The following is a 72,089-nucleotide window of genomic DNA, read 5'->3' as shown; positions in this document are numbered from 1 at the left end:
GGCCGTTGTCAAAATCTGAAGTGTGGATCAGTCCCCGGTTGCCTCCTTAGCACGTTCTCGAGTTGTTGTTATTGTTGGCAATCTTAAAAATGTGTATTTTTTTTTCTTTTACCTAGAAGATGAAAGCCATAAGGTGAAGTCACACGTTACTCAAGAAAAAAACCTTCAGAAACAGCCTACTAAAGGTCGTAGTTACCTTCTCACTTGTGTTACCTTCTGTAGGTAGGAGTTTGGTCATTCCTTACGTTTGCAAGTCAAAGTCCTCCAGCCTAGGCTGGTCAGAGTCTTCCGACATTTCATGTGAGGTGAACAGCTAATGCCACGTGTGCCTTTGTTATTGAGACAATATTTGGTTAGCATTTGGTTATACTTTGTTTCAGCGATTCTTCACATTTGTTGTCCCCTGATGTCCCCCTCCTTATATGTGACGTCTCTTGTAGATCCAAGCACATCTTCGCTACCTTTAATGTAACGCAGGAAGCTGAGTCCGTGTCACTCGGAAAGTGTAATGTGATGTTTGGTGACCATGCAGCCACTTTCTTTATGGGCGGTCCGTATTGTACACACTTGTTTCTGTTTTGTCACAGGTTTTTTTTTCAGCAAATAAATTCTTAAAAAAAATGTTTATGGATTTTTATTTAAGATCAGCCAACATATGCTTAAAGTGAGAGGTGAATGGAGGCTGCCATATTTATTTCCTTTTAAACCATACCAGTTGTATGGCCATAGACCCTGAACAAGCATGCAGCGGATCAGATGCTCTAGACTCAGGTTTTAAAGGATACCCGAAGTGACATGTGACATGATGAGATAGACATGGGCATGTACAGTGCCTAGCACACAAATAACTATGCTGTGTTGCTTTTTTTCTTTCTGACTCAGACAGAAAGTGACTACACTGATAAGAAATTCCAACTATAAAACACTTTCCTAGCAGAAAATGGCTTCTGAGAGCAAGAAAGAGATAAAAAAAGGTTAATTTCTTATCACTGAGGGCCACACTGTAGTCACTTCCTGTCTGAGTCAGGACTGAGTCAGCCACTTACATACCTGATATTTAACTCTTTCAGGCAGAGAAAGAAAAAAAGGAACACATCATAGTTATTTGTGTGCTAGGCACTGTACATACACATGTCTATCTCATCATGTCACTTCGGGTATCCTTTAACCACCTTAGCGGTATGGACGAGCTCAGCTCGTCCATCACCGCCGGTGGCTGCCGCTCAGGCCCTGCTGGGCCGATTTGCTCGCTGTAAAAAGCAGCACACGCAGCCGCCACTTTGCCAGCCGCGTGTGCTGCCTGATCGCCGCCGCAGCGCGGCGATTCGCCGCGTGCAGCGGCGAAAGAGGGTCCCCCCAGCCGCCCGAGCCCTGCGCAGCCGGAACAAACAGTTCCGGCCAGCGCTGAGGGCTGGATCGGAGGCGGCTGACGTCAGGACGTCGGCTGACGTCCATGACGTCACTCCGCTCGTCGCCATGGCGACGAGCAAAACGAAACAAGGAAGGCCGCTCATTGCGGCCTTCCTTGTTACTGCGGATCGCCGGAGGCGATCAGAAATATGGGTTAGGAGCGCCCTCTAGTGGGCTTTCATGCAGCCAACTTTCAGTTGGCTGCATGAAATCGTGTTTTTTTTATTAAAAAAAAAACCTCCCGCAGCTGCCCTGGCGATCTTAATAGAATGCCAGGGTGGTTAATGGATTAGCCATATGCTAGGTTCAGGGTTTTGACTCAGGCACTACTTACACCAGAAGATCAACAGGACTGCCAGGCAACTGGCATTGCTTACAAGGAAATAAATATGGCAGCTTTCGTATTCCACTCACCTCTGGGACCCTTTAAGCTTCCACTTCCGGCACACATTTTCATAAGGAAAGAAGCACCGGAACACCGCTCACTCAGACAGGGACAGTGCTGGAACCAGGAAGGCCAAATCCAAGAAAACTGTAGCAAAAGGAAGGGATCCGCACATGTCCTAAAATGATCCTTTATTATGGACGTATCCAAAACACCAATCACGCATCTATAGCTATAGATGCGTGATTGGTGTTTTGGATACGTCCATAATAAAGGATCATTTTAGGACATGTGCGGATCCCTTCCTTTTGCTACACATTTTCATACACATTTAATTTTTAGAGCGGCATAAAGTGTACCAAGGCTAAAGTCGAATACGTACCAATACTTACCTTACCTCTGACTCCTGCAGAGGCTTCCCATGCGGTTCTCCTCTTCAAGCATGTGTGGCCGTACTTAGCCTGCGCAGTAAGCTGAAGCCGCATGTGTACAAGCTCCGTGGTACTGCGCAGGTGCATCCGCGCTCACGCAAGAGTAGCACAGTCACAATGTGCAGGAGGGTCCCGGGCATCAGCAGAGGTGCGGAGGACAGCGGGGGATCCAGAGACTTCCTTCTCCTTAGGTAAGTATTTGATTTTCGACCAGAGGTTCCCCTTAGGGTTCAATTTAAATTATGTATAAAAATGTTTTATGCACAAATACAGTTCTTACAAAAATCAGTGTTTGAGGTGATACATCCATTTTGTAGGTCTCAGGTAATTGAGATATGCCTGCGAAGGCTCTTGAAGTATTTGTGGTGAGGACACGAAACAGACACACCCTGCTCACTGACACGGGGGAGTGTGAAGGGATGGATGGGCTCACTGACACGGGGGGAGTGTGAAGGGATGGATGGGCTCACTGACACGGGGGAGTGTACAGGGATGGATGGGCTCACTGACATGGGGGGAGTGTGAAGGGATGGATGGGCTCACTGACACGGGGTAGTGGGAAGGGATGGATGGGCAACCAGCGGAACAGAAGCTTGTCACTAGGAGAGACAGAAAGCCAACGTTTGGAGACACACAGGTCCCTTCTTTAGGGTAAACAGGTCTGTCGGAGACATCAGTGGGACATCACTCAGGGCATGGCCAGATCACTGCAGCATCGGACTCGACACATCGCTGCAGGCAAGCGTTCTGGCTATGCTCTGACTGATGTCCCACTTATGTACCCGACACACCTGACTGCCCTGCAGAAGGGACCTGTGTGTCCCCAAACACTGGCATTGTGTCTGCATGGATGACACATATGAAGATTAAGGAAGTGACAGGCTTATCCTATAGTTTATGAACTTGCAGAGAGGATACGGTCAATCGCTCTGAACACTTGAGTACACCTCATTACTTCCTATTGGCCTATACTAATGGTGTGTACACACTTGAAAGATTAATGAAAGATCTTAGACCAATTTTACCACCTTCCACGTATGAGAGCCATACCTACACAGTCTATTCTATTGAGCTGAACTCCCCATCAGATGAAAATCTTTGCAAGATGCTGCACACAAAGATGCTGTACACATGCAACAGATCAGTTGCATAAGACACAATACAATAACATTTGTAAAGCGCTTTTTTCCCATAGGACTCAAAGATGATATCTGCAGATCTCATACACACCTTGTTTAACCCCCTTGGCGATATGAAAAATTCCACCAGGGGGAAGCGCAGCAGTTTTTTTTATTTTTGTTTAAATCATGTAGCGAGCCCAGGACTCGCTACATGATAGCCGCTGCTCAGCGGCATCCCCCCACCCTCTTCGATCGCCTTCGGCGATCTCCGATCAGGAAATCCCGTTTAAAGAACGGGATTTCCTGGAGGGCTTCCCCCGTCGCCATGGCGATGGGGCGGGATGACGTCACCGACGTCGGGACGTCATTGGGAGTCCCGATCCACCCCACGGCGCTGCCTGGCACTGATTGGCCAGGCAGCGCACGGGGTCTGGGGGGGGGCCGCACTCCGCACCCGATAGCGGCAATCGGGCGCGGGGCGGCGGCGATCGGGGTGCTGGCGCAGCTAGCAAAGTGCTAGCTGCGTCCAGCAAAAAAAAAAATTATGTAAATCGGCCCAGCAGGGCCTGAGCGGCACCCTCCGGCGGCTTACCCCGTGTCACACACGGGGTTACCGCTAAGGAGGTTAACAGACATTCATCTGCATATCTGACAATTATCTGCAGATCTGAAAATCCATCCTGGTGGATCTGATCTGTAGATGAATGTCTGTTAAACAAGGTGTGTATGAGATCTGGTTGATGTCAGGTCAGTGTGAGGTAAGGTCAATGTCAGGTCAGTATGAGGTCTGTGTCAGGTCAGTGTGAGGTAAGGTCAATATCAGGTCAGTACGAGGTTGATGTCAGGTCAGTGTGAGGTAAGGTCAATATCAGGTCAGTACGAGGTCTGTGTCAGGTCAGTGTGAGGTAAGGTCAATATCAGGTCAGTACGAGGTTCATGTCAGGTCTGTGTGAGTTGAGGTCAATGTCAGGTCAGTACGAGTTTGGTGTCGGGTCAGTGTGACGTGAGGTCAATGTCAGGTCAGTGTGAGGTAAGGTCAATGTCAGGTCAGTATCAGGTCTGTGTCTGGTCAGTGTGAGGTGAGGTCAATGTCAGGTAAGGTCAAGGTCAGGTCAATATGAGGTCTGTGTCAGGTCAGTGTGAGGTGAGGTCAATGTCAGGTCAGTGTGAGGAAAGATCTATGTCAGGTCAGTGTGAGGTAAGGTCAATATCAGGTCAGTACGAGGTTCATGTCAGGTCTGTGTGAGTTGAGGTCAATGTCAGGTCAGTACGAGTTTGGTGTCGGGTCATTGTGACGTGAGGTCAATGTCAGGTCAGTGTGAGGTAAGGTCAATGTCAGGTCAGTATGAGGTCTGTGTCAAGTCAGTGTGAGGTGAGGTCAATGTCAGGTCAGTGTGAGGTAAGGTCAATGTCAGGTCAGTATCAGGTCAGTGTGAGGTGAGGTCAATGTCAGGTCAGTGTGAGGTAAGGTCAAGGTCAGGTCAGTGTGAGGTCTGTGTCAGGTCAGTGTGAGGTAAGGTCAATGTCAGGTCAGTGTGATGTAAGGTCAATGTCAGGTCAGTGTGAGGTGAGGTCAATGTAGGTCAGTGTGAGGTAAGGTCAAGTCAGTATGAGGTCTGTGTCAGGTCAGTGTGAGGTGAGGTCAATGTGAGGTCTGTGTGAGGTAAGGTCAATGTCAGGTAAGTATGAGGTCTGTGTCAGGTCAGTGTGAGGTGAGGTCAATGTCAGGTCAGTGTGAGGTAAGGTCAATTTTAGGTCAGTACGAGGTCTGTGTCAGGTCAGTGTGAGGTAAGGTCTATGTCAGGTCAGTACGAGGTCCATGTCAGGTCTGTGCGAGTTGAGGTCAATGTCAGGTCAATGTGAGGTAAGGTCAATGTCAGGTCAGTGTGAGGTAAGGTCAATGTCAGGTCAGTGTGAGGTAAGGTCAATGTCAGGTCAGTGTGAGGTAAGGTCAATGTCAGGTCAATATGAGGTCTGTGTCAGGTCAGTGTGAGGTCAATGTCAGGTCAGTGTGAGGTAAGGTCAATGTCAGGTCAGCGTGAGGTAAGGTCAATGTCAGGTCAATATGAGGTCTGTGTCAGGTCAGTGTGAGGTGAGGTCAATGTCAGGTCAGTGTGAGGTAAGGTCAATGTCAGGTCAGTATGAGTTTGGTGTCGGATCAGTGAGGTCAGTGTCAGGTCAGTGTGAGGTAAGATCTATGTCAGGTCAGTGTGAGGTAAGGTCAATATCAGGTCAGTACGAGGTTCATGTCAGGTCTGTGTGAGTTGAGGTCAATGTCAGGTCAGTACGAGTTTGGTGTCGGGTCAGTGTGACGTGAGGTCAGTGTGAGGTAAGGTCAATGTCAGGTCAGTAGGAGGTCTGTGTCAGGTCAGTGTGAGGTAAGGTCAATATCAGGTCAGTACGAGGTTCATGTCAGGTCTGTGTGAGTTGAGGTCAATGTCAGGTCAGTACGAGTTTGGTGTCGGGTCAGTGTGACGTGAGGTCAATGTCAGGTCAGTGTGAGGTAAGGTCAATGTCAGGTCAGTATCAGGTCTGTGTCAGGTCAGTGTGAGGTGAGGTCAATGTCAGTGTGAGGTAAGGTCAAGTCAGTGTGAGGTAAGGTCAATGTCAGGTCAGTACGAGGTTGATGTCAGGTCTGTGTGAGGTAAGGTCAATGTCAGGTCAGTGTGAGGTGAGGTCAATGTCAGGTCAGTGTGAGGTAAGATCTATGTCAGGTCAGTGTGAGGTAAGGTCAATATCAGGTCAGTACGAGGTTCATGTCAGGTCTGTGTGAGTTGAGGTCAATGTCAGGTCAGTACGAGTTTGGTGTCGGGTCAGTGTGACGTGAGGTCAATGTCAGGTCAGTGTGAGGTGAGGTCAATGTCAGGTCAGTGTGAGGTAAGGTCAATGTCAGGTCAGTGTGAGGTAAGGTCAATGTCAGGTCAGTATGAGGTCTGTGTCAGGTCAGTGTCAGGTGAGGTCAATGTCAGGTCAGTGTGAGGTAAGGTCAATGTCAGGTCAGTATCAGGTCTGTGTGAGGTGAGGTCAATGTCAGGTCAGTGTGAGGTAAGGTCAAGGTCAGTGTGAGGTCAATGTCAGGTCAGTGTGAGGTAAGGTCAATGTCAGGTCAGTACGAGGTTGATGTCAAGTCTGTGTGAGGTAAGGTCAATGTCAGGTCAGTATGAGGTCTGTGTCAGGTCAGTGTGAGGTGAGGTCAATGTCAGGTCAGTGTGAAGTAAGGTCAATTTTAGGTCAGTATGAGGTCTGTGTCAGGTCAGTGTGAGGTAAGGTCTATGACAGGTCAGTATGAGGTCCATGTTAGGTCTGTGTGAGTTGAGGTCAATGTCAGGTCAGTACGAGTTTGGTGTCGGATCAGTGTGAAGTGAGGTCAGTGTCAGGTCAGTGTGAGGTAAGGTCAATGTCAGGTCAGTATGAGGTCTGTGTCAGGTCAGTGTGAGGTAAGGTCAATGTCAGGTCAGTACGAGGTTGATGTCAGGTCTGTGTGAGGTTGGCCACTCTCTGTACTGCTGCTTCTGTTCAATATCTTCACACAGCGCACCTACTGAGAAAAGAGTGAAGTGGCTTGCCATATTCCTGTGTGTGGTGCTGGCATCTTCCCTGCTCAGATAATCACTACATGTTCTTGTACCAGGAACATTTATATTGTGCTTTTCTTCTGGTGGACTCAAAGCGCCAGAGCTGCAGCCGCTAGGGTGCGCTCTATATGCAGTAGCAGTGTTAGGGAGTCTTGCCCAAGGTCTCCTCACTAAATAGGTGCTGGCTTAATGAACAGGAACAGCCGAGATGTGAACCCGGGTCTCCTGTGTCAGAGGCAGAGCCTTTACCCAGCACACTACCAAGCCTACTACAGGAGGAATGCAGGGAATGCACAAGCAATGGTCCTTCAATCTACCGTGAGCAGCAAGAAATAAGAAGTCAGAAGAATAGTGAAACATGTAGGATTACATAACAAAATGCCACACAGAATAAACCACTTCAAATCTTTATTATGTATCTTTTGTGTTTAAAACAAGACATAGATATGCTAACATAGGGATAAAAACAATGTTTTTTTTAATGATGGACATTATGATCTACATTGGGAACCGAGCGGTTAAGGCATTTCTCCTCTCTACGGATGTGTAAAAGGCATCTGGCGGTTTCCTGGGATTATATCCCGGCCTCTCTATCATGCCTAGGCCTGGGAGCACCGAAGCTTCAGTGGATAGGATTACTTTATGCCAAGCCATCAGCTAGGGTTAAAGCAATTGGGGTTTTACCCAATTCCCTGTCAATCTCTAACAGGAATCAACAGGGGTGTCCCCTCGTCCTGCTCATCTATATCCTGACGTTGGAACCTTTCCTCAATCTAGTCAGTAATGACCCCAACATTAAGGGTATTCGTGTAGCCAACCAGAGGCATCTCGTGGCTGCCTTTATGGACGATTTTTTCTTCAGGACCCACTGACCACAATACCCAGTCTAATGAAAGATTCAAAGAATTTGGTTCATTATCAAACCTACAGATTAACCACTTCACATCCAGACCTTTTTTCCCACTTATTGACCAGAGCAGTTGACAGTTTAGCTATGTCCTTATTTAATCAGAAATAACTTTATCCCTACTTATGACACAGAAATGAAACATATATTTGTTTTTTTTCAAGAAAAACTAGGCTTTCATTGTATGCCATTTTTTTACCTCAAAAATTTTTGTTTTCTATGAATTTTAATGGGAAAACAAAAAAAAAAAAACATTATTTATCAGTTTTACCAATTCCAGCTTAAAAATAAAGAGCTACTGTAGATAAAAAACACAAATTTTGTTTGGCTATTCTTACTGCTTATCACAAAACTTAGATTATGTTCTGGTCACAATTTATGGTGAAGATATTTGATTCTGAAATAATGCTACAGAGTGTATTTTTCACTATGAACTGAGAAAACAAAAGTATCTTTAATGCTAAAAATCAATCTCATTAGCTCAGGAAACTTATATTCCCGTTCACCAATTAGTGCTGCATCAGATAGTGCCAGAAATGTGCACAGGAGCAAGCCCAATCCTGCACAGCACTGCTTCTGCTACAAGACGTATATCTACTGACTTGTAGCTTAGATGAAGTCCCAGAGAACGTAGATATACTGACCTGTGGACGAAGTGGTTAACTTTAAAAAAATCACAGGTGTTGAATATACATTCAACACCTGTGATTTTTTTAAAGTTAATCTGTAGGTTTGATAATAAACCAAATTCTTTGAATAATCTTGACTGAAGAAATGGTTGAGATTTGTGAACAATACTTTACATTTTTATGGGCTAGGATATCCCTGAAGTATCTTGGGCTCCATATCCCCCATAGGCCAATGGACCGGTTTAAACTTTGACTTACTTTGATCCACTAAAAATGACCCTGAAGGCTGACCTCCTGATGTGGGGGCAACAATCTTGCTGTTCATGGTTCGGGAGGATTGTATCTGTAAAGATGAACCCGCTTCCTGGATTCCTGTATGTTAGCCAATGTTTGCCCATCACCCTTCCACCATGCTTTTTATGCTCTCTACTGTCACAGGTTAACCAATTTGTATGCGTGAGTAAGCCACCTAGATTGAGGAGAACCATTCTCTCTTTGCCAAAAGAATGTGGACGTTCGGGTCTCCCTGACCTTCAGAAATCTCACAAGGCCTCTTAGCTTTGCAGAGTAATCGAGTGGTCAAATATTCAAGATAACAAGATTTGGGTTCTAGTGGAACAAGTTGCAGACACAAGCATCGGCTTTGGGCTGGGCAAGTCTCCCAATAAATAGGATAAGTGGGACAACCCCCAAATAGAGGCATCAGTTGCCTGTCTTAGACAAAGCTTGTCCCTGCTGGGTTTGATGTCCCATCTTTGGAATAACTGACTCCTCTCATGCAGAACCCTCAAAAGAACTCCTGTTCCTGCAGAATTGGAGGGAGGAGGAAGTGTGCCCTCGAGCGAAGGATTTTGTCTACAATGGTCAAATAAAAAGCGTGGTGGAACTGAACTCTGAGGGCATAGAAACTTATCTGACACAGTGGCAATACATGGAGATGCGGCGTTTCCTACATACACTGTTAAATAGAGAAAATTGGAGTAAACCCTTGACTGCTTTCGAGGAACTAGTGTTGAGTGGGGGCCCTCACTGACACCTAATATCTCTGATTTACAAAATATTATTGCCCATCACAAGGGCTCTTTAATCACCAATACCCAAGAATTGGGATACAGTATCACCTCACGTTGGTATAAGACCCTTCATGTCATTCACAAAATATGTCCCTCAGTACCAGACCAATGCTGGAGATGTGGCAGTTCAGGAGGCTCCCTCTTACATGTTTTCTGGGAATGTCTGAGCATTCACCAATTTTGGAAACGGGTCCAAACCTTGGTAGAACAAATCTCCATGGAAAAGGTGCAGTTTACTCCAGGACGGTTTCCGCTACGATACCAACTCTTCCACGGAACACAGTACCTTGCAATACATCTGCCACGGCCCTCATCACAGTGCTTTGAAAATCACCTGATCCTACCTGAATGTTTTCATAGGAGATATACTATTGTTGACATGGAGTAACTGGTTCTTTCGGCACATGATCGTCTATATACAATCACCTGGTCGGTTTTGGAAGACTTCAAATGCGTCAACACATGTTGGAGAATGATGGGCTGCTAATGAGACGCTGTTAGGGAACACCATCGGGGACACTTTTTCTTTCTTTATCCTCATCTCATATGTCTCCCTGCTTTTTTTCTTTTTCTTCATGCTCTTAGTTCCTTATCGGATGACCATCTGACTCAGGACAGGAATTTAAGTAGGGCCGGATTTACCATAAGGCACAGTAGGCACGTGCCTACAGGCGTCTGATGATAGAAAGGCGGCTCACTCCCCTCCCCAAGTTCCTCCCTCCTGCCTTCCCTATGCAGAGTCCCGAGTAGAGCAGAAATGAGAGGTTACTCACCCGGGTCTCTGCTTTCCACTGACTAGATCTCCCTTCAGTCAGGAGCACCTCTAACTTCCTGATACTTCGGGGCACCTCTAGGTACTTAAAACTGAGGATAGCTCTTGCTACCTAATACTAAGACACCTGTAGCTACCTATGACTGGCAAGGGAACCAAAGGAGAATTGACAGCTGGACAAGACAGCACATTTGCAGTTCATCTTCCATGAACCCAAAAACACTCACAGAATCGAAGTCTAGGGTGCCTATAGGCTGCTGTGGTGTAAATCCGGGCCTGAATTTAAGTGTGATGTTTTTGATTGCTCATATACGGTGCTATACAGATACTACGACGCTTGAGTGGGGGGAATGTTGCCCTTACAGCTATTGTTAGCTTACCATTAGTTAGTTAGCTTACTGTTTCCATTGTGCATTTTTGTACAACGATGGTCATTCTATTCTATTGATGATATGGACCACAGTAAGTAGAATCTACACCGCATCTGTGGCTCTCTGATTCTGATGTAGCGTATATTCTTTGCTGTGTCCCCGAGCCGATCGCTGCTCCAGAAAGAAGTAAACTTGGCTATCGTGACAGCCAAACTTCCTCTCATTGGTCAGGAGCAGTTTTCACTGCCTCCTGACCTCTGTGAACGAATCACAGTGAACGGGAAGTGAAAGAATAAAAACAAGTCTCTGGTCCTTGAAGAGAACAGAGGCACCTGTACCATATAAGTTAATAAAGCATTGAATAGTAAAAAAAAAAAAAAATAGAAAAAATGCTAATATGAACCACATTGTACCAATGCAGGAGCTTGAGTTGGGATCAGTCATGTGACCGGGATGGGGCGGAGTCCCCTAATCGCTCTATAACACCTAGTAAAGATCAGTCATCCTGATGAAGTGGGTGTTTGACTACGACACACGTCACATGATTATATGCCAAGACCCCCCATTAAGCATCCTGCCACCTCTGCAACACTCAAGAACTATCCTGCATCACGCTATTGTAAGCTTCATGTAACTCACATCGTTTTATAACATGCAGACTCTAGACCAGTAACTACCCTCTATATATTGTACACCTATTCCCTACTGGCCACGCCTCCTCCCACTTGACTCAGCTCCAATTTCGCAACTGCCCCCTTCTGGCCACACCTCCTCCCAAGTGACTCAGCTTCATCTCACCTACCCCCTCCTGGCCATTCCTCCTACATGACTTGGCTCCTCACCTACCCCCTTCTGGCCACGCCTCTCCCCATGTGACTCAGCACCAACTTCTCACCTACCCCCTCACAGCCACGCCTCCTCCCATGTGTCTCAGTTCCTCACCTACCCCCTCCTGGCCACGCCTCTCCCCACGTGACTCAGCACCAACTTCTCACCTACCCCCTCACAGCCACGCCTCCTCCCATGTGTCTCAGTTCCTCACCTACCCCCTCCTGGCCAAGCCTCTCCCCACATGACTCAGCACCAACTTCTCACCTACCCCCTCATGACCACTCCTCCTCCCATGTGTCTCAGTTCCTCCCCTACCCCCTCACGGCCACGCCTCCTCCCATGTGTCTCAGTTCCTCACCTACCCCCTCACGGCCACGCCTCCTCCCATGTGTCTCAGTTCCTCACCTACCCCCTCCTGTCCACGCCTCTCCCCACGTGACTCAGCACCAACTTCTCACCTACCCCCTCATGACCACTCCTCCTCCCATGTGTCTCAGTTCCTCACCTACCCCCTCACGGCTACGCCTCCTCCCATGTGTCTCAGTTCCTCACCTACCCCCTCACGGCCACGCCTCTCCCCACGTGACTCAACACCAACTTCTCACCTACCCCCTCATGACCACGCCTCCTCCCATGTGTCTCAGCTCCTTACCTACCCCCTTGTGGCCACGCCTCTCCCCACGTGACTCAGCACCAACTTCTCACCTACCCCCTCACAGCCACGCCTCCTCCCATGTGTCTCAGTTCCTCACCTACCCCCTCCTGGCCATGCCTCTCCCCACGTGACTCAGCACCAACTTCTCACCTACCCCCTCACAGCCACGCCTCCTCCCATGTGTCTCAGTTCCTCACCTACCCCCTCCTGGCCAAGCCTCTCCCCACATGACTCAGCACCAACTTCTCACCTACCCCCTCATGACCACTCCTCCTCCCATGTGTCTCAGTTCCTCCCCTACCCCCTCACGGCCACGCCTCCTCCCATGTGTCTCAGCTCCTCACCTACCCCCTCACGGCCACGCCTCCTCCCATGTGTCTCAGTTCCTCATCTACCCCCTCCTGTCCACGCCTCTCCCCACGTGACTCAGCACCAACTTCTCACCTACCCCCTCATGACCACTCCTCCTCCCATGTGTCTCAGTTCCTCACCTACCCCCTCACGGCTACGCCTCCTCCCATGAGTCTCAGTTCCTCACCTACCCCCTCACGGCCACGCCTCTCCCCACGTGACTCAGCACCAACTTCTCACCTACCCCCTCATGACCACGCCTCCTCCCATGTGTCTCAGCTCCTTACCTACCCCCTCCTGGCCACGCCTCTCCCCACCTGACTCAGCACCAACTTCTCACCTACCCCCTCATGACCACGCCTCCTCCCAGGTGTCTCAGTTCCTTCTCACCTACCCCCTCCTGGCCATGCCTCCTCTCGGGATTCATTTGTAACTCCTCACCTACCTTCTCCAGGCCAAACGTCCTACATAACACAGTTGCAATTTCTCACCTACCTACCCTCGCCACGCCTCCTTCCACTTGATTCAGATGTGTGTCTGACATTCCGGATGTGGCCAAGACTTCCTGCATGTGTGAGATCTGACAACAGACAGCTTGTTGTGTCTGGCTGAGGAAAAAATTTCCCCCTCTCAGCAAAAGAATGGCACAGGCCACATTTGTGTGACATGCCGATGCCTGGAAAACCCAGCTTTTGATTTAAAAGATTTCCCACACTCTGTACAAAAGAACTGCTTTACCCCAGTGTGAGTCTGCCTGTGTGAGGTAAGAGTGGATAGTTGAGCAAACTGTTTCCCACACTCAGGACAGGAGTATGGCTTCTCCCCCGTGTGCGTTCTCTGATGTGAGAGGAGATGTGGCTTTGTAGTAAACCGTTTCCCACACTCAGAACACAGGAACGGCTTGTCTCCTGTGTGAGTCCTTTCATGTGCCTGGAAAGCAGACTGACCGCGAAAGCTTTTCCCACACTCAGCACAGGGGTATGGCCTTTCCCCAGTGTGCGTTCTCTGATGAGCAGTTAGATGTGGCTTAGTACCAAACTGTTTCCCACACTCTGAACATACATATGGCTTCTCCCCAGTGTGAGTCCTCCTGTGTGCTTGAAAAGCAGACGGAGATTGAAATGATTTCCCACACTCAGTACAGGAATACGGCCTTTCCCCTGTGTGCGTTCTCTGGTGCAAGAGGAGATGTGGTTTTAAAGCAAATTGTTTCCCACACTCAGAACACAAATATGGCTTTTCCCCTGTGTGTGTCCTTTTATGCACTTGAAGGGCAGACTGAACACTAAAGCATTTCCCGCACTCTAAGCAGGGATAGGGCTTCTCACCTGTATGAGTTCTCTCATGCAAGCTAAGGCATGATTGGCGAGCAAACTGTTTCCCACACTCTGAACACGAGTAGGGCTTGAGGCCAGAGTGAGATTTCTGATGTGCAGTAAGCTGACCTTTCAACAGGAAGCATTTCCCACACTCCTGGCATGGATACGGCTTCTTCCCTGTGTGAATTCTCTTATGCACATCAAGTTTGTATCTGTTTATAAAGCATTTCCCACACTCACGACAGGGAAACTTCTTGTCTTTTTGAGCTGCAGCATGAGACTCCCCGGGGTTGCGAGGATAGGGGGAGGCGGGAGGAATACTGGAGCTTCTCCCTGGACTGTCTGGCATGATGACATAATTCTCAGTCACATGGTTTGTCGATGGGGCGATGCGATACTCCGGGAGATTGCTGATGCCAGGACAGCGCGCTGCAAATTGAGAAAAACAAGGACTTCTTTGTCATATTTTACCAGGTTAGGTAAACACAAATATAACAAGATGGCTTCCGGGAGCACGAGAGACAGGGTGGCACCAATTGGTGGTTTTATCAATCAGCTTTCCTGGCCTACTGCTGTCCCTGTCACCCCCAAAGTGTCAAACAACAGGTTACAGTCGTCATGCTGCTCCTTGTGTTCAGCCCCCCTCCCCTTCTCCAATCCCCGATTCTTCCCCTCCCCCCACAGCCTCCTGGATGGTCCCCCAGTTCTGAGTACGCAGCTCTGAACACCTGCATGCCCGATTATACTACAATAGTCCAGAAAAGAGATTAGAAGAGAATACACTAAAGGTGGTCATACATGTATGCGGGCCGACCAACCAGGGCTGTGGAGTCGGAGTCGGAGTCGTTGATTTCATAAACTGAGGAGTCAGGAGTTGGAGTCGGATGATGTTTGTACAAAATCCACAGCCCTGTTAAGTATCAGACTAAGGAGTCGGAGTCGGGGCCATTTTGGGTACCCGGAGTCAGAGTCAGAGTCATGGTTTCATAAACTGAGGAGTCGGAGTTGGAAGATTTTTGTACCGACTCCACAGCCCTGTGACCAACCATCCGATAAATGTATCAAATTGGAGGAAAATCAACATATCTGTCCGGGCCGAAACTGGTCAAAGGGATCGATCGGACGTGCTGGACAGTCTTGGTTTCAAGTGCTCAAACTGGTGCGTCGTAGTAATAGTGTTCAATAACGCAACAATTTTAGGGAGAACAGGCCCGGGGGGGGGGGGGGGGGGGGCATTTACAGTGGGTTGCAAAAGTATTCAGCCACTTAAAGCTTTCCACATTTTGTCACATTACTGCCACAAACGAATTGAATTTTATTGGAATTCCACATGAAAGACCAATACAAAGTGGTGTTCATGTGAGAAGTGGAACGAACATCATACATGATTCCAAACATTTTTTACAAATAAATAACTGCAAAGTGGGATGTGCGTAATTATTCGGTCCCCTTTGATCTGAGTGCAGTCAGTTGCCTATAGACATTTCCTGATGAGTGCTAATGACTAAATCGAGTGCACCTGTGTGTAATCTAATGTCAGTACAAATACAGCTGCTCTGTGACAGCCTCAGAGCTTGTCTAAGAGAATATTGGGAGCAACAACACCATGAAGTCCAAAGAACACACAAGACAGGTCAGGGATCAAGTTATTGAGAAATTTAAAGCAGGCTTAGGCTACAAAAAGATTTCCAAAGCCTTGAACATCCCATGGAGCACTGTTCAAGCGATCATTCAGAATTGGAAGGAGTATGGCACAACTGTAAACCTACCAAGACAAGGCCGTCCACCTAAACTCACAGGCCGAACAAGGAGAGCACTGATCAGAAATGCAGTCAAGAGGCCCATGGTGACTCTGGACGAGCTGCAGAGATCTACAGCTCAGGTGGGGAAATCTGTCCATAGGACAACTATTAGTCATGCACTGCACAAAGTTGGCCTTTATAGAATAGTGGCAAGAAGAAAGGCAATGTTAACAGAAAGCATAAGAAGTCCCATTTGCAGTTTGCCACAAGCCGTGTGGGGAACACAGCAAACATGTGAAAGAAGGTGCTCTGGTCAGATGAGACCAAAATGGAACTTTTTGGCCAAAATGCAAAACGCTGTGTGTGGCAGAAAACTACCACTGCACATCACTCTGAACACACCATCTCCACTGTCAAATATGGTGGTGGCAGCATCATGCTCTGGGGGTGCATCTCTTCAGCAGGGACAGGAAAGCTGGTCAGAGGTGATGGGAAGATGGATGGAGCCAAATACAGGTCAAGCTTGGAAGAAAACCTCTTGGAGACTGCAAAAGACTTGAGACTGGGGCGGAGGTTCACCTTCCAGCAGGACAATGACCCTAAACATAAAGCCAGGGCAACAATGGAATTGTTTAAAACAAAACATCTATGTGTTAGAATGGCCCAGTCAAAGTCCAGATCTAAATCCAATCGAGAATCTGTGGCAAGATCTGAAAACTGCTGAAAACAGTAACAAACACAGAGGCTAGATGAAAGAGGATACACACCTCCTTATACCCCAGGCATCTCTGTATCTCAGTATACCTCATCCCTCTCAATATGTCACACCTCATAATACATCATTCCTCTCTATACCTCAATCATCTCTGAACCTCATATCTCACTTTATATCATTCTTCCTTGTATGTCATTTTCTCAGTGCTCCACAGTAATGAAAGTCTCCTCTTACCCGGTGTAGTGAGGGTCTTGTAGTCCACCATCATGGCGTCCTTGTAGAGGTCCTGGTGTCCTTCTATATACTGCCACTCCTCCATGGAGAAATAGACGGTGACATCCTGACACCTTATTGGAACCTGACACATACAATGATACAGTCACCACCCTAACACAACCCCTTACTGTTACTGGATAGTGTCCCATAATTCCCAGCACCGCTCACCTCTCCTGTCAGCAGCTCCATCATCTTCCTGGTGACTTCCAGAATCTTCTGCTTGTGTCCCTCAGATATCAGGAAGTGAGGGATGGTCACATGATCACCAGACATCACTGGAGGAAAACTCTGTATAGAAAGACCAACAATCATGTCACATGATCTCCCAGAATCCTCCTCACCATCCCAATCAGGTTTTATTAACAAAGGCGGCTCCTGAGTAAGTGGTCACGTGTACCAAGCCACGCGTGTAGCGTCCTCATGCCTCCCTCTGCCCCGACCGGTTGCTGTACTTCAACTCCTCTGACCATGGATTCCGTGCTGGTCTTAGTAAGTATACCACCCTAATTTTCCTTATGACCTGTCACGTGAGCCGTGACCAAATGGATTGGGGGACATTTGGGGGTCCCCAAAGTATACAGTATTCCTGATGCAACAGCCAGCCCATTAGTTTGAGAAGCATGCATGGGTTGGAAAGAAGCAGGCTTCTACATTACAGACTGTATTATAGACTGTGTCCTCACCTAAACGCTGGCTCCAGGCCGTCTCGGACTTGCTTAGCCCTGTGATGTCACAGGCACATGGAAGGTGAGGTAACGGTTTAACACCTGGTCCTAATCTAATGGGGCCGACAGGGTTGAAGACATGTAACACCTTGAGAGTGTCTTCAAAAGACTAATTAGTGATGTGTATCTCAGGTGTATCTCTTCTAGTTGATTCAAAGGCCTGTGACTAAATGTGTCTAAGTAAACGGATAAACTGTTTAACCTTGTATAGTGGTTACCACATGCTTTGGGGTGGGCAATCCTTCCCAAAGGTGGGGGCTCTGCTGTTGTGTATAAATTGTCTTGTTTGACTTAATAAAGAGAGTGACTGTTTGGAATCACAGAAGTTCAGAGTGTTGTCTCTTGCTTCTGTGTGGGCTTGCTTAATGGCATTGGTTCTGCACAATGCATAGATTTATCCCAGTACCGTCCTGCAGCTGAGTTGGTTCCTGAGGTTCTGGAAGCGTTGACTTGACGGAGTGGCCCGGGTCGGGGTCTAGCAAGTGGTTCTGTCACATGACCATTTACAAACTTTGCTCCATTATAACATATTATTTCACGGTATTTATGAGCATATTTATTTCCGCTGTGGGTTACTATTTATGCACTTTATTGCACTCATGGGTCTTATGCTCATACGTAGTAGTACCTTTTTGCACTGGTCACTTTAGGATTTTGGCCATTCTGAGACCCGGGTCCTCATCCCCCATGCAGGACTCTTAACAGGACCTTGGTGGGTTTCATTAATACAGCATACAGGGCTCATACTTGTGAGGTGAGGCACTCATCATTATGGTTTCCTCAAATACAGTTATGTGTTTGACGGGGTGTTTTGATGTCATTCAACACCTTTTTAAATGGTTTTATATTGTTTGATCTGTGGTCCAATAAAATTGTATACTTATTGCCTACAACCTTGGTAGTGCAGCCCATGTTTTCTTGATTTCTTTTTCTTCTAAATCATATTGTCATGGCTTATTCCTTTCGTTTGCACACCACATATAGAGATGTGCAGATGTGTCTGTTGCATTTCAATAATGTAGATCTTATGAATGTATTGCCCAGTAAGATTTGGACTTACCATGAGGGGTTAACATGGACCTATACTAAGCCCTACAGGTCAGCTGACCATGTGGGCGGTGTTGACAATTTAGGTGTGGTGCACTGTGGCTCATAAGTTTGCTGTGTCTTCTTGGTTGCACGCACACCTGAAGAAGGGGAGAACCCGAAACATGTTGTGTGTTCCTACTTATGATTAAACGCAAGTTTAATATCGCCATTGGAGTGCCTCCTTTATCTCATATCATTTATTAACAGAGGTAAGGAATATGTCATGTGACCTCCCAGAATCCTCACCTGCCCGGTAAGCAAGCTGATGATCTCCAGCGTGACTCTCAAAACGGCCTCATCCAAGCCAAAGTTCTGGTGTTCCATCTTGACATTAGTGAAGTTCTGGTGATCCTCCATCATGGCGTCCTTGTAGAGGTCCTGGTGTTCTTCCATATATTGCCACTCTTCCATGGAAAAATAGATGGTGACATCCTGATACCTAACAGGAACCTGACACACATAATGATACAGTCACTGTCCTGACACACCCCTTACTGTTACTGGATAATGTCCCATAATTCCCAGCACCGCTCACCTCTCCTGTCAGTAGCTCAATCATCTTCCTGGTGGCTTCCAGAATCTTCTGCTTGTCAAGTCCCTCAGATGTCAGGGAGTGAGATGGGGGCACTGTGATGGTCACATCATCATCAGATTTCACTGGAGGAAAACTCTGTATGGAAATACCAGCACAGTCACTTGTATAATGTTCTGTCTCCAGGGACAGGACAGAAAAAGACAGAAATGGGGAATCTCAATGGCGGTGTACACAAACATCATTAGTCTCGCCCACCAGGACTGAGCTACAGGTAGATCCTGCTGTAGGAAACGACCACTGTACTGCTGATGTGGGGAGAGGAAGTGAAGGCGGAATGCACAATGGAGCAGATTCCTCATGTGACTTCCCAGAATCCCGCTCACCTCTCCTGTCAGCTGTGTGTTATATTAACCACTTCACCTCCAAGGGTTTTTCACCTGTCCACCTCCAATGTACACCTGTCAGCGCTCCTTCCATTTATTTGCCTATAACTTTATAACTACTTATCACAACGAAACAATCTATATCTTGGTTTTTTTTCGCCACCAATTAGGCTTTCTTTGGAGGGTACTTTTTGCTAAGAATTATTTTATTCCAACTGCGTTTTAACAGGGAAAATAAGAAAGTAATTCATTATTTCTGGTTTCGCCATTATAGTTTTAAAATAATACATGCTACCCATGACACTGGTGCGTGCGAGGTGCTAGCGAAGTAATAACACAATACAATACAATGCTAGTGAGCAAGCGTAGTCAAAAACAGGCCGAAGTCATAAACGAGAGCAGGTGGGTGAGGTACAAAAGGATTGGGCAATACGAAGTTAATTCACAAGCCGGGTCATACACGTAAGTCAGATGTCAGTCGTAAAGGCAGGATTACACAGGAGCAAAGGCAGAAACAGGCCGAGTCAACACAGGTATCAGATGGCAGACAGACAGACAGAAGGATTAGGCAGATTCGAGGTCAAAGAGGCAGGCAAAGGTCAGTACACAGATCAAGAAGCAGAAAAAGATAGATACATAGATAGATAGATAGATAGATAGACTTGCAAAAGTATTCAGCCCCCTTGAAGTTTTCCACATTTTGTCACATTACTGCCACAAACATGAATCAATTTTATTGGAATTCCATATGAAAGACCGATACAAAGTGGTGTACACGTGAGAAGTGCAACTAAAATCATACATATTTCCAAACATTTTTTACAAATCAATAACTGCAAAGGAGGGGGGTGCGTAATTATTCAGCCCCCTTTGGTCTGAGTGCCGTCAGTTGCCCATAGACATTGCCTGATGAGTGCTAATGGCTAAATAGAGTGCACCTGTGTGTAATCTAATGTCAGTACAAATACAGCTGTGACGACCTCAGAGGTTGTCCAAGATAATATTGGGAGCAACAACACCATGAAGTCCAAAGAACACACCAGACAGGTCAGGGATAAAGTTATTGAGAAATTTAAAGCAGGCTTATGCTACAAAAAAGATTTCCAGAGCCTTGAACATCCCACGGAGCACTGTTCAAACAATCATTCAGAAATGGAACGAGTATGGCACAACTGTAAACCTACCAAGACAAGACCGTCCACCTCAACTCACAGGCCGAACAAGGAGAGCGCTGATCAGAAATGCAGTCAAGAGGCCCATGGTGACTCTGGAGGAGCTGCAGAGATCTACAGCTCAGGTGGGGGAATCTGTCCATAGGACAACTATTAGTCATGCACTGTACAAAGTTGGCCTTTATGGAGGAGTGGCAAGAAGAAAGCCATTGTTAACAGAAAGCATAAGAAGTCCTGTTTGCAGTTTGCCACAAGCCATGTGGGGGACACAGCAAACATGTGGAAGAAGGTGCTCTGGTCAGATGAGACCAAAACTGAACTTTTTGGCCAAAATGCAAAACGCTGTGTGTGGCGGAAAACCAACACTGCACATCACTCTGAACACACCATCCCCCCTGCCAAATATGGTGGTGGCAGCATCATGCCCTGGGGGTGCTTCTCTTCAGCAGGGACAGGGAAGCTGGTCAGAGTTGATGGGAAGATGGATGGAGCCAAATACAGGGCAATCTTGGAAGAAAACCTCTTGGAGGCTGCAAAGGACTTGAGACTGGGGCGGAGGTTCACCTTACAGCAGGACAACGACCCTAAACATAAAGCCAGGGCAACAATGGAATGGTTTAAAACAAAACATATCCATGTATTAGAATGGTCCAGTCAAAGTTCAGATCTAAATCCAATCGAAAATCTGTGGCAAGATCTGAAAACTGTTGTTCACAAACGCTGTCCATCTAATCCGACTGAGCTGGAGCTGTTTTGCAAAGAACAATGGGCAAGGATTTCAGTCTCTAGATGTGCAAAGCTGGTAGAGACATACCCTAAAAGACTGGCAGCTGTACTTGCAGCAAAAGGTGGTTCTACAAAGTATTGACTCAGGGGGCTGAATAATTACGCACACCCCACTTTGCAGTTATTTATTTGTAAAAAATGTTTGGAATCGTGTATGATTTTCGTTCCACTTCTCACGTGTACACTACTGTGTGTTGGTCTTTCACGTGGAATTCCAATAAAGAGTGTGTGAGTGTGAGTGTGAGCGTGTGAGTGTGTGTTATATGAAATGCAGCTCTCAATGATCTCACTAGCTAGGGCCAACAACCAGCAAACTGATTAGTATCAAAGCCAGTAAGCAACTGACTCACTTGGCCTAATGTACTTATATGATGGATCCAAGTCCCACCCCCAGGATGACAGCCCCTCCGTCAAACACGCCTCCTCAGCTTATCAAGGCTGCTCTGATCCCGCGCGTATGACTGGAGGGTCTGCGCACGCGCCTTGCTGCTGGAGGGATGCCGGGGATACCAGAAGACAACGGAGCCCAGAATTCCAGAATTTATAAAGTAACAGAAATGTACCCTTGAAATACATTTTTGGGGGTTAACTATTAGGAAGTGTGGGAGGTAAGGGGTTAATTGTAGATGTAAATATAGGTCTTTTTATTGAAAAAACTGTGAACAGGTGTAATTGTACAATTTGGCCACAAGATCTCCTTGTGCATAACTTTCCTATGCGTAGTATCACTACGCAAACAGGAAGCAATGTGTGGACGTGTAAATATCGTTTTTTGTGAATCTCTGATAGTGGCAGTCATTCACACGGGGACTAAGAACAGTAAGTGGGAACTGAGTTCCCGTTCATTAATCTCCCATCTAGCGATAAGCGGTGGAAACAAGCGAGACAGTGAGCGGCAGCTGTCTGATTCAATGGACTAGTATCTACGTCCCTGTGCGCTGTGGAGTGATCATGCAGGGACGTAGATACTCATCCCAGGGGAGGAGAAGTAACAGACATAGGAGTGATGACGTGACCTCCCAGAATCCCCCTCACCTCTCCAGTCACCTGTGTGTTATATTACTAGAGATAACAGTGAGGTCATGTGACCTCCCAGAATCCCCCTCACCTCTCCAGTCACCTGTGTGTTATATTACTAGAGATAACAGTGAGGTCATGTAACCTCCCAGAATCCCCCTCACCTCTCCAGTCACCTGTGTGTTATATTACCAGAGATAAGAGTGATGTCATATGACCTCCCAGAATCCCCCTCACCTCTCCAGTCACCTGTGTGTTATATTACTAGAGATGACAGTGATGTCATGTGACCTCCCAGAATTCTCCTCACCTCTCCAGTCACCTGTGTGTTATAATATTGGAGATAAGAGGGATGTTATGTGACCTCCCAGAATCCCCCTCACCTCTCCGGGTCACCTGTGTCTTATATTACTAGAGATAAGAATGATGTCATGTGACCTCCCAGAATCCCCCTCACCTCTCCGGTCACCTGTGTGTTATATTACTAGAGATAACAGTGATGTCATGGGACCTCCCAGAATCCCCCTCACCTCTCCAGTCACCTGTGTGTTATATTACTAGAGATAACAGTGATGTCATGGGACCTCCCAGAATCCCCCTCACCTCTCCGGTCACCTGTGTGTTATATTACTAGAGATAACAGTGATGTCATGGGACCTCCCAGAATCCCCCTCACCTCTCCGGTCACCTGTGTCTTATATTACTAGAGATAAGAATGATGTCATGTGACCTCCCAGAATCCTCCTCACCTCTCCGGTCACCTGTGTGTTATATTACTAGAGATAAGAGTGATGTCATGTGACCTCCCAGAATCCCCCTCACCTATCCAGTCACCTGTGTGTTATATTACTAGAGATAACAGTGATGTCATGGGACCTCCCAGAATCCCCCTCACCTCTCCGGTCAGTAAGTAGAAGGTCTTCATCATGAGGTGTAACAACCTTTTGGTAACGTGACGCCCGTCCTGCATCCTCAGTGATGAGATAGTGTAATCTCTATAGATAAATAATAAAGCAGGAATTATTATATAATGAATGACAATCTCTACCCTCTGCCACATACATGTCTGTACTCTAATCTACAGATAAGTAATGGAGACTCTGAACTCTGATTTGCTACTCAACCCTCTTCTGTCTGTCCCAACAGAACAGAACAGTCTTCTCAGATCCAAGCCACAAGGTGTGGCCATATAAGATCCTGACCACCCAGCGTCTGTACTACCCTCCATACACCTCCCAGCATCTGTACTACCCTCCATACATCACCCAGCATCTGTACTACCCTCCATACACCTCCCAGCATCTGTACTACCCTCCATACACCTCCCAGCATCTGTACTACCCTCCATACACCATCCTCACCACCCAACATCTGTACTACCCTCCATACACCACCCAACATCTGTACTACCCTCCATACACCACCCAGCATCTGTACTACCCTCCATACACCTCCCAGCATCTGTACTGCCCTCCATACACCTCCCAGCATCTGTACTACCCTCCATACACCATCCTCACCACCCAACATCTGTACTACCCTCCATACACCACCCAACATCTGTACTACCCTCCATACACCACCCAGCATCTGTACTACCCTCCGTACACCTACCAGCATCTGTACTACCCTCCGTACACCACCCAGCATCTGTACTACCCTCCATACACCTCCCAGATACTGCCCTCCATACACCTCCCAGATACTACCCTCCATACACCACCCAGCATCTGTACTACCCTCCATACACCACCCAGCATCTGTACTACCCTCCATACAACTCCCAGCATCTGTACTGCCCTCCATACACCTCCCAGCATCTGTACTGCCCTCCATACACCTCCCAGCGTCTGTACTGCCCTCCATACACCTCCCAGCATCTGTACTACCCTCCATACACCTCCCAGCATCTGTACTACCCTCCATACACCACCCAGCATCTGTACTACCCTCCATACACCACCCAGCATCTGTACTACCCTCCATACACCACGCAGCATCTGTACTACCCTCCATACACCACCCAGCATCTGTACTACCCTCCATACACCACCCAGCATCTGTACTACCCTCCATACACCTCCCAGCATCTGTACTACCCTCCATACATCTCCCAGCATCTGTACTACCCTCCATACACATCCCAGCATCTGTACTACCCTCCATACACCTCCCAGATACTGCCCTCCATACACCTCCCAGCATCTGTACTACCCTCCATACACCTCCCAGCATCTGTACTACCCTCCATACACCTCCCAGCATCTGTACTACCCTCCATACACCTCCCAGCATCTGTACTACCCTCCATACATCTCCCAGCATCTGTACTACCCTCCATACACCTCCCAGCATCTGTACTACCCTCCATACACCTCCCAGCATCTGTACTACCCTCCATACACCTCCCAGCGTCTGTACTACCCTCCATACACCTCCCAGCATCTGTACTACCCTCCATACACCTCCCAGCATCTGTACTGCCCTCCATACACCTCCCAGCATCTGCACTACCCTCCATACACCACCCAGCATCTGTACTACCCTCCATACACCTCCCAGCATCTGTACTACCCTCCATACACCTCCCAGCATCTGTACTACCCTCCATACACCTCCCAGCATCTGTACTACCCTCCATACACCTCCCAGCATCTGTACTGCCCTCCATACACCTCCCAGCATCTGCACTACCCTCCATACACCACCCAGCATCTGTACTACCCTCCATACACCTCCCAGCATCTGTACTACCCTCCGTACACCTCCCAGCATCTGTACTACCCTCCATACACCACCCAGCATCTGTACTACCCTCTATACACCTCCCAGATACTACCCTCCATACACCTTGCAGCATCTGTACTACCCTCCATACACCACCCAGCATCTGTACTGCCCTCCATACACCACCCAGCATCTGTACTATCCTCCATACACCTCCCAGCATCTGTACTACCCTCCATACACCACTCAGCATCTGTACTACCCTCCATACACCACCCAGCATCTGTACTACCCTCCATACACCTCCCAGCATCTGCACTGCCCTCCATACACCACCCAGCATCTGTACTGCCCTCCATACACCACCCAGCATCTGTACTATTCTCCATACACCTCCCAGCATCTGTACTACCCTCCATACACCTCCCAGCATCTGTACTACCCTCCATACACCTCCCAGCATCTGTACTACCCTCCATACACCTCCCAGCATCTGTACTGCCCTCCATACACCTCCCAGCATCTGTACTACCCTCCATACACCTCCCAGCATCTGTACTGCCCTCCATACACCTCCCAGCATCTGTACTGCCCTCCATACACCACCCAGCATCTGTACTACCCTCCATACACCACCCAGCATCTGTACTATTCTCCATACACCTCCCAGCATCTGTACTACCCTCCATACACCTCCCAGCATCTGTACTACCCTCCATACACCTCCCAGCATCTGTACTACCCTCCATACACCTCCCAGCATCTGTACTACCCTCCATACACCTCCCAGCATCTGTACTACCCTCCATACACCTCCCAGCATCTGTACTACCCTCCATACACCTCCCAGCATCTGTACTGCCCTCCATACACCACCCAGCATCTGTACTACCCTCTATACACCTCCCAGATACTACCCTCCATACACCTCGCAGCATCTGTACTACCCTCCATACACCACTCAGCATCTGTACTGCCCTCCATACACCTCCCAGCATCTGCACTACCCTCCATACACCTCCCAGCATCTGTACAACCCTCAATACACCACCCAGCATCTGTACTACCCTCCGTACACCACCCAGCATCTGTACTACCCTCCATACACCTCCCAGCATCTGTACTACCCTCCATACACCACCCAGCATCTGTACTACCCTCCGTACACCTACCAGCATCTGTACTACCCTCCATACACCACCCAGCATCTGTACTACCCTCCATACACCTCCCAGCATCTGTACTACCCTCCGTACACCTACCAGCATCTGTACTACCCTCCGTACACCTACCAGCATCTGTACTACCCTCCGTACACCACCCAGCATCTGTACTACCCTCCATACACCACCCAGCATCTGTACTACCCTCCATACACCACCCAGCATCTGTACTACCCTCCATACACCACCCAGCATCTGTACTACCCTCCATACACCTCCCAGCATTGGTACTACCCTCCGTACACCTACCAGCATCTGTACTACCCTCCATACACCACCCAGCATCTGTGCTACCCTCCATACACCTCCCAGCATCTGTACTACCCTCCATACACCACCCAGCATCTGTACTACCCTCCATACACCACCCAGCATCTGTACTACCCTCCATACACCACCCAGCATCTGTACTACCCTCCATACACCTCCCAGCATTGGTACTACCCTCCGTACACCTACCAGCATCTGTACTACCCTCCATACACCACCCAGCATCTGTGCTACCCTCCATACACCTCCCAGCATCTGTACTACCCTCCATACACCACCCAGCATCTGTACTACCCTCCATACACCACCCAGCATCTGTGCTACCCTCCATACACCTCCCAGCATCTGTACTACCCTCCATACACCTCCCAGCATCTGTACTACCCTCCATACACCTCCCAGCATCTGTACTACCCTCCATACACCTCCCAGCATCTGTACTACCCTCCATACACCACCCAGCATCTGTACTACCCTCCATACACCACCCAGCATCTGTGCTACCCTCCATACACCTCCCAGCATCTGTACTACCCTCCGTACACCTCCCAGCATCTGTACTACCCTCCGTACACCTCCCAGCATCTGTACTACCCTCCGTACACCTCCCAGCATCTGTACTACCCTCCATACACCTCCCAGCATCTGTACTACCCTCCATACACCACCCAGCATCTGTACTACCCTCCATACACCACCCAGCATCTGTACTACCCTCCATACACCACCCAGCATCTGTACTACCCTCCGTACACCTCCCAGCATCTGTACTACCCTCCGTACACCTCCCAGCATCTGTACTACCCTCCATACACCTCCCAGCATCTGTACTACCCTCCATACACCTCCCAGCATCTGTACTACCCTCCATACACCTCCCAGCATCTGTACTACCCTCCATACACCTCCCAGCATCTGTACTACCCTCCATACACCTCCCAGCATCTGTACTGCCCTCCATACACCACCCAGCATCTGTACTACCCTCTATACACCTCCCAGATACTACCCTCCATACACCTCGCAGCATCTGTACTACCCTCCATACACCACCCAACATCTGTACTACCCTCCATACACCTCCCAGATACTACCCTCCATACACCTCGCAGCATCTGTACTACCCTCCATACACCACCCAACATCTGTACTACCCTCCATACACCACCCAGCATCTGTACTACCCTCCATACACCTCCCAGCATCTGTACTACCCTCCATACACCACCCAGCGTCTTTACTACCCTCCATACACCTCCCAGCATCTGTACTACCCTCCATACACCACCCAGCATCTGTACTGCCCTCCATACACCTCCCAGCATCTGTACAGCCCTCAATACACCACCCAGCATCTGTACTACCCTCCATACACCTCCCAGCATCTGTACTGCCCTCCATACACCACCCAGCATCTGTACTACCCTCCATACACCACCCAGATACTACCCTCCATACACCACCCAGATACTACCCTCCATACACCACCCAGCATCTGTACTACCCTCCATACACCACCCAGCATCTGTACTACCCTCCATACACTACCCAGCATCTGCACTACCCTCTATACACCTCCCAGCATCTGTACTACCCTATATACACCTCCCAGCATCTGTACTACCCTCCATACACCACCCAGCATCTGTACTACCCTCCATACACCTCCCAGCATCTGTACAACCCTCAATACACCACCCAGCATCTTTACTACCCTCCATACACCTCCCAGCATCTGTACTGCCCTCCATACACCACTCAGCATCTGTACTACCCTCCATACACCTCCCAGATACTACCCTCCATACACCACCCAGCATCTGTACTACCCTCCATACACCTCCCAGCATCTGTACTGCCCTCCATACATCTCCCAGCATCTGTACTACCCTCCATACACCTCCCAGCATCTGTACTACCCTCCATACACCTCCCAGCATCTGTACTACCCTCCATACACCTCCCAGCATCTGTACTACCCTCCATACACCACCCAGCATCTGTACTACCCTCCATACACCACCCAGCATCTGTGCTACCCTCCATACACCTCCCAGCATCTGTACTGCCCTCCATACACCTCCCAGCATCTGTACAACCCTCAATACACCACCCAGCATCTGTACTACCCACCATACACCTCCCAGCATCTGTACTGCCCTCCATACACCACCCAGCATCTGTACTACCCTCCATACACCACCCAGATACTACCCTCCATACACCTCCCAGCATCTGTACTACCCTCCATGCACCACCCAGCATCTGTACTACCGTCCATACACCTCCCAGCATCTGTACTACCCTCCATACACCACCCAGCATCTGTACTACCCTCCATACACCACCCAGCATCTGTACTACCCTCCATACACCACCCAGCATCTGTGCTACCCTCCCTACACCTCCCAGCATCTGTACTGCCCTCCATACACCTCCCAGCATCTGTATTGCCCTCCATACACCTCCCAGCATCTGTACTACCCTCCATACACCTCCCAGCATCTGTACTGCCCTCCATACACCTCCCAGCATCTGTACTACCCTCCATACACCTCCCAGCATCTGTACTGCCCTCCATACACCTCCCAGCATCGGTATTGCCCTCCATACACCTCCCAGCATCTGTACTACCCTCCATACACCTCCCAGCATCTGTACTGCCCTCCATACACCTCCCAGCATCTGTACTACCCTCCATACAGTAACACCACCCAGCATCTGTACTACCCTCCATACACCACCCAGCATCTGTACTACCCTCCATACACCTCCCAGCATCTGTACCACCCTCCATACACCTCCCAGCATCTGTACTACCCTCCATACACCACTCAGCATCTGTACTACCCTCCATACACCTCCCAGCATCTGTACTACCCTCCGTACACCACCCAGCATCTGTACTACCCTCCATACACCTCCCAGCATCTGTACTGCCCTCCATACACCTCCCAGCATCTGTACTACCCTCCATACACCTCCCAGCATCTGTACTGCCCTCCATACACCTCCCAGCATCTGTACTGCCCTCCATACACCTCCCAGCATCTGTACTACCCTCCATACAGTAACACCACCCAGCATCTGTACTACCCTCCATACACCACCCAGCATCTGTACTACCCTCCATACACCTCCCAGCATCTGTACTACCCTCCATACACCTCCCAGCATCTGTACTACCCTCCATACACCACCCAGCATCTGTACTACCCTCCATACACCTCCCAGCATCTGTACTACCCTCCTTACACCTCCCAGCATCTGTACTGCCCTCCATACACCTCCAGGCATCTGTACTACCCTCCATACAGTAACACCACCCAGCATCTGTACTACCCTCCATACACCACCCAGCATCTGTACTACCCTCCATACACCTCCCAGCATCTGTACTACCCTCCATACACCACCCAGGATCTGTACTGCCCTCCATACACCTCCCAGCATCTGTACTACCCTCCATACACCACCCAGCATCTGTGCTACCCTCCATACACCTCCCAGCATCTGTACTGCCCTCCATACACCTCCCAGCATCTGTACAACCCTCCATACACCACCCAGCATCTGTACTACCCTCCATACACCACCCAGCATCTGTACTACCCTCCATACACCACCCAGATACTACCCTCCATACACCACCCAGATACTACCCTCCATACACCTCCCAGCATCTGTACTACCCTCCATACATCTCCCAGCATCTGTACTACCCTCCATACACCTCCCAGCATCTGTACTACCCTCCATACACCTTCCAGCATCTGTACTACCCTCCATACACCACCCAGCATCTGTACTACCCTCCATACACCACCCAGCATCTGTGCTACCCTCCATACACCTCCCAGCATCTGTACTGCCCTCCATACACCTCCCAGCATCTGTACAACCCTCAATACATCACCCAGCATCTGTACTACCCTCCTTACACCTCCCAGCATCTGTACTGCCCTCCATACACCACCCAGTATCTGTACTACCCTCTATACACCTCCCAGCAACTGTACTACCCTCCATACACCACCCAGCATCTGTACTACCCTCCATACACCACCCAGCATCTGTACTACCCTCCATACACCACCCAGCATCTGCACTACCCTCTATACACCTCCCAGCATCTGTACTACCCTCTATACACCTCCCAGCATCTGTACTACCCTCTATACACCTCCCAACATCCGTACTACCCTCCATACACCACCCAGCATCTGTACTTCCCTGCATACACCACCCAGATACTACCCTCCATACACCACCCAGCATCTGTACTACCCTCCATACACCACCCAGCATCTGTACTACCCTCCATACACCACCCAGCATCTGTACTACCCTCCATACACCACCCAGCATCTGCACTACCCTCTATACACCTCCCAGCATCTGTACTACCCTCCATACACCACCCAGCATCTGTACTACCCTCCATACACCACCCAGATACTACCCTCCATACACCACCCAGCATCTGTACTACCCTCCATACACCACCCAGCATCTGTACTACCCTCCATACACCACCCAGCATCTGCACTACCCTCTATACACCTCCCAGCATCTGTACTACCCTCTATACACCTCCCAGCATCTGTACTACCCTCTATACACCTCCCAGCATCTGTACTACCCTCTATACACCTCCCAGCATCTGTACTACCCTCTATACACCTCCCAGCATCTGTACTACCCTCCATACACCTCCCAGCATCTGTACTACCCTCCATACACCACACAGCATCTGTACTAACCTCCATACACCTCCCAGCATCTGTACTACCCTCGATACACCACCCAGCATCTGTACTACCCTCCATACACCTCCCAGCATCTGTACTACCCTCCATACACCACCCAGCATCTGTACTACCCTTCATACACCACCCAGATACTACCCTTCATACACCACCCAGCATCTGTACTACCCTCCGTACACCACCCAGCATCTGTACTACCCTCCATACACCTCCCAGCATCTGTACTACCCTCCATACACCACCCAGCATCTGTACTACCCTCCATACACCTCCCAGCATCTGTACTACCCTCCATACACCTCCCAGCATCTGTACTACCCTCCATACACCTCCCAGCATCTGTACTGCCCTCCATACACCTCCCAGCATCTGTACTACCCTCCATACAGTAACACCACCCAGCATCTGTACTACCCTCCATACACCACCCAGCATCTGTACTACCCTCCATACACCTCCCAGCATCTGTACTACCCTCCATACACCACCCAGCATCTGTACTACCCTCCATACACCACCCAGCATCTGCACTACCCTCTATACACCTCCCAGCATCTGTACTACCCTCTATACACCTCCCAGCATCTGTACTACCCTCTATACACCTCCCAGCATCTGTACTACCCTCTATACACCTCCCAGCATCCGTACTACCCTCTATACACCTCCCAGCATCTGTACTAACCTCCATACACCTCCCAGCATCTGTACTACCCTCGATACACCACCCAGCATCTGTACTACCCTCCATACACCTCCCAGCATCTGTACTACCCTCCATACACCACCCAGCATCTGTACTACCCTTCATACACCACCCAGATACTACCCTTCATACACCACCCAGCATCTGTACTACCCTCTGTACACCACCCAGCATCTGTACTACCCTCCATACACCTCCCAGCATCTGTACTACCCTCCATACACCACCCAGCATCTGTACTACCCTCCATACACCTCCCAGCATCTGTACTACCCTCCATACACCTCCCAGCATCTGTACTGCCCTCCATACACCTCCCAGCATCTGTACTACCCTCCATACAGTAACACCACCCAGCATCTGTACTACCCTCCATACACCACCCAGCATCTGTACTACCCTCCATACACCTCCCAGCATCTGTACTACCCTTCATACACCACCCAGCATCTGTACTACCCTCCATACACCACCCAGCATCTGCACTACCCTCTATACACCTCCCAGCATCTGTACTACCCTCTATACACCTCCCAGCATCTGTACTACCCTCTATACACCTCCCAGCATCTGTACTACCCTCTATACACCTCCCAGCATCTGTACTACCCTCTATACACCTCCCAGCATCTGTACTACCCTCCATACACCTCCCAGCATCTGTACTACCCTCCATACACCTCCCAGCATCTGTACTACCCTCCATACACCTCCCAGCATCTGTACTACCCTCCATACACCACACAGCATCTGTACTAACCTCCATACACCTCCCAGCATCTGTACTACCCTCGATACACCACCCAGCATCTGTACTACCCTCCATACACCTCCCAGCATCTGTACTACCCTCCATACACCACCCAGCATCTGTACTACCCTTCATACACCACCCAGATACTACCCTTCATACACCACCCAGCATCTGTACTACCCTCCGTACACCACCCAGCATCTGTACTACCCTCCATACACCTCCCAGCATCTGTACTACCCTCCATACACCTCCCAGCATCTGTACTACCCTCCATACACCTCCCAGCATCTGTACTACCCTCCATACACCTCCCAGCATCTGTACTAACCTCCATACACCTCCCAGCATCTGTACTACCCTCCATACACCACACAGCATCTGTACTAACCTCCATACACCTCCCAGCATCTGTACTACCCTCCATACACCTCCCAGCATCTGTACTACCCTCCATACACCACACAGCATCTGTACTACCCTCTATACACCTCCCAGCATCTGTACTACCCTCCATACACCACACAGCATCTGTACTAACCTCCATACACCTCCCAGCATCTGTACTACCCTCCATACACCACCCAGCATCTGTACTACCCTCCATACACCTCCCAGCATCTGTACTACCCTCCATACACCACCCAGCATCTGTACTACCCTTCATACACCACCCAGATACTACCCTTCATACACCACCCAGCATCTGTACTACCCTCCGTACACCACCCAGCATCTGTACTACCCTCCATACACCTCCCAGCATCTGTACTACCCTCCATACACCACCCAGCATCTGTACTACCCTCCATACACCTCCCAGCATCTGTACTACCCTCCATACACCTCCCAGCATCTGTACTGCCCTCCATACACCTCCCAGCATCTGTACTGCCCTCCATACACCTCCCAGCATCTGTACTACCCTCCATACAGTAACACCACCCAGCATCTGTACTACCCTCCATACACCACCCAGCATCTGTACTACCCTCCATACACCTCCCAGCATCTGTACTACCCTCCATACACCACCCAGCATCTGTACTACCCTCCATACACCACCCAGCATCTGCACTACCCTCTATACACCTCCCAGCATCTGTACTACCCTCTATACACCTCCCAGCATCTGTACTACCCTCTATACACCTCCCAGCATCTGTACTACCCTCTATACACCTCCCAGCATCTGTACTACCCTCTATACACCTCCCAGCATCTGTACTACCCTCCATCCACCTCCCAGCATCTGTACTACCCTCCATACACCTCCCAGCATCTGTACTACCCTCCATACACCACACAGCATCTGTACTAACCTCCATACACCTCCCAGCATCTGTACTACCCTCGATACACCACCCAGCATCTGTACTACCCTCCATACACCTCCCAGCATCTGTACTACCCTCCATACACCACCCAGCATCTGTACTACCCTTCATACACCACCCAGATACTACCCTTCATACACCACCCAGCATCTGTACTACCCTCCGTACACCACCCAGCATCTGTACTACCCTCCATACACCTCCCAGCATCTGTACTACCCTCCATACACCTCCCAGCATCTGTACTACCCTCCATACACCACACAGCATCTGTACTAACCTCCATACACCTCCCAGCATCTGTACTACCCTCGATACACCACCCAGCATCTGTACTACCCTCCATACACCTCCCAGCATCTGTACTACCCTCCATACACCACCCAGCATCTGTACTACCCTTCATACACCACCCAGATACTACCCTTCATACACCACCCAGCATCTGTACTACCCTCCGTACACCACCCAGCATCTGTACTACCCTCCATACACCTCCCAGCATCTGTACTACCCTCCATACACCTCCCAGCATCTGTACTACCCTCCATACAGTAACACCACCCAGCATCTGTACTACCCTCCATACACCACCCAGCATCTGTACTACCCTCCATACACCACCCAGCATCTGTACTACCCTCCATACACCACCCAGCATCTGTACTACCCTTCATACACCACCCAGCATCTGTACTACCCTGCATACACTACCCAGCATCTGTACTACCCTCCATACACCACCCAGCATCTGTACTACCCTCCATACACCTCCCAGCATCTGTACTGCCCTCCATACACCTCCCAGCATCTGTACTACCCTCCATACACCTCCCAGCATCTGTTCTACCCTCCATACACCACGCAGCATCTGTACTACCCTGCATACACCACCCAGCATCTGTACTACCCTCCATACACCACCCAGCATCGGTACGACCCTGCATACACCACCCAGCATCTGTACTACCCTCCATACACCACCCAGCATCTGTATTACCCTCCATACACCACCCAGCATCTGTACTGCCCTCCATACACCTCCCAGATACTACCCTTCATACACCACCCAGCATCTGTACTACCCTCCATACACCACCCAGCATCTGTACTACCCTCCATACACCACGCAGCATCTGTACTACCCTCCATACACCTCCCAGCATCTGTACTACCCTCCATACACCACCCAGCTTCTGTACTACCCTCCATACACCTCCCAGCATCTGTACTGCCCTCCATACACCTCCTAGCATCTGTACTGCCCTCCATACACTTCCCAGATACTACCCTCCATACACCACCCAGCATCTGTACTAACCTCCATACACCACCCAGCATCTGTACTACCCTCCATAGACCTCCCAGATACTACCCTCCATACACCACCCAGCATCTGTACTACCCTCCATACACCACCCAGCATCTGTACTACCCTCTATACATCTCCCAGGATCTGTACTACCCGCCATACACCTCCCAGGATCTGTACTACCCTCCATACACCACCCAGCATCTGTACTAACCTCCATACACCTCCCAGCATCTGTACTACCCTCCATACACCACTCAGCATCTGTACTACCCTCCATACACCTCCCAGCATCTGTACTGCCCTCCATACACCTCCCAGCATCTGTACTGCCCTCCATACACCTCCCAGCATCTGTACTGCCCTCCATACACCTCCCAGCATCTGTACTACCCTCCGTACACCTACCAGCATCTGTACTACCCTCCATACACCACCCAGCATCTGTACTACCCTCCATACACCTCCCAGCATCTGTACTACCCTCCGTACACCTACCAGCATCTGTACTACCCTCCGTACACCACCCAGCATCTGTACTACCCTCCATACACCACCCAGCATCTGTACTACCCTCCATACACCACCCAGCATCTGTACTACCCTCCATACACCACCCAGCATCTGTACTACCCTCCATACACCTCCCAGCATCTGTACTACCCTCCGTACACCTACCAGCATCTGTACTACCCTCCATACACCACCCAGCATCTGTGCTACCCTCCATACACCTCCCAGCATCTGTACTACCCTCCATACACCACCCAGCATCTGTACTACCCTCCATACACCTCCCAGCATCTGTACTACCCTCCATACACCTCCCAGCATCTGTACTACCCTCCATACACCTCCCAGCATCTGTACTACCCTCCATACACCTCCCAGCATCTGTACTACCCTCCATACACCACCCAGCATCTGTACTACCCTCCATACACCACCCAGCATCTGTGCTACCCTCCATACACCACCCAGCATCTGTGCTACCCTCCATACACCTCCCAGCATCTGTACTACCCTCCGTACACCTCCCAGCATCTGTACTACCCTCCATACACCTCCCAGCATCTGTACTACCCTCCATACACCTCCCAGCATCTGTACTACCCTCCATACACCACCCAGCATCTGTACTACCCTCCATACACCTCCCAGCATCTGTACTACCCTCCGTACACCTCCCAGCATCTGTACTACCCTCCATACACCTCCCAGCATCTGTACTACCCTCCATACACCTCCCAACATCTGTACTACCCTCCATACACCTCCCAGCATCTGTACTACCCTCCATACACCTCCCAGCATCTGTACTGCCCTCCATACACCTCCCAGCATCTGTACTGCCCTCCATACACCACCCAGCATCTGTACTACCCTCTATACACCTCCCAGATACTACCCTCCATACACCTCGCAGCATCTGTACTACCCTCCATACACCACCCAACATCTGTACTACCCTCCATACACCTCCCAGATACTACCCTCCATACACCTCGCAGCATCTGTACTACCCTCCATACACCACCCAACATCTGTACTACCCTCCATACACCACCCAGCATCTGTACTACCCTCCATACACCTCCCAGCATCTGTACTACCCTCCATACACCACCCAGCGTCTTTACTACCCTCCATACACCTCCCAGCATCTGTACTACCCTCCATACACCACCCAGCATCTGTACTGCCCTCCATACACCTCCCAGCATCTGTACAGCCCTCAATACACCACCCAGCATCTGTACTACCCTCTATACACCTCCCAGCATCTGTACTGCCCTCCATACACCACCCAGCATCTGTACTACCCTCCATACACCACCCAGATACTACCCTCCATACACCACCCAGATACTACCCTCCATACACCACCCAGCATCTGTACTACCCTCCATACACCACCCAGCATCTGTACTACCCTCCATACACTACCCAGCATCTGCACTACCCTCTATACACCTCCCAGCATCTGTACTACCCTCTATACACCTCCCAGCATCTGTACTACCCTCCATACACCACCCAGCATCTGTACTACCCTCCATACACCTCCCAGCATCTGTACAACCCTCAATACACCACCCAGCATCTTTACTACCCTCCATACACCTCCCAGCATCTGTACTGCCCTCCATACACCACCCAGCATCTGTACTACCCTCCATACACCTCCCAGATACTACCCTCCATACACCACCCAGCATCTGTACTACCCTCCATACACCTCCCAGCATCTGTACAACCCTCAATACACCACCCAGCATCTTTACTACCCTCCATACACCTCCCAGCATCTGTACTGCCCTCCATACACCACCCAGCATCTGTACTACCCTCCATACACCTCCCAGATACTACCCTCCATACACCACCCAGCATCTGTACTACCCTCCATACACCTCCCAGCATCTGTACTGCCCTCCATACATCTCCCAGCATCTGTACTACCCTCCATACACCTCCCAGCATCTGTACTACCCTCCATACACCTCCCAGCATCTGTACTACCCTCCATACACCTCCCAGCATCTGTACTACCCTCCATACACCACCCAGCATCTGTACTACCCTCCATACACCACCCAGCATCTGTGCTACCCTCCATACACCTCCCAGCATCTGTACTGCCCTCCATACACCTCCCAGCATCTGTACAACCCTCAATACACCACCCAGCATCTGTACTACCCTCCATACACCTCCCAGCATCTGTACTGCCCTCCATACACCACCCAGCATCTGTACTACCCTCCATACACCACCCAGATACTACCCTCCATACACCTCCCAGCATCTGTACTACCCTCCATACACCACCCAGCATCTGTACTACCGTCCATACACCTCCCAGCATCTGTACTACCCTCCATACACCACCCAGCATCTGTACTACCCTCCATACACCACCCAGCATCTGTGCTACCCTCCATACACCTCCCAGCATCTGTACTGCCCTCCATACACCTCCCAGCATCTGTATTGCCCTCCATACACCTCCCAGCATCTGTACTACCCTCCATACACCACCCAGCATCTGTGCTACCCTCCATACACCTCCCAGCATCTGTACTGCCCTCCATACACCTCCCAGCATCTGTACTACCCTCCATACACCTCCCAGCATCTGTACTGCCTTCCATACACCTCCCAGCATCTGTACTGCCCTCCATACACCTCCCAGCATCTGTACTACCCTCCATACACCTCCCAGCATCTGTACTACCCTCCATACAGTAACACCACCCAGCATCTGTACTACCCTCCATACACCACCCAGCATCTGTACTACTCTCCATACACCACCCAGCATCTGTACTACCCTCCGTACACCTTCCAGCATCTGTACTGCCCTCCGTACACCACCCAGCATCTGTACTGCCCTCCGTACACCACCCAGCATCTGTACTGCCCTCCGTACACCACCCAGCAACTGTACTGCCCTCCGTACACCACCCAGCATCTGTATTACCCTCCGTACACCACCCAGCATCTGTACTACCCTCCGTACACCACCCAGCATCTGTACTACCCTCCGTACACCACCCAGCATCTGTACTACCCTCCGTCCATCACCCAGCATCTGTACTACCCTCCGTACAACACCCAGCATCTGTACTACCCTCCGTACACCACCCAGCATCTGAACTACCTTCCGTACACCTCCCAGCATCTGTACTACCCTCCATACACCACCCAGCATCTGTACTACCCTCCGTACACCTTCCAGCATCTGTACTACCCTCCCAGCATCTGTACTACCCTCCCAGCATCTGTACTATCCTCCCAGCATCTGTACTACCCTCCGTACACCTCCCAGCATCTGTACTACCCTCTGTACACCTCTCAGCATCTGTACTACCCTCCGTACACCTCCCAGCATCTGTACTACCCTCCGTACACCTCCCAGCATCTGTACTACCCTCCGTACACCTCCCAGCATCTGTACTACCCTCCGTACACCTCCCAGCATCTGTACTACCCTCCGTACACCTCCCAGCATCTGTACTACCCTCCGTACACCACCCAACGTCTGTATTACCCTCCATACACCATCTGTACTACCCTCCATACACCACCCAGCATCTGTACTACCCTCCATACACCACCCAGCATCTGTACTACCCTCCATACACCACCCAGCATCTTTAGTACCCTCCATACACCTCCCAGCATCTGTACTACCCTCCATACACCTCCCAGCATCTGTACTACCCTCCATACACCTCCCAGCATCTGTACTACCCTCCATACACCTCCCAGCATCTGTACTACCCTCCATACACCTCCCAGCATCTGTACTACCCTCCATACACCTCCCAGCATCTGTACTACCCTCCATACACCTCTCAGCATCTGTACTACTCTCCATACACCTCCCAGCATCTGTACTACTCTCCATACACCTCCCAGCATCTGTACTACCCTCCATACACCACCCAGCATCTGTACTACCCTCCATACACCTCCCAGCATCTGTACTACCCTCCATACACCTCCCAGCATCTGTACTACCCTCCATACACCTCCCAGCATCTGTACTGCCCTCCATACACCACCCAGCATCTGTACTACCCTCCATACAGTAACACCACCCAGCATCTTTACTACCCTCCGTACACCACCATCTATACTACCCTCCATACACCACCCCCACCTACCAGAATCCACACTCCTTCCAGTCCAGCAGTTGTGAAGCCTCCAGGGTCAGCCCTACCATTTCCCACTCTCCGCTTCCTGTGGAAAGTCACATTGATAACTGTTTCTCATATTCTAAAATCCCCTCCCCCACTGCCAGCTAACCTCCAGCCCAGGCTGGGCCCAAACACCACCAACCAGCCAGTCAGTATACAGACCTGCTAATAATAAACTTCATAACGTCTCAACCCCCACCTCTAGCCACTCCTCTCTCACCAGCATGTGCTGACCGACTCCTCCCCCTACCCTAACACTTCCGGTCTCTGCGTTCCATCTATTCCTGATTCTGCGTTCCAACTGCTGGGGTACACTACCACCATCTTGTGGTGATTAAAGACACTGCAGTCTCCTCTACCATCGGCACCTGGCCTTACAATGAATAGGATGAGATGGTGGACTGGTGTCAGCTGCATACTGGTAGTATTATAGGCCATGAGAGGAGATGGATTTTGGAAAGAAAGAGGAGACCAAGGACTACATCTCCCAGGCATGGAGTACAGTGACAGGAAGAGGAGAACAAGGACTACATCTCCCAGCCGTGGACCTTCCCAGCTGCAGATTGTATGCGTCATGCCTATTACAGTATTGCTAATCTCTCTGTTGCAGTTTGTATTGTCTCCACAAGATGGCAGTGTTACACAGGAAAAGGTGGAGCATTCTTACAATAAAGAAGGAGAAAACATCCAGGAGGAAGAGAGAGGACACGAGGTAATGTGAGGTTATTTTCTCTTATACCCATAAAATTCCTTTAGCTGCAGCTGCCAATTATACAGGGAAACCTCACACCATAACACAGGGTGAGGGATGCCCCATAGTGTCCCTATAGTTTGTCCCGGTGTCTACATAGTGTGTCCCAGCTCCCCAGTGTCCCAGCTCTCCAGTGTCCCCCATACTGTGTCCCAGCTCCCCAGTGTCCCCATACTGTGTCCCGGCTCCCCAGTGTCCCCATATTGTGATCCAGCCCCCTCAATATCCCCCATAGAGTGTGTCCTACCTCCCCAGTGTCCCCCATAGTGTGTTCCAGCTCCCCAGTATCCCCCATAGCGTGTACCAGCTCCTCAGTGTCCCACATAGTGTGTCCCAGCTTCCCAGTGCCCCTCATAGTGTGCCCCAGCTTCCTAGAGTCCTCCATAGTGTGTCCCAGCTTCCCAGTGTCCCCTCATAGTGTGTCCCAGCTTCCCAGCGCCCCTCATAGTGTGTCCCAGCTTCCCAGTGCCCCTCATAGTGTGCCCCAGCTTCCCAGTGTCCCCCATAGTGTGTCCCAGCCTCCCAGCGCCCCTCATAGTGTGTCCCAGCTTTCCAGTGTCCTCCATAGTGTGTCCCAGCTTCCCAGTGTCCTCCATAGTGTGTCCCAGCTTCCCAGCACCCCTCATAGTGTGCCCCAGCTTCCCAGTGTCCTCCATAGTGTGTCCCAGCTTCCCAGCGGCCCTCATAGTGTGTCCCGGCTCACCAGTGTCCCCCATAGTGTGTCCCAGCTTCCCAGTGCCCCTCATAGTGTGTCCCAGCTTCCCAGTGTCCCCCATAGTGTGTCCCAGCTTCCCAGCACCCCTCATAGTGTGCCCCAGCTTCCCAGTGTCCTCCATAGTGTGTCCCAGCTCCCCAGTGCCCCTCATAGTGTGTCCCAGCTTTCCCGTGCCCCTTATAGTGTGTCCCAGCTTCCCAGCGCCCCTCATAGTGTGCCCCAGCTTCCCAGTGTCCTCCATAGTGTGTCCCAGCTCCCCAGTATCCCCCATAGCGTGTACCAGCTCCTCAGTGTCCCCCATAGTGTGTCCCAACTTCCCAGCACCCCTCATAGTGTGTCCCAGCTTTCCAGTGTCCCCCATAGTGTGCCCCAGCTTCCCAGCACCCCTCATCATGTGTCCCAGCTTCCCAGTGTCCCCCATAGTGTGCCCCAGCTTCCCAGTGCTCCTCATAATGTGCCCCAGCTTCCCAGTGTCCCCCATAGTGTGCCCCAGCCTCCCAGCACCCCTCATAGTGTGTCCCAGCTTCCCAGTGTCCCCCATAGTGTGCCCCAGCTTCCCAGTGTCCCTCATAGTGTGTCCTAGCTCCCCAGTGTCCCTCATAGTGTGCCCCAGCTTCCCAGTATCCCCCATAGCGTGTACCAGCTCCTCAGTGTCCCCCATAGTGTGCCCCAGCTTCCCAGTGCCCCTCATAGTGTGTCCCAGCTTCCCAGTGTCCCCCATAGTGTGTCCCAGCTTCCCAGTGCCCCTCACAGTGTGTCCCAGCTTCCCAGTGTCCCCCATAGTGTGTCCCAGCTTCCCAGCGTCCCCTCATAGTGTCCCAGCTCCCTAGTGCCCCTTATACTGTGTCCCAGATCCCCAGTGTCCCCATATTGTGTCCCAGATCCCCAGTGTCCCCATATTGTGTCCCAGCCCCCCAGTATCCCCCATAGTGTGTCCCAGCTCCCCAGTGTCCCCCATAGCGTGTCCCAGCTCCCCAGTGTCCCCCATAGTGTGCCTCAGCTCCCCAGTGCCCCTCATAGTGTGTCCCAGCTCCCCAGTGCCCCTCATACTGTGTCCTAGCTCCCCAGTGTCCCCATATTGTGTCCCAGCCCCCCAGTATCCCACATAGTGTGTCCCAGCTCCCCAGTGTCCCCCATAGCGTGTCCCAGCTCCCCAGTGTCCCCCATAGTGTGTCCCAGCCCCCCAGTATCCCCCATAGCGTGGACCAGCTCCTCAGTGTCCCCCATAGTTTGCCCCAGCTTCCCAGTGCCCCTCATAGTGTGTCCCATCTTCCCAGTGTCCCCCATAGCGTGCCCCAGCTTCCCAGTGTCCCTCACAGTGTGTCCCAGCCCCCAGTGTCCTCCATAATGTGTCCTAGCCCCCCCAGTGTCCCCCAAAGTGTGTCCCAGCCCCCCAGTGTCCCCCATAGTGTGTCCCAGCTTTCCAGTGTCCCCCATAGTGTGTCCCAGCCCTCCAGTGTCCCCATAGTGTGTCCCAGCCTCCCAGTATCCCCCATAGTGTGTCCCAGCTCCCCAGTGTCCCCCATAGCGTGTCCCAGCCCCCCTGTGTCCCCCATAGTGTGTTCCAGCCCCCCAGTGTCCTCATAGTGTGTCCCAGCCCACCAATGTCCCCCATAGTGTGTCCCAGCTCCCCAGTGTCCCCCATAGCGTGTCCCAGCCCCCCTGTGTCCCCCATAGTGTGTCCCAGCTCCTCAGTGTCCCCCATAGTGTGTCCCAGATCCCGAGTGTCCCCCATAGTGTGTCCCAGCTTCACAGTATTCCCATAGTGTGTTCCAGCTCTCCAGTGTTCCCATAGTGTGTCCCAGTACCCTCTTAGTGTGTCTCAGCACCCCCTTAGTGTGTCAGCTTCCCAGTGTCCCCATAGTGTGTCCCAGTGTCCCCCTAGTGTGTCCCAGCTTCCCAGTGTCCTTATTTTGAGACCCTTAAACTTCATACATGCCTTCCAACTTTTTGAGATAAGAAAGAGGGACACTTAAGCTACGTCACTAACCATGCCCTTGATACTCATACCATAAAGATTCCATAAGAAAAATATGTTGTTTTATAATTCAAACCACACTGGTCCTTTCTGTCCTGGTTTATTATCTTTCATATTAACCACCCTGGCGTTCTGATTAAATCGCCAGGGTGGCTGCGGGAGGGTTTTTTTTAAATAAAAAAAAACTATTTCATGCAGCCAACTGAAAGTTGGCTGCATGAAAGCCCACTAGAGGGCGCTCCGGAGGCGATCTTCCGATCGCCTCCGGCGCCCAGAATAAACAAGGAAGGCCGCAATGAGCGGCCTTCCTTGTTTTGCTTATATCGTCGCCATAGCGACGAGCGGAGTGACGTCATCGACGTCAGCCGACGTCGTGACGTCAGCCGCCTCCGATCCAGCCCTTAGCGCTGGCCGGAACTTTTTGTTCCGGCTGCGCAGGGCTCAGGCGGCTAGGGGGGCCCTCTTTCGCCGCTGCTCGCGGCGAATCGCCGCAGAGCGGCGGCGATCAGGCAGCACACGCGGCTGGCAAAGTGCCGGCTGCGTGTGCTGCTTTTTATTTCATCAAAATCGGCCCAGCAGGGCCTGAGCGGCAGCCGCTGGCGGTGTTGGACGAGCTGAGCTCGTCCAGACCGCTCAGCTGGTTAACATGTGAAAATAGGAAATATATCAATTTAAAGGATCGGAATTGAACACATTTTCCAGTAGAATGATACATGAGTCCTGAAAGAGGAACTAATTAGGTAAAAAGAGGGACATGGTTCCCAAAGAGGGACTGTCCCTCTGAAAGAGGCACATTTGGGAGCTATGATTTATGTGTGATTTTGCATTTGTTTTCCGCTATGTAGCCAAACCCATGCAATCCTAATAAGTGTGAGAAACTGGACTCATGGTGATGGTGTGGAGAGGATGGACTTGTGGTGGTGTGGAGAGGATGGACTTGTGGTGGTGTGGAGAGGATGGACTTGTGGTGGTGGAGAGAGGATGGACTTGTGGTGGTGTAGAGGATGGACTTGTGGTGGTGTGGTGAGGATAGACTTGTGGTGGTGGAGAGGATGGACTTGTGGTGGTGTGGTGAGGATAGACTTGTGGTGGTGGAGAGGATGGACTTGTGGTGGTGTGGTGAGGATGGACTTGTGGTGGTGTGGTGAGGATAGACTTGTGGTGGTGTGGTGAGAATGGACTTGTGGTGGTGTGGTGAGGATAGACTTGTGGTGGTGGAGAGGATGGACTTGCGGTGGTGTGGTGAGGATGGACTTGTGGTGGTGTGGTGAGGATAGACTTGTGGTGGTGTGGTGAGAATGGACTTGTGGTGGTGTGGTGAGGATAGACTTGTGGTGGTGGAGAGGATGGACTTGCGGTGGTGTGGTGAGGATGGACTTGTGGTGGTGGTGGAGAGGATGGACATGTGGTGGTGTGGTGAGGATAGACTTGTGGTGGTGGTGAGGATAGACATGTGGTGGTGGTGAGGATAGACATGTGGTGGTGGAGAGGATGGACTTGTGGTGGTGGAGAGGATGGACTTGTGGTGGTGGAGAGGATGGACTTGTGGTGGTGGAGAGGATGGACTTGTGGTGGTGGAGAGGATGGACTTGTGGTGGTGTGGTGAGAATGGACATGTGGTACTGTGGTGAGGATAGACTTGTGGTGGTGTGGTGAGGATGGACATGTGGTGGTGGTGGTGAGGATGGACATGTGGTGGTGGTGAGGATGGACATGTGGTGGTGGTGAGGATGGACATGTGGTGGTGGTGAGGATGGACTTGTGGTGTGGAGAGGATGGACGTGTGTGGTGGTGGTGGAGAGGATGGACTTGTGGTGGTGTGGTGAGGATGGACTTGTGGTGGAGAGGATGGACTTGTGGTGGTGTGAGACAAGACTGAAGCTGCACTTGCCGAATGGATAAAGGAGTAATAGAATGGGTGGGATCATGCACGCTTTTACAATAATTTTTTGTGTGTTTCCCCTACTTATTTTCTGCATTAAAGGGAACCTGAGATGAGAGGGATAAGGAGGCTGTCATATTTATTTCAGTTAAACAATACCAGTCGCCTGGCATCCTACTGATCTCCTGGGCTGCAGTAGTGTCTGAATCACACACCTGGCACCAGCATGCAGCTAATCTAGTCACACTTCAGTCAGAGCACCTGATCTGCTGCATGCTTGTTCAGGGGCTATGGCTAAAGTATTAGAGGCAGAGGATCAGCAGGACTGCCAGGCAATCTGCATTGTTTATAAGGAAATAAAATTGCCAGCCCCCATAATCCCTCTTACCTCGGGGTTCACTTTTAGTGCATCAGGCATAATATAAATCCATGCTTATTTCTATTCCCCTGCTCCCCACAAGGTGCACTGGATGTAGGTCTCTGTGTGAACTGCCCACCTTGGGGGTGGTGTATAGGAAGAGCCCCGGGTCTGTCTGTGATATGTGTACATCCACTGCTCCATGGAGATTGCAAGTCTGCTCTGACTTCTCAGAATCCCCCCAGCGTCAGTCTATGGGGTTGATTCACTAAGACAAATAGCATGCCTTATCAGAGTAACATGCCATATCAGTTAGCATGCCTTATCAGAGTTAACATGCCATATCAGAGATAACACGCCTTTTCAGAGTAGCATAGCAAGCGCTACAAACTTATGCCTGCTAATTGGCAGTGATGAGAGCTCCGCCCGTCCTGCCCTAAACCCCTGCGGGTCCAATCACTTTAAAGGACATTATTCCTGCACTTTGATTGGTCCAATAGGCTGCCTGTCACTTGACAGGAAACTTGACAGGCAGCCTATTGGACCAATCAAAGTGCAGGGATAATGTTCTTTATAGTGATTGGACCCGCAGGGGCTCAGGGCAGGACAAGTGGAGCTGTTATCATTGCCAATTAGCAGGCATAAGTTTGTAGCGCTCGCTATGCTGCTCTGATAAGGCATGGTAACTCTGATAAGGCATGTTAACTCTGATAAGGCATGATATTTGTTATAGTGCATTAACCCATACATGTCACATCTGGAATACGTTCTCATCTGAATAAATTCAAATCCAGTAATATCTCTGTACAGCTCCCCCTATCTGACATCTGGCAACTATGCATGGAAGTTTTGTTCTCATTACTTATTACAGTTCAGATAATTCTCACTTTGTCACTCGTCTGCACAGATAACGCTGTAGAGATCACATGACCACATCAGTGAGAATGGATGTGAAAGAGTCATGTGACTGAGAGGACAAGACAAGAGAGCCTTCCTATCTCTCCATGGAGGAGGGGCAGTATATAGAAGGACACCAGGACCTCTACAAGGACGCCATGATGGAGAATCAGCCGCCCCTCACATCACCGGGTAAGAGGAGACTTTCATTTCCTGTACAGGAGAGAGAGCAGTACTTGGGGTTCACCTAGATCCCCCATCATCTGATAATCACATAGAGACAATGTATTCAGTCAGTGTGTGTGTTTCCTACAGATGTATCCAGTAACAGAAACCCACCAGAGAGATGTACAGGTCCTCTTTATTCCCAGGATTGTCCACCTAGATCCCCCATCATCTGATAAACACATAGAGACAATGTATTCAGTCAGTGTGTGTGTTTCCTACAGATGTATCCAGTAACAGAAACCCACCAGAGAGATGTACAGGTCCTCTTTATTCCCAGGATTGTCCACCTAGATCCCCCATCATCTGATAATCACATAGAGACAATGTATTCAGTCAGTGTGTGTGTTTCCTACAGGTGTATCCAGTAACAGAAACCCACCAGAGAGATGTACAGGTCCTCTTTATTCCCAGGATTGTCCACCTAGATCCTCCATCTGATAATCACATAGAGACAGTGTATTCAGTCAGTGTGTGTGTTTCCTACAGATGTATCCAGTAACAAAAACCCACCAGAGCTGTACAGGTCCTCTTTATTCCCAGGATTGTCCACCTAGATCCCCCATCATCTGATAAACACATAGAGACAATGTATTCAGTCAGTGTGTGTGTGTTTCCTGCAGATGTATCCAGTAACAGAAACCCACCAGAGAGATGTACAGGTCCTCTTTATTCCCAGGATTGTCCACCTAGATCCCCCATCATCTGATAATCACATAGAGACAATGTATTCAGTCAGTGTGTGTGTTTCCTACAGATGTATCCAGTAACAGAGACCCACCAGAGAGATGTACAGGTCCTCTTTATTCCCAGGATTGTCCACCTAGATCCCCCATCATCTGATAATCACATAGAGACAATGTATTCAGTCAGTGTGTGTGTTTCCTACACATGTGTCCAGTAACAGAAACCCACCAGAGAGATGTACAGGTCCTCTTTATTCCCAGGATTGTCCACCTAGATCCCCCATCATCTGATAAACACATAGAGACAATGTATTCAGTCAGTGTGTGTGTTTCCTACAGATGTATCCAGTAACAGAAACCCACCAGAGAGATGTACAGGTCCTCTTTATTCCCAGGATTGTCCACCTAGATCCCCCATCATCTGATAAACACATAGAGACAATGTATTCAGTCAGTGTGTGTGTTTCCTACAGATGTATCCAGTAACAGAAACCCACCAGAGAGATGTACAGGTCCTCTTTATTCCCAGGATTGTCCACCTAGATCCCCCATCATCTGATAAACACATAGAGACAATGTATTCAGTCAGTGTGTGTGTTTCCTACAGATGTATCCAGTAACAGAAACCCACCAGAGAGATGTACAGGTCCTCTTTATTCCCAGGATTGTCCACCTAGATCCCCCGGAGGCAATCGGAGTGGGTGGGGGATGCCGCTGCTCTGCTGCTATCATGTAGCGAGCTCTGGGCTCGCTACATGATTTAAAAAAAAAAAAAATTTAAAAAGTGCTGCGCCGCCCCCTTGCCGACACAATTGGAACAGCAAGGGGGTTAAATAGGACTCCAGTCTGTGTGACATTTTATTATTCTATGTTATCTAACTTCACTCATGTTAACTGCATATAAAAAGGTATTTTGATCTTCTGGGTTTAGAATGAAGAACTGGCCACTACGATCACACAGGTTAAAGAAGAAGATAAGATGTATGTGAGGAGTGATCAACAGTTTATGGAGGAGACAGACATGATGGGGACATGTAAAGAGGAAGAAGAGACGTATGTGAGGAGTGATCAGCAGTCTATGGAGGAGGGTGACATGATGGGGACAAGTAAAGAGGAAGAAGAGACGTATGTGAGGAGTGATCAGCAGTCTATGGAGGAGGGTGACATGATGAGGACATGTAAAGAGGAACAAGAGACGTATGTGAGGAGTGATCAGCAGTCTATGGAGGAGGGTGACATGATGAGGACAAGTAAAGAGGAAGAAGAGACGTATGTGAGGAGTGATCAGCAGTCTATGGAGGAGGGTGACATGATGAGGACATGTAAAGAGGAAGAAGAAGAGACGTATGTGAGGATTGATCAGCAGTCTATGGGGGAGGGGGACATGATGAGGACAAGTAAAGAGGAAGAAGAAGAGACGTATGTGAGGAGTGATCAGCAGTCTATGGAGGAGGGTGACATGATGAGGACAAGTAAAGAGGAAGAAGAAGAGACGTATGTGAGGAGTGATCAGCAGTGTATGGAGGAGGGTGACATGATGAGGACATGTAAAGAGGAAGAAGAAGAGACGTATGTGAGGATTGATCAGCAGTCTATGGGGGAGGGTGACATGATGAGGACAAGTAAAGAGGAAGAAGAGACGTATGTGAGGAGTGATCAGCAGTCTATGGTGGAGGGTGACATGATGAGGACATGTAAAGAGGAAGAAGAAGAGACGTATGTGAGGATTGATCAGCAGTCTATGGGGGAGGGGGACATGATGAGGACAAGTAAAGAGGAAGAAGAAGAGACGTATGTGAGGAGTGATCAGCAGTCTATGGAGGAGGGTGACATGATGAGGACAAGTAAAGAGGAAGAAGAAGAGACGTATGTGAGGAGTGATCAGCAGTGTATGGAGGAGGGTGACATGATGAGGACATGTAAAGAGGAAGAAGAAGTGACGTATGTGAGGATTGATCAGCAGTCTATGGAGGAGGGAGACATGATGAGGACAATTAAAGAGGAAGAAGAAGAGCTGTATGTGAGGAGTGATCAGCAGTCTATGGAGGAGGGTGACATGATGAGGGCATGTAAAGAGGAAGAAGAAGAGACGTATGTGAGGAGTGATCAGCAGTCTATGGAGGAGGGTGACATGATGAGGACATGTAAAGAGGAAGAAGAAGAGACGTATGTGAGGAGTGATCAGCAGTCTATAGAGGAGGGTGATCTGATGAGGACAATTAAAGACAAAGAAGAAGAGACGTATGTGAGGAGTGATCAGCAGTCTATGGAGGAGGGTGACATGATGAGGACAAGTAAAAATGAAGAAGAGACGTATGTGAGGAGTGATCAGCAGTCTATGGAGGAGGGTGACATGATGAGGACAATTAAAAAGGAAGAAGAAGAGACATCTGTGAGGCATGATCAGCAGTCTATGCAGGAGGGAGACATGATGAGGACAAGTAAAGAGGAAGAAGAAGAGACGTATGTGAGGAGTGATCAGCAGTCTATAGAGGAGGTTGACATGATGAGGACATGTAAAGAGGAAGAAGAAGAGACATCTGTGAGGCATGATCAGCAGTCTATGCAGGAGGGAGACATGATGAGGACAAGTAAAGAGGAAGAAGAGACATATGTGAGGGATGATCAGCAGTCTAGGGAGAAGGGTGACATGAGGGGGACAATTAAGGTGGAAGAAGTTTCTTTGGAATACAGCTCAGGTAAGTAGTAATGCTGAAACCTCTTAGGAAAGGTCCATCTCCATTCCTCTGTATAACATCATAGCACCAACAAATGAGGAGGCGATACCAGGGCTGTGGAGTTGGAATCAGAGAAATTTTGGGTACCTGGAGTCGGAGTTGGGTTGGAGTCTGTGGTTTCATAAACTGAGGTGTTGGAGTTGGGAGTCGGAGTTGGATGATTGTTGTACCAAATTCACAGCCTTGGTAAGAATTAGACTGAGGAGTCGGAGTCGAGGAGTAGGAGTTGGAGCTATTTTGGGAACCTGGAGTCGGAGTTGGAGTCGGATGACTTTTGTACCGACTTAATAGCCTTGTAAGATACTGTACACCATATGAAAGGTTTGTCTCCATTCTTCAGTGTAACATCATAGCACCAACAAATGAGGAGGAGATACTGTACACCATATGAAGGGTCCATCTCCATTCCTCAGTATAACACATCATAGCACTAACAAATGAGAAGGAGATACTGTACACCATATGAAAGGTCCATCTCCATTCCTCAGTATAACATCATAGCATCAACAAATGAGGAGGAGATACTGTACACCATATGAAAGGTCCATCTCCATTCCTCAGTATAACATCATAGCACCAACAAATGAGGAGGAGATACTGTACACCATATGAAAGGTCCATCTCCATTCCTCAGTATAACATCATAGCATCAACAAATGAGGAGGAGATACTGTACTCCATATGAAGGGTCCATCTCCATTCCTCAGTATAACACATCATAGCACTAACAAATGAGGAGGAGATACTGTACACCATATGAAAGGTCTGTCTCCATTCTTCAGTGTAACATCATAGCACCAACAAATGAGGAGGAGATACTGTACACCATATGAAGGGTCCATCTCCATTCCTCAGTATAACATCATAGCACCATCACATGAGGAGGAGATACTGTACACCATATGAAAGGTCCATCTCCATTCCTCAGTGTAACATCATAGCATCAACACATGAGGAGGAGATACTGTACACCATATGAAAGGTCCATCTCCATTCCTCAGTATAACATAATAGCACCAACAAATGAGGAGATACTGTACACCATGTGAAAGGTCCATCTCCATTCCTCAGTATAACATCATAGCACCAACAAATGAGGAGGAGATACTGTACACCATATGAAAGGCCCATCTCCATTCCTCAGTGTAACATCATAGCACCATCAAATGAGGAGGAGATACTGTACACCATATGAAAGGTCCATCTCCATTCCTCAGTATAACATCATAGCATCAACAAATGAGGAGGAGATACTGTACATCATATGAAAGGTCCATCTCCATTACTCAGTGTAACATCATAGCATCAACAAATGAGGAGGAGATACTGTACACCATATGAAAAGTCCATCTCCATTCCCCAGTGTAACATCATAGCACCAACAAATGAGGAGGGGATACTGTACACCATATGAAAGGCCCATCTCCATTCCTCAGTGTAACATCATAGCACCAACAAATGAGGGGGAGATACTGTACATCATATGAAAGGTCCATCTCCATTCCTCAGTATAACATCATAGCACCAACAAATGAGGGGGAGATACTGTACATCATATGAAAGGTCCATCTCCATTCCTCAGTGTAACATCATAGCACCAACAAATGAGGGGGAGATACTGTACATCATATGAAAGGTCCATCTCCATTCCTCAGTATAACATCATAGCACCAACAAATGAGGAGGGGATACTGTACTCCATTCCTCAGTGTAACATCATAGCACCAACAAATGAGGGGGAGATACTGTACATCATATGAAAGGTCCATCTCCATTCCTCAGTGTAACATCATAGCATCAACAAATGAGGAGGAGATACTGTACTCCATATGAAAGGGCCATCTCCATTCCCCAGTGTACCATCATAGCACCAACAAGTGAGGAGGAGATACTGTACATTATATGAAAGGTCCATCTCTATTCTTCAGTATATCATCATAGCATCAACAAATGAGGAGGAGATACTGTACTCCATATGAAGGGTCCATCTCCATTCCTCAGTATAACACATCATAGCACTAACAAATGAGGAGGAGATACTGTACACCATATGAAAGGTCTGTCTCCATTCTTCAGTGTAACATCATAGCACCAACAAATGAGGAGGAGATACTGTACACCATATGAAGGGTCCATCTCCATTCCTCAGTATAACACATCATAGCACTAACAAATGAGAAGGAGATACTGTACACCATATGAAAGGTCCATCTCCATTCCTCAGTATAACATCATAGCATCAACAAATGAGGAGGAGATACTGTACACCATATGAAAGGTCCATCTCCATTCCTCAGTATAACATCATAGCACCAACAAATGAGGGGGAGATACTGTACACCATATGAAAGGTCCATCTCCATTCCTCAGTATAACATCATAGCATCAACAAATGAGGAGGAGATACTGTACTCCATATGAAAGGTCCATCTCCATTCCCCAGTGTACCATCATAGCACCAACAAGTGAGGAGGAGATACTGTACATCATATGAAAGGTCCATCTCTATTCTTCAGTATATCATCATAGCACCAACAAATGAGGAGGGGATACTGTACTCCATATGAAAGATCCATCTCCATTCCTCAGTATAACATCATAGCACCAACAAATGAGGAGGATATACTGCACACCATATGATGAAAGGTCCATCCCCATTCCTCAGTGTAACATCATAGCACCAACAAATGAGGATGATATACTGCACACCATATGATGAAAGGTCCACACTCTTGTAGACAAATATGTGGACATCACAAGACATACAGAGGGGTTTTTGTCACTCAACAAGAAGTATTCATAGTCTGAAATGGCTTCACTGGACTGTTTGGCTGTTTCTGGGCTTCCACCAGCCACACTTCTGAGCAGATACACATACAATCGTGTCACAAAGTACAGTTTTCTGTAACAAGTGAACTGATGATTCTGTCACCAGAATCAAAGGAAGGCAGAGAAATGTTAGTGTGTTGCCAAGGAGATAAACCCAGAGAGGAAAATTGCTGTCAGGTGAGTATAGTAATCTTCCGGTTTCCTCCATTGGGCCAAAGATTGTTTGGTTGCACCAATTCTAGAAATGGTGAACGAGGTGTTAATAGCTCCAGGTTGCATGTAAATTGTATGCCGCTCATAAGTGGATCAATCGAATGCACTTTAACCCCCCGATGTAATGATTTGTTTGTGTAGTACAGATTATTCACAGGACATTCGTAGCAAAGAAAAGAGTCTCATATCTTTATTTCCCGTTATATAGCTTTTATTTAATAACGTTGTTTCATTCTCCAATATTTGCAGTTTACACTCTCATCAATGTTATCAGAAGTTGTCTTTCACTGTTTCTTTGATGTATTTGTGCTTCAGAAAATAGCACCGTAACTGACTAAATTAGTCAGAGAGCTCAGAGAAGTTCTTTTGCATAGATAATAAGTGATGTTTCTTAACTCTTCCTGTACTGGAAACTATATGAGACTCATATCTGTGCTCCTAATCCCTTCAGATTCCCTTTAATAGTAACATGCATGTAACGATAATGTTTTTCTGCCAGCAGGGGGAGCCGATGTCTGGGACACCTCTGATTATATCAGGGAAGATAATGGCATCACACAATGTTCTCCTGCTACAGAAATCCCATGTCACACAGCTCACAGTACAGATAAAGGAATGTCTCCCTCTAGTGGCAGGGAGGAGCTCTATTCCTGTTCAAACAATGGGAAATGCTTCCAGTCTGAATTACCGCTTCACAGACATAACAAAAATGCTGCTAAATCAGCCAAATACTTCACGTGCTCTGAGTGTGGGAAATCATTCAGATCAAAGGCAGAACTTGTTAGGCATCTGAGAGTTCACACTGGAGAGAAGCCCTATCCTTGTTCTGAGTGTGGGAAATCATTCCGAGTAAAATCAGAACTTGTTAAGCACTGTAGAGTCCATGCTGGAGCGTTGCCCTTTTCATGTTCTGAGTGTGGGAAATCATTCAAATCAAAGTCAGAACTTGTTAGGCATCTGAGAGTTTACACTGGAGAGAAGCCCTATCCTTGTTCTGAGTGTGGGAAACCATTCCGAATAAAGTCACAACTTGTTATACACCAGAGAGTTCACACTGGAGAGAAGCCCTATCCTTGTTCTGAGTGTGGGAAATCATTCCGAGTAAAATCAGAACTTGTTAAGCACTGTAAAGTCCATTCTGGAGAGTTGCCCTTTTCATGTTCTGAGTGTGCTAAATCATTCAAAATAAAGTCAGAACTTGTTAAGCATCTGAGAGTTCACACTGGAGAGAAGCCCTATCCTTGTTCTGAGTGTGGGAAATCATTCCAAATAAAGTCTGAACTTGTTGTACACCAGAGAGTTCACACTGGAGAGAGGCCCTATCCTTGTTCTGAGTGTGGGAAATCATTCCGAATAAAATCAGAACTTGTTAAGCACTGTAGAGTCCATGCTGGAGAGTTGCCCTTTTCATGTTCTGAGTGTGGGAAAGCATTCAAAACAAAGTCAGAATTTGTTAGGCACCAAAAAGTTCACATTGGAGAGAAGCCCTATCCTTGTTCTGAGTGTGGGAAACCATTCCGAACAAAGTCTGAACTTGTTATGCACCAGAGAGTTCACACTGGAGAGAAGCCCTATCCTTGTTCTGAGTGTGGGAAGTCATTCCGAGTAAAATCAGAACTTGTTAAGCACTGTAGAGTCCATGCTGGAGAGTTGCCCTTTTCATGTTCTGAGTGTGGGAAATCATTCAAAACAAAGTCAGAACTTGTTAAGCATCTGAGCGTTCACACTGGAGAGAAGCCCTATCCTTGTTCTGAGTGTGGGAAATCATTCCGTTTAAAGTCAGAACTTGTTATGCACCAGAGAGTTCACACTGGAGAGAGGCCCTATCCTTGTTCTGAGTGTGGGAAATCATTCCGAGTAAAATCAGAACTTGTTAAGCACTGTACAGTCCATGCTGGAGAGTTGCCCTTTTCATGTTCTGAGTGTGGGAAATCATTCAAATCAAAGTCAGAACTTGTTAAGCATCTGAAAGTTCACATTGGAGAGAAGCCCTATCCTTGTTCTGAGTGTGGGAAACCATTCAGAATAAAGTCAGAACTTGTTATACACCAGAGAGTTCACACTGGAGAGAGGCCCTATCCTTGTTCTGAGTGTGAGAAATCATTCCGAGTAAAATCAGAACTTGTTAAGCACTGTAGAGTCCATGCTGGCGAGAAACCTTACTCTTGTTCCGAGTGTGGGAAATCATTCAAAACAAAGTCCACTCTTCGGAGTCACCAGAAAGTTCACACCACAGAGAGGCCCTATGCTTGTCCTTAGTGTAGGAAACTATTCAGTACAAAGCCAGAACTTGTTAAGGATCACAAAGTTCATACCGGAGAGAGGCCTTATCCTTTTTCTGAGTGTGGGAAATAATTTTCAACAAAGTCAGACCTTGCTAGGCACCAGAGAGTACAATCTGAAGAGAGACCTTATCTTTGTTCTGAGTGTGGAAAATCGTTCAAAAGAAAACCATAACTTGTTAAGCATCAGAGAGTTCACACTGGAGAGAGGCCCTGCCCTTGTTCTGAGTGTGGGAAATCATTCTGATTAAAGGCAGCACTTGCAGGTAACCAAAGTCTTCACAGTGGAGAGAAACCGTATATATGTTCTGAGTGTGGGAAGTCATTCATAGCAAAGGCGGGACTTACCGCTCACCAAAGTGTTCACGATGGAGAGAAAGCACATTTCTATGTGGAAATCATTCCGTAAACAGTTAAACCATACACGGGAATTTTCGTTTCTTCAGTGTAAGGAATGCAAAGGAAAGTTTTCCCAGAAATAATGGAAAAACTGAAGGCCAGTTACAGGTCTACTCAGTTGCTTATTAGCTTAAATGAGGGCTTGCTTCACCGATAACTGCACTGAGGTCAAGCCTATTGCAGATATTCATGTAATTTCATTCTTGGAAACATGGACATGTGACACTAGCAAAAGCACCCTATATCTGCTCTGAGTGTGGGAAATCAAAAACATATGACACTAGCAAAATGGAACCATATCTACTCCATGTGTAGGAAATCATAAACACATCACACTAGTGAAGGACCTATAGCTAATGCTCTGAGTGTGGGAAATCATGAACACATCACACTAGTGAAGGATTTATATAAGCGCTGAGTGTGGGAAATCATGAACACATCACACTAGTGAAGGATTTATATAAGCGCTGAGTGTGGGAAATCATGAACACATCACACTAGTGAAGGACCTATATTAGCTCTGAGGGTAGGAAACCATAAACACATCACATAGTGAAGGACATATATCTGCTCTGAGTGTGGGAAATCATGAACACATCACACTAGTGAAGGACCTATATTAGCTCTGAGGGTGGGAAACCATAAACACATCACACTAGTGAAGGATTTATATTAGCTCTGAGGGTGGGAAATCATAAACACATCACACTAGTGAAGGACCTATATTAGCTCTGAGGGTGGGAAACCATAAACACATCACATAGTGAAGGGCATATATCTGCTCTGAGTGTGGGAAATCATGAACACATCACACTAGTGAAGGACCTATATTAGCTCTGAGGGTGGGAAACCATAAACACATCACACTAGTGAAGGACCTATATTAGCTCTGAGGGTGGGAAGTCATAAACACATCACACTAGTGAAGGACCTATATCTGCTCTGAGTGTGGGAAATCATAAACACATCACACTGGTGAATGATCTATATTGGCTCTGAGTGTGGGAAACCATAAACGCATCACACTAGTGAAGGACCTATATTAGCTCTGAGTGTGGGAAACCATAAACACATCACACTAGTAAATGATCTATATTGGCTCTGAGTGTGGGAAATCATAAACACATCACATAGTGAAGGACATATATCTGCTCCGAGTGTGGGAAATCATGAACAAATCACACAAGTGAAGGACCTATATTAGCTCTGAGGGTGGGAAACCATAAACACATCACACTAGTGAAGGACCTATATCTGCACTGAGTGTGGGAAATCATAAACACATCACGCTGGTAAATGATCTATATTGGCTCTGAGGGTGGGAAATCATGAACACATCACACTAGTGAAGGACCTGTATCTGCTCTGAGTGTGGGAAATTATAAACACATCATACTAGTGAAGGATTTATATTGGCTCTGAGTGTGGGAAATCATGAACAAATCACACTAGTGAAGGATTTATATTAGCTCTGAGTGTGGGAAATCATGAATAAATCACATTAGTGAAGGGCCTATGTCTGCTCTGAGTGTGGGAAATCACGAACATATCACACTAGTGAAGGGCCTATGTCTACTCTGAGTGTGGGAAATTATAAACATGTCACACCAGGGAAAGGTACTCACCCTCGCTTCCTTTGTAACATCCTCTTTATGGCAAATGCTATGAAAATAACAATAGACTAATCACACATCCGAGGGTCTGAGGACATCTCGGACCAGCAGATGGCGCTGCTCTCTATGCCTTATTGTTCTGTAGGTTTGGTTAGAAGGATGTACAGTAGTAAGAGAGACTCCTCTGACATGTGACTCGCTATTTGTTCCCCATACTTACAGAATATGACTTCCTGTCTTCCCTCCTTGGAGAGATTTCACCCCTTCCTCTTGGCAGACCACAAGGGGGCATGTCTGAGACTTGATGTGAGGCAGACATCAGCCTGTGATAAGAGAGCAGTCTACATGCTGACAGGACAGTTTAGGTCGGCTAAAATGCTTTCAGAAGACCTTTTATTTCTCAGTATTTGGCTTGGGAAAGTTTGACGGAATAATTCATTTTTGGAGAAGGAGAGGAATATCTGCTGACTGGCTGCTCAGAGGTGGTTTATTTTATCTGTGTACATTTTGTCCTCAAAATCTTGAATTTTTGTTTTATTATATTATTTGTTCTTCCATTATTAACACAATTGTGCTTTCTGATTTGTGAAAGACCTGTGAGAGAAATAATAAAAAAAAGAATCTTCACAAAGTAATAATCTATCCATCCATTGCTTGTAATCTCTGGTGGTCTGATGTCAGCTGGGGTGGCTAAAGATGTGAAGAGCACTCTTACCTTGCAGTGATGGGTCCCTGGTTCAAATCCCAGCCAGGGCACTATCTGCATGGAGTTTGTATGTTCTTTTAGTGTCTGCATGAGTTTCCTCCAGGTACTCTGGTTTCCTCCCACACTCCAACAACAGACAGATAAGTTAATTGGCTTCCTCTAAATTGACCTTAGGGTACAATGGATTTATGACTGTGGTAGGATTAGATTAGGGATTAGATAGTGAGCTCCATGGAGGACAGTCAGTGACATGACTATGTACTCTGTACAGTGCTGCAGAAGATGTCAGTGCTATATAAATACATAATAATAATATGGTAGGACATTAGACTATGACTATGGTAAGATTAGATTGTGAGCTCCTCTAAGGACAGTCAGTTACATGACTATGTACTCTGTAATGTCCTGCAGAAGATGTCAGTGCTAAATAAATACATAATAATATGGTAGTACATTACACTATGACTATGGTAGGATTAGAGTGTGAGCTCCTCTGAGGACAGTCAGTGACATGACTATGTACTCTGTATTGTGCTGCAGAAGATGTCAGTGCTATATAAATACATAATAATAATAATATGGTAGGACATTAGGCTATGACTATGGTAGGATTAGAGTGTGAGCTCCTCTGAGGACAGTCAGTGACATGACTATGTACTCTGTAAAGTGCTGCAGAAGAGGTCAGTGCTATATAAATACATAATAATAATAATGATAACTAGTCAGTTAATAATCTTGCACCTGGATCACAAGGCCGAGCGATTCGGACGTTGTGCTGCAGTTTATTGCAACATGCTTCTGAAGCTCTATAGCCATTGCACAACTGATCTGCAGGTATTTCATTTGGTCCTTTCGTTAAGGACAATTATATAGTTACTTTGTATTTAGACAAAAACTGTGAATTTAAAAGAATGCTGTGAAATTAAAGCTACGATGGCTGATGTCCTTTTCAGGTATATTTTCAGATTCATCATGAGCCAGAGAAGATGACAGGCCCAGATGTACATCACAGGAGCCTATAGGCACAAATGTCCTGGCACCCTAGACTCCGCCCTCCATGCATACAGGCCCAGATGTACATCGCAGGAGCCTATAGGCACAAATGTCCTGGCACCCTAGACTCCGCCCTCCATGCATACAGGCCCAGATGTACATCGCAGGAGCCTATAGGCACAAATGTCCTGGCACCCTAGACTCCGCCCTCCATGCATACAGGCCCAGATGTACATCGCAGGAGCCTATAGGCACAAATGTCCTGGCACCCTAGACTCCGTCCTCCATGCATACAGGCCCAGATGTACATCGCAGGAGCCTATAGGCACAAATGTCCTGGCACCCTAGACTCCGCCCTCCATGCATACAGGCCCAGATGTACATCGCAGGAGCCTATAGGCACAAATGTCCTGGCACCCTAGACTCCGTCCTCCATGCATACAGGCCCAGATGTACATCACAGGAGCCTATAGGCACAAATGTCCTGGCACCCTAGACTCCGCCCTCCATGCATACAGGCCCAGATGTACATCGCAGGAGCCTATAGGCACAAATGTCCTGGCACCCTAGACTCCGCCCTCCATGCATACAGGCCCAGATGTACATCGCAGGAGCCTATAGGCACAAATGTCCTGGCACCCTAGACTCTGCCCTCCATGCATACAGGCCCAGATGTACATCGCAGGAGCCTATAGGCACAAATGTCCTGGCACCCTAGACTCCGCCCTCCATGCATGCAGGCCCGGATGTACATCGCAGGAGCCTATAGGCACAAATGTCCTGGCACCCTAGACTCCGCCCTCCATGCATGCAGGGCCCAGATGTACATCGCAGGAGCCTATAGGCACAAATGTCCTGGCACCCTAGACTCCGCCCTCCATGAACCTACAAAACCCTCCGCCGAACCGCATTGCAAGTGTGTTGGCTGTCCCAGCTGCCACTTCTCCCTTACCTCCCTACCCATCACCGGTAGCTACAGGTGCTCCTGTGTATTCGTTAGCCAGAGGTACCTTTAGTATTACGTAGCTAGAGGTGCCCCTAACTGAAGAGAGATCTCAGCAGTGGAATGCAGGGAGATGGGTGAGTATCCTCATATTTACACTCTCATCAGGACTCTGCATAGGGAAGGAGGGAGGGAGGTGCTCGAGGAGAGGATTGAGCCGCCTTTCTATCATCAGGCGCCTGTAGGCATGTGCCTATAATGCCTTATGGTAAATCCGGCCGTGGACTTGCGCCATGGTTGGTGAAAATATTAATAATGAATAGGGATGAGTGAGCTAACTTTCCATGCTTGGTGAATTTAGCTTTTTTACTCTCTAAAAATATTGGCGTACATTTGCACTAATTTTCGATTTAATGAATTGAAGAATGCTGCCGACTTTATTGGTTAATAGCAAAGAACCCATACATGCTAGAATCACCAATTTTACAGGTTATCTTAAAGAGGAACTGTAACCATCCCATAGCAGTAGGAGAACAGAGGCGCCAGCAGGATAAAAGTGGATAAAAACTTTAAAATTTGCTGGGAGGAAGTGGTGGACTTACCTCCATAAAGCAGGCGTTACACCTGCTATTGCTGAAATTCTGTCTTGTCCCCATTTTTATTGCCTGATGAAGCGGGCTGGGCCTGCGAAACGCGTTGCACTGTTTTGGGGTACTAATTAATAAATGTGACTACTATTCAGACAGTCTTTCGTGTCTGCTTTATGGAGGTAAGTCCACCACTTCCTCCCAGCAAATTTTAAAGTTTTTATCCACTTTTATCCTGCTGGCGCCTCTGTTCTCCTACTGCTATACCGTGTCCCCCCCTGGTGGAGGGGTGATCTACCCCCTTTCGCATCTACAGAGAGCGACTTCTTATCCCTGAGTGAGGACAGGTCTAATCTCCTCACCTGCCTATACAGTGGTTGCCTGTGTGGTAACCCATGTTTGTGAGTATAATTTTCTCACGATAACCTTTACTGCATTTATGCTTAACATACTACACTATATTGGGCTCTCGGTTTCTCTACTCTTTGTAATCATCCCAATCCGTAGCTGATACCCGTTTTTCCCAGGAGAAATTTTAACCTTTTCTCAAGTAGATCATCAGGGATGTCTGTATGGCTCATAGTGTTGTAAATCCCCTCCCACAGAGTGATGTCAGGACCTAGGTCCTGATAGTTTCCTGTCTGTGAACCTTGTTGCATTGTGGGAAATAACACCTGTTTCCAACTGCTAAGCAGTACTTCCATGCATATGTATATCTATAAAAAAAACACCTTTTAGCCTATCGCAATGTTAGGGGGTGTGGTTATAGATAATAGCAGTTGGTGCTGTCTGTTTTTTTTTTTCATGTCTGCCAGCAGTAAAGAGGATGACCTGCAGGCTCACAGTGGATCAAACAACATGAAGAAATTACATGGCAAATATCATTTCTTGAGCTATCTTCTATTTCTATATCTTTTTTTTTTACTAGACCAGCATTCAAAGGGTTACACACAGGCTGGAAGGTTCAGTGCAGAGAAATCTGGACGCTTCTGAAGTGTACATAATGTTATCTTGTGTTTACTTAATTGTAATAAGTGAGGAATGTGACACATTCTCTGACTGTGCAGAAGCTCCTGGACACCGACAGACACTCAAAGCATTTCTGCCTTCAATACATACTGAATAAAACCAGTTATGAATAAATTGCACAGTCAGCTCACAAAGCAAAAAACTGTACTTTTGGTAAGGTATAATTTCTAAATGAATAATAATACTTATGTACAAATGCAAATATGATAACCGTATGGCAGTAGGTAAAGAGTAGGAAAACATGTTTTTATTGCATATTATGTCAGGGTTTTATACCGCTTTAAGCAGAATAGCGGGAACAAGGGGAACATTTTCTTCAAGTACTTTTATTTTTTGAGAAAACCAATTCCAAAGTTACGATAGGAAAAATGTGTTGTTTTTTTTTAATGCGGTTAAATGACATATAATGTATCAACCTATTCAGCGATTGCTATCGTTAGTGCTGGGGTGTGGGTGTCGGAGCCCTTCTCTCTTGCGAGAGTCACCAGGCAGGGGTGCCCCTTGTCCCCGCCTCCTATGCCTTGGTAGCAGAATAAGGACGCATGCCTCAATCCTAGGCTTCAAAACATTGCATGCTGAGGAGAAGCTCAGCTTGTACGCTGACGACACCATATTGTACCGACGCGACAACCTCGACTACAGCGCTAGAAACTATAAATACGTCCAGCTACTACTCTGGTGTTTGCCTGAATGATTCAAAGTCACTGGCGCTTCATATTGATGAATCAGATCCACAGCAAATGGCCGCCAATAGCTCTCTACAAGTGGTCTCCTCATTTAAATAAACAAACAATCAGCGCCAGGGGGATTAAACAGTTGATCGCTGCTGAGAATAGACAATGTCCAAACGTCCACTCAGAAATAATAAAAGAAATCAGCGCAGATCATTAAATAGTTCACAATCAGCTGAACTTCACCATAGTGTTTTTCCAATTGATATAATCACATGGTGGACCATCAACCAAAAGATTAAAAGGAGCTTGCCAGCTGCCAACAACCCCCATTATAAGGTTGTATGTCTCGCATTCAGTCAAAACAGGAGGCGGATCTCGATCACCCAGGGATTCAAACGTCCACCACTCCTTCTCTTATCCCAGTAACTTTGCTGTTATCGCTCCCTTATCGCCTCTTCAAAGCAGGTGGAATGTTCAGTGCCATTACCGCCTGCTGTAATCTTTATGCATTGACATTTACTGACATGTTGAGATAATCGCAGCACAAGGCGGTAATTTACCTCACTGCTCAGGAATTGTAGCTTTTCATGCAGTAACTGCTTTGGTGAATGGACATTTTCCTAAGTGCTCGGTAAAGTCAGCTGTTTTAAGCATTATCACATGCGGGAATGCTTTATGAATGATAGCCAATGTGTTCTGGGAGTATTCTCTTATGAGAGCATCCAGGTAGACACCAAAAGATTCCTTACCAAAACCTTATTTGCGGCGCGACAGGAAATAGCCTTAAGGGCCCATTCACACTTGCAAAACGCTGGCATTTTTGCTAGCGTTTTGCTCTGTCAATTTTCGGCGATTTACGCGAAAAAAAAAATCATTCACACTTTTCGCAATTCCCTATAAAAAGTGAATTTAGGCACATAGAAACACATCGTCCAAATTTCAGAAAATCTGGGACAGACGGTGGGAACGGTAGTTTTGGCCAACCAAAATAAGAGTACCTGGTAACGATGCGTTCTAGACAACTGGTGCTAAATAATTAGATGCTGAAAATTGCTATAGAGTACAGTGGTATTTAATTGAATGTATAATCTGCTATCGTGCATGCACTCCATCTGAAATGCCTTTAACATGGTTATTGGAGCCTCTGCTAACAAAACTTGTACAGATGCCTTCTCTGTCATTGCCCTTTACTTGAAGTATGTGCGTACCAATGATTGCCTGTTACTATGCTGTTGATGCACTTTTTATTCACCAATTTACTATTACTCTCCATGAAAGCACTTACGCTATACAGAGCTATCTAAGATTATGGGCCGGATTCACAAAGCTTTTCTGGTAAATTATCTCAACTTCCTTATTAACTCACAATTTATCTTTCCTTAACCGACTTAATTCATTGTATAGATCTCCTTAACCGACTTAAAGGATACCTGAGGTGACATGTGACATGATGAGATAGACATGGGTATGTACAGTGCCTAGCACACATAACTAGGCTGTCTTCCTTTTTTCTTTCTCTGCCTGAAAGGGTTAAATATCAGGTATGTAAGTGGCTGACTCAGTCCTGACTCAGACAGGAAGTGACTACAGCGAAAGAAATTCCTCTTTTCTGCTAGGAATGTGTTTTATAGTTGGAATTTCTTATCACTGAGGGTCACACTATAGTCACACTATAGTCACTTCCTGTCTGAGTCAGGACTGAGTCAGCCACTTACATACCTGATATTTAACCCTTTCAGGCAGAGAAAGAAAAAAGGAACACAGCCTAGTTATTTGTGTGCTAGGCACTGTACATACACATGTCTATCTCATCATGTCACATGTCAGTTCGGGTATCCTTTAACTCATGGTTTAGCCACAGGTGAGTTGAACTGATTTTTTTTTTTGTTAAATCGCCTTTAAAGGACATCCGAGACGGAAAAAAAATGGAGATAAACAATTTTATCTGTCCTCCTCTGTATAAAAATGACTTTTAAAGTTATCCCACAGTTTTATTTTATATTTAAATCAACTTTTTAAGATTTTACTGTTTTATGGCCTTTTCTCAATGACACATTAATTGAAGTATGCCAGGGCTAAAATCTATGAACTATTGACCCTTTTTATCTCTTTCCTGCTCTTAGAAGCCATTTACTGCCACAAAAGTGTTTTATGGCTGGAATTCCTTATCAGTGAGGGTTACGCTAGCGTCCGACCTGGACAGGAAATGCCACGTACATACCTGATTTTTAACTCTTTCAGGCAGAGATAGAAAAATGAACACAGCCTGGTTATTTGTGTACTAGGCTGTAAAGGATTGCGGAGACACTGCCGCGCGGTCTGACAGCGAGGCAGCTGGTTCCGCGTTCAGACCGGCGGTTTCTCCGCAGCAGCATGTGTCTGGTTTGTCTGAGCCTAGTAGTGCACAAAGATGGAGAGCTATGCACGCGCGCGCTAACAGGCAGGCCCTTTATGCCAATAGGACAGGGATCAGCTGATCAGGACGATCAGCTGATCCCAGCGCAGTAGGTGATTGGCTGAACGGGACTGGGCGGCGCTGAGGAGCGCTCTGCTATATATACTTCTTGCTTGTCAGTTGCTGGTTGTCTGCCGTTGCGAATGCTTATGTGTTAGCACTCAGACCATAGTCAGATCCCATAGTGTGTTAGAACCAGGTGGACCTGGGAATTCACACTCAGCCAGATTACTGTGTTATTACTGTGTTATACTTTAGACCAGTTCCAGGGTGTAGAGACCACGGACCTCACACCCAAGATTAGGGATACTGTGTCATTGCTGTGTTATTCTTTAGACCAGTTCCAGGGTGTAGAGACCACGGACCTCACACCCAAGATTAGGGATACTGTGTCATTGCTGTGTTATTCTTTAGACCAGTTCCTGAGTGTTGAGACCATGGACCTCACACTCTAAACTAGGCCTCTGCTTGATATCTGTTATGACCTATTGCTCTCTTGACCCTTCTCCTGCTCTCTGATTCGGTACCTTCGCATATCTGATTACCTGTTGCCAACCCTGCCTGTCCCTGGTTACTGAATCAGCCTTCTGTCTCTGTACCTTATCTGCTCGTGTGTTGCTGACCCGGCCTGGCCGACCCTTCTGCCCTGACCCCCCCCCGGTGGGGTGTCCAGTAGTTGCAGAGACTCCCTGTCCCTCAGAGGGACCTCTCTGCAATCCAGTTAGGGACTCTATTCCATAGGAGTCCTTTGACTGCAGTAGATTCTGACTCCCAGCAGTTCAGGGAATCACTGGCTCTCTGGTTATCTCCAACCGTAACTAGGAGATACTCGTTATACGGTCTAGGGTCACCTGCTCCTCAGGTGATCCAGGCTCATATACTGTTGCACCAAACACTTACACTTCATCAGGTGTCCAGAGGTTAGTTATACTTGGATTATCGGTGATTCTGTAGATCATCAATAATCAGGTATATATCTGTATTCTTGGTGATTCTGCAGATCATCAATAATCGGGTATATATCTGTATTCTTGGTGATACTGCAGATCACCAATAATCAGATTTTCTCTGTGTGCTGACACCCATCGTTACATAGGCACTGTACATACACATGTCTATCTCATCCTGTCACATGTCACCTCGTGAGTCCTTTAAAGTTGAACCTCGGCTATTTGCAATTTATCAATGATCCTATTGTGTTTGTGATACTATATTATGGGCACTGGCTTCAAACTGTGGCGACTTAAAGGACCACTACCACGAAACATTAGATTTTCAAACACCCCCACAGTAGTTATAGCAACCATACAGAATATTGACAGTGTCATTTATTTCAATTTCTAGCATGGCCCTTTAAAGATCCATATGACACTGTATAATGCATACTTCAATCCCTGCATTCCCGCTGACGGACTTCTGCATCTATAAATCCATCACAGGGGAAGCCTGGTCAGAGGTTGTAAACAAACTAACTGATGGTATAATCCTTCCCTCGGCCCCAGCGAGCGCTAGGAACTTATGCCTGCTAATTGGCAATGACGAGAGCTCCACTCATTCTGCCCGTAGTGCGTAGCGCTCACTATGCTACTCTGATAAGGCATGTTAACGGCCGTGCTATGCGTTAGCACGGTTTAGTGAATCAACCCCCTGATCTGCTGCATGCTGGTTCAGGGGCTATGGCTAAAAGTATTAGAGGCAGAGGATCAGCAGGGCAGCCAGGCAAATAGCATTGCTTAAAAGGAAATAAAAATGGCAGCCTCCATATCCTTCTCGCTTCAGTTGTCCTTTAAAGTTGAACTTGGTGGACCACAATATTAAACGAGTCAGATCCTGCTACTTTCTGCTTTATATTTGACGACAGAATTATGAATGGAGATGTATTCTATAATTCTATACACAATATTTATGCTAATGGCCAAGTGCGCTATCTTGTTCTGATTTCATGATGTCTTGTTTATTTTTGTTCATTGTGAATAAAGTTTAAGCATATTAATTATGGACAAATGACCTGGCTCATGACCTTCATTGATTATTAAATATTATGAATTCCCCTACCCCCCCCCCCCCCCCCCCCAAAAAAAAAGCTTTATTATAAAATTGCTCTCACATGCGACCTGCAGTATAAACACGCTTGGAGTTTCTTTGTAAAGACCCCCCCTCCCCTTGCCTCCACGTCAGGCGCTGCCACTGATTCAGATGTCAGCATTCAGTCTCTCTGGCCACAGCTCCGTGTCTCTCACCCGCTGGTCTCGGCTGTTCACGTGCATATATGGACTTGCTTCCTGATCCTCCTAAGCTCCGCCCAACATGTTTCGTCACTCATGACTCATCAGGGACACTCCCAAAACCAAACCCCCTACTATCTAAGCTGAGACCCCTAGTCATTTCAACAATGAAGAATAACATACTGGTTAATTGGACAATCCTAAGACTCTCCTCTTATCCTCTCTCACGCTACATAACATTATCCTGCTTGACAAAATTGAAGCAGAACTTCACAAAAAGGGGGAGATCTCACAGCTCTTTGCCACACAAATGTCTTTATTGGCTTCCTACATCACCACCTGCCTCCTTGGTGCTCAGAAAACCAGCCCTGGACAATGAGAGCTGTGTGAACTGGGGCCTTGTCATGTTGAAAAACAGCATCACCATCAGGGAAGATGTTCTGCACCATGGGAAGGACCTGGTGAATCGCAATGGTCACATACTCGTGGGTGATGATGGGTCCAGCAGAATACCAAGGCTGTGGAGTCAGAGTTGGAGTCGAGGAGTTGGAGCAATTTTGGGTACCAGGAGCTGGAGGTTTTATAAACTGAGGAGTCGGAGTCGGGTGATTTTCGTACCAAATCCACAGCCCTGGTGTGAGAACGCGGAGGAGCCGCCGCCATGATCCAGCGGCGGGCGGCTCCTTCCGCGCACAGACGCAGCCCACACACAGTGAGGCAGCCGCCTCCTCCCAGCGTGAGGCGGCTGTCCCCGTGAACCGTGCGGAGCGCGGAGAAACCGCCGCGTTGGACGCGGCGGTTGGCGCGCATACCTCCACTGTGGAGGCTCAGAGCGGGGCTGCTGTGGCTGGGACATGTAGTCCCTCCAGATTTAGAGTGATGCGCGCGCGCGCACTCAGGCAGGGCATATATGGCAGCCAGAAGTAGTCAGCTGACCAGGCTGGTCAGCTGACTCTGGCTTCACTCCCCATTGGTCCAGCACTGTGGAAGGTGCTGGGGAGTGAAAAGAGTATATATACTGCTGGCTGGTCATTTTTCGGGTGTCTGGCGTTGCGATCACATATGTGGGAGCACCCAGATCCGTAGTCAGATCCGTTAGTGTGCCGGGACCAGCTGGAGCTGTAATCCTACACTAAGCTAGATTTTGTTGATAGCTTAAAGTACTAGTTTGATTGTGATTATCTGTTATGACCTTTGCCTGCCTCGACTATCCTCCTGAACTCTGACCTTGTACTTCGTTATATCTGATACCCTGTTGCTGAACCCTGCCTGTACTTTGACTCCGCCTCTGCCTCCTGATTTTGTACCCCGATATATCTGATACTCCGTTGCTGAACCCTGCCTGTACTTTGACTCCGCCTCTGCCTCCTGATCTTGTACCCCGATATATCTGATACTCCGTTGCTGAACCCCGCCTGTTCTCTGACCCTGTCTTTGCCTACTGATATTGTACTTATCTGTCCGTCTGCTTACTACCTGGCTTGTCAGACCTCGAGAACCGACCTCACGATTGGAGGCGGTTCCCCGTCCTGTTGGTGACACTTCCTCCTGAGTGTCACTTTCAGACTTCCCTTCCCACTGTCAGTCTGACTCCTCCCGTCTTGGAGAGCTCAGGTCTGCGGAAGGAATCTGTGCAGTACTCCTTGCTGCAGTGAGGCCTTGTCCTCTAAGTGTTACTGTTGCACCAATCACAACACTCTACTCAGGTGAACAGAGGTTAGCTAGTATATTGGATTATCGGTGATACTGCAGATCACATATAATCTGGTATACGTCTGTATTTCCTGTGATATTGCAGATCACCGGTAATCAGACCTCTCTGTGCTTCACCGATCGTTACACCTGGTAAGTATTAGTCTAAGCAGTCAGAATCAAGGAGTTGGAGCCATTTTGGGTACCTAGAGACAGAGGTTTCATAAACTGAGGAGTCACAGTTGGACGATTTTTTTACCGACTCTACAGCCATGTAGAATACCACAATACAGCTGCCCATACCATGACTGAACCCCCACCATGTTTCACTGTTGGTAGCAAATACTCTGGATCAGAAGCTTGGGAAGTGTAACATTACCTGAGGATGCAGCTGCGGGCAGTCAGGGTGCTTCCGCAGCTGCTTCGGTTTCCTTGTCAGGCATTTCACCCGTTCCTCTGGCGTCTAGCACGCCGAGGTCGGGATTGTCAGTAGCTCATAGGATTGCTGTATCGCGCGGGCGCACAGACAGGACCTTTATGCTGGGAGGAGGCGCGTCAGCTGACCTGCTGGTCGGCTGACGTCAGAGGAGACTCACGGCGCTGCTGATTGGTTGACTAGAGTTGGCGCGGCAGTGGGGTTTCCTCTGCTTCTTAAGCCTTTGGAGATCACTCGCAATCTGTCTGTTGTCGTGAATACTTCGTGTTAGCTCTCAAACCTTAGACAGTATCCGGTGTGCTTTGATCTGGGAGTAAACCGGGGATTTCACACAAGACTAGGATTGTTATATATTGTATATTACTTGATATTCTGTGTATGACTCTGGCTCACTTCTGACTTTGCTCTTGCTTATCGATTCTGTACTTCTGCCAATCTGATCCGGTTGCTGACTCTCTATCCTCTTGCCTGCCGATTTTGTACTGTACCTGCCTGTCTGTTGCTGAACCTATACTGTCTGACCACTCCACTCACCAGTGAGCCTTTGTCACTGGTGAGGTTCTACTGATAGTACCCACCAGCTCCTCTAGTGAGGTCTTGTCAAACTGATCAGTTACTGTTGCACCAAGCACTATACACTTCAGTATACCTGTTAGCTATACTTGCATTATTGGTGATTCTGCAGATCACCACATAATCAGGTATAGTGTCTGCATTATTGGTGATTCTGCAGATCACAATAACCAGACGTCTGTGTTGCTACACCAATCGTTACAGGAAGGTGTTCTTCAGATGTAAATTCGGACAGAGGTCTGAAATAGTGTAAAGCTCAGCTTACCTTACTGAAATAACTTTTTTCCATTGTTCCATAGCCCAGGATTGATGACCTTGGCACCGCTGTCTCCTCTTAGCAACATTTACATCACTGATGAGTGGTCTTGCAATGGCAATTTGTCCATAAAAGCCTTGTTTGTGAGTTTTCCTCCGTACTGTTTTGGAGCTGGCAGGGTTACAAGCAGGATATTCAGCTTTGTAATAGAGATGCATATGTATTCTACTTGCATTCAAATCACATGAAAATTATATGCAACTTGAACATGGACCAATCACAGCTGGCAGGAAGTTATGATGATTGGTCCAATTTCAAGCTGCATACAATCGACAAGAAATTTGAATGCAAGTAGAACTTTTTTGCATCTCCTTGACCTCCTTGTAGCCTTCAGGAGGCTCCCCCCCTCCTCTCCCACCAGTCCTCATAGGTGAATCCGAGGCCTCTAGAGTACCATCGGTTCGGTTCCTTGGTACGACCATCACAAATGACCTGAAATGGGGGCAGAACACCACCAAAATTCAGAAGAAATCGCAGCAGAGGTTGTTCTTCCTGCGCCAACTTAAAAAATTTGGCATGCCGTGGGAGCTGCTGACCAGCTTCTACACCGCAACCATTGAATCAATCCTCTGCTCCTCAGTCATCGTCTGGTATGCTGGTGCGACGGCCAGTGACAGGTATAAACGGCAGAGGGTCATAAATGACGCAGAGAAGATCATCGGATCCCCACTGCCACCTCTTGATCTCCTTCACTCTGCTAGGATGAAGTCGAGGGCCACTAGGATCTCTCGCGACCCCTCCCACCCTGGCAGCAGGTACTTCGAGCTTCTCCCGTCTGGTCGCCGCTATAGAACTATCCCATCCAAAACTACCAGGCGCAGAAACTCCTTCTTCCCACAAGCAGTTCTTCATCTAAACTAGTGGGGGACTCCGATTAGCTGAGCATATTCTACCAGCCGCTACCTTGTTCGGAATCTGAACTGTCTTTAACTTCTGTGTTTTTGTAGGCCACAATGACTTCCTGGAAATGTAATTGTTATATGTACCACAGCACACCTGTAAATGTCTGTCATGCGCATCTGTTTTGCCTGTCTTATGTAGATTGCCTATGCCATGTGTACCACAAATAATTCTGAGTATGACTCCTGTTGTACTTGGCGAATAAAATGATTCTGATTCTCTATTCAGCAATCACTTTTGCAGCTGTATACGTCTTCTTCACAATGTTTGTTAGTCTCTTTCTCAGCACACATTTTCAACCTCACTGGTTTTGTCAGATGCAGGTTACTGTCAGAGCAGGATCATCCACCAGGCAACCTAGGCAGGTGCCTCGGGCCTAGTGGGTAACTAGGGCCCCCTTCAGTCACCTTCTCTGACCTGTCTCCACTTCAGCTGACCAAAAAGACCCCAAGGGGTTCCAAAATCTGCTACCTTGCCTTAGGCCCCATCACATCTTAAAGGTTATCATTCATGAATGAGGAAAAAAAACAGCGGTTTTGGCATAAAGTATTAAAATTCCCTCTCAGACAGTGTGAATAGTTTTGTTTTAAAAATAAATGGTTCCATAGAAATGACATTTATTTGTCAGGGTTTGTAAACACTGACGGATGACGGAATGTAAGGCTGATCCATCTGTTAGGGGTAGTTTTTATTTACTGTTTCAGAAATATAACTGCTGCCTACTTATTTACCATTGGTGTAATCCAGTGTTTAGCAGAATAGCCATTACAGCAACTATATATTACAGCTGCCCATCCTCTGTAGCTTCTCGTAGGAATCCCACACATTGACCTCTGCAGAGACGCCGGAGTCTGGTCTGCCTGAAATCAATCGGTGCTGTCCTCCCTGTGTGGGATTCCTACAAGAAATCCCACACACTG

The 72,089-nt window shown here is 48.1% G+C and overlaps 4 protein-coding genes across 5 annotated transcripts in view; 2 read left to right on the top strand and 2 right to left on the bottom strand.

The window, feature by feature from the left end:
• LOC137535586 (uncharacterized) overlaps positions 1 to 548 on the top strand; it is a 21,788-nt gene extending 21,240 nt beyond the window's left edge. The window contains exon 3 of the mRNA XM_068257438.1: positions 1 to 548. This exon is cut by the window's left edge and continues 1,086 nt beyond it. The gene's annotated coding sequence lies outside the window, so the exon portion shown is untranslated.
• A 12,295-nt stretch (positions 549 to 12,843) lies between these two features.
• On the bottom strand, positions 12,844 to 40,289 carry LOC137535578 (oocyte zinc finger protein XlCOF22-like). 2 transcript variants are annotated; one of them, XM_068257428.1, is made up of 7 exons: positions 40,237 to 40,289; positions 23,166 to 23,265; positions 18,913 to 19,047; positions 18,624 to 18,827; positions 16,732 to 16,851; positions 16,522 to 16,645; positions 12,844 to 14,259 (listed from the first exon to the last, which is right to left on the bottom strand). In XM_068257428.1, the coding sequence occupies exons 1-7, from the start codon at positions 40,254 to 40,256 to the stop codon at positions 13,142 to 13,144; spliced, it is 1,821 nt and encodes a 606-aa protein (XP_068113529.1). In that variant the 5' UTR covers positions 40,257 to 40,289; the 3' UTR covers positions 12,844 to 13,141. The 2 variants fall into 2 exon arrangements, with proteins under 2 accessions (XP_068113529.1, XP_068113530.1); XM_068257429.1 differs by lacking the exon at positions 40,237 to 40,289 and adding an exon at positions 40,042 to 40,225.
• Positions 40,290 to 44,402: 4,113 nt separating this feature from the next.
• LOC137537285 (uncharacterized) lies at positions 44,403 to 45,446 on the bottom strand. Its single transcript, XM_068259364.1, has one exon. The coding sequence runs from the start codon at positions 45,444 to 45,446 to the stop codon at positions 44,403 to 44,405; it is 1,044 nt and encodes a 347-aa protein (XP_068115465.1).
• A 4,022-nt stretch (positions 45,447 to 49,468) lies between these two features.
• Positions 49,469 to 58,278, top strand: LOC137535570 (zinc finger protein 271-like). The gene is made up of 2 exons (XM_068257419.1): positions 49,469 to 50,265; positions 53,846 to 58,278. The coding sequence occupies exons 1-2, from the start codon at positions 49,473 to 49,475 to the stop codon at positions 55,603 to 55,605; spliced, it is 2,553 nt and encodes an 850-aa protein (XP_068113520.1). The 5' UTR covers positions 49,469 to 49,472; the 3' UTR covers positions 55,606 to 58,278.
• Positions 58,279 to 72,089: the final 13,811 nt, after the last annotated feature.

Source organism: Hyperolius riggenbachi, chromosome 10, assembly GCF_040937935.1.
Source record: "Hyperolius riggenbachi isolate aHypRig1 chromosome 10, aHypRig1.pri, whole genome shotgun sequence".
Classification (NCBI taxonomy): domain Eukaryota; kingdom Metazoa; phylum Chordata; class Amphibia; order Anura; family Hyperoliidae; genus Hyperolius; species Hyperolius riggenbachi.
The sequence above is the reverse complement of the archived record's forward strand: the minus strand, read 5'-3'. Positions and strand labels throughout refer to the sequence as shown.

Bases quoted from the DNA above. Each gene is read 5' to 3' on its own strand.
- LOC137535570 (XM_068257419.1), top strand. From the start codon at position 49,473: ATGATGAGGACATGTAAAGAGGAAGAAGAAGTGACGTATGTGAGGATT. The intron at 50,266-53,845 runs GTAAGTAGTAAT...TTTTTCTGCCAG, and splicing joins TTCTTTGGAATACAGCTCAG to CAGGGGGAGCCGATGTCTGG.
- LOC137535578 (XM_068257428.1), bottom strand. From the start codon at position 40,256: ATGAAGTTTATTATTAGCAG. The intron at 23,266-40,236 runs GTCTGTATACTG...ATTTATCTATAG, and splicing joins ATGAAGTTTATTATTAGCAG to AGATTACACTATCTCATCAC. The intron at 14,260-16,521 runs GTAAGAGGAGAC...CTCAATTTGCAG, and splicing joins CAAGACCCTCACTACACCGG to CGCGCTGTCCTGGCATCAGC.
- LOC137537285 (XM_068259364.1), bottom strand. From the start codon at position 45,446: ATGATCCCACCCATTCTATTACTCCTTTATCCATTCGGCAAGTGCAGC.